The sequence below is a fragment of the Clarias gariepinus genome, chromosome 1 (genome assembly GCF_024256425.1).
Source record: "Clarias gariepinus isolate MV-2021 ecotype Netherlands chromosome 1, CGAR_prim_01v2, whole genome shotgun sequence".
Classification (NCBI taxonomy): domain Eukaryota; kingdom Metazoa; phylum Chordata; class Actinopteri; order Siluriformes; family Clariidae; genus Clarias; species Clarias gariepinus.
The window spans coordinates 33,401,738-33,473,826 of NC_071100.1; the positions used below are offsets into that span (position 1 = coordinate 33,401,738).

The 72,089-nt window shown below is 39.5% G+C and overlaps 1 protein-coding gene across 4 annotated transcripts; it reads right to left on the reverse strand.

Annotated features, from left to right (window-relative positions):
- Positions 1-6,678: 6,678 nt before the first annotated feature.
- On the reverse strand, positions 6,679-47,255 carry ppargc1a (peroxisome proliferator-activated receptor gamma, coactivator 1 alpha). Of its 4 annotated transcripts, none has more exons than XM_053501918.1 (13): positions 46,683-47,255; positions 43,789-43,968; positions 23,344-23,535; positions 22,459-22,581; positions 20,963-21,317; positions 19,192-19,237; positions 18,925-18,998; positions 14,884-15,916; positions 13,812-13,904; positions 13,272-13,392; positions 10,935-11,056; positions 10,247-10,398; positions 6,679-8,143 (listed from the first exon to the last, which is right to left on the reverse strand). In XM_053501918.1, exons 1-13 carry the CDS (start codon positions 46,728-46,730, stop codon positions 8,040-8,042), a joined length of 2,643 nt encoding a protein of 880 aa, XP_053357893.1. In that variant the 5' UTR covers positions 46,731-47,255; the 3' UTR covers positions 6,679-8,039. The 4 variants fall into 4 exon arrangements, with proteins under 4 accessions (XP_053357893.1, XP_053357884.1, XP_053357875.1 ...); XM_053501909.1 differs by having other exon boundaries at positions 23,344-23,538; XM_053501900.1 differs by having other exon boundaries at positions 20,123-21,317; positions 23,344-23,538.
- Positions 47,256-72,089: the final 24,834 nt, after the last annotated feature.

Consider the following 72,089-nt stretch of genomic DNA (forward strand, 5'->3'; position numbering starts at 1 on the left):
AAAATCCCTCCCCTTTTCCTCCTGCCTGAAACACTCTTGGGTCGCAATAAAAATAGCTCGGTGCTAACCTATGTGCTTGCTTTTGTTCTGCGCTGATGTGGGCACAGAGACACATTATTTCTTCTCTTATGTTAGATCATGATTGATTTTTACAGAGAAAGGAGCCAAGTGATTTGGGAGATTGATGTTTTACAGCATGCAATTTCGGAGAATTTAACAGAAACATGACTTGTGTCACCAATTCGAGCTGTTTTTCGTCGTTTATTATTTCGTCGGCATTTTAAAAGAATCCGAAATAATCCGCTAAAAATATTCCTTAAATGACGACAAATACGAAGAGCAAAAAATAAGCAGCTGCGGTGGCTACACCTTGCTGTTATTTTTCCCTTCTGCGAGTCCTCGATCTTGATTTTGCATAGCAACAGCAACATTCTCGAGCTCCGGCACCGACGAGACGTTTTAATAAAGCTTGGCGAGGGAGCGTGCGTGTGATAAAACCGGTGTGAGGGCTATTAATTTCAATGATAAAGTGTGGAAACTGCAAGGCCTAGCAGTGTGCCTGTGACAGTGGGGGAGTGTTGTGCTTGAACAGGAGACAGCTCTGTCCTTCACACTGTCTGATCTGCTTGGGAACGGCATTCACGTCCGCTAATTTGAACGGCACCAGCGAAACACTTGGCTTGCTTTCAGGTGGATGGATTCGGCCTGCCACGACGACCTTCTCTGCAAGAACATGCAAAACTTTCCCGAATATGTCACAAATTATTCTAATGGAGGAAGACAAGATGCTAAGATAATTTCAATATCATGCTCTCATGCGAAAGTACGTGACAGCGTGAGTCGATGCAAGTGGTACACCGCATCTATTTAATTGATTTAGATTTGATTTTTCTTTTACTTTTCGATTAAGCCGGTAGCTTGAAAGGACGTTAGGTATGCTGCAGGACGGAGTCCAAACGAAATGTGTCTTGAGGTGATAAACAAACCCTGCTGATATCTCCTAAATTAGTTTCAAGTCCAAGTTGCATTCTTTGCATTTAAATCTAAAGTAAATAAGCTCCCATAAGAAAGTTGAAACAAAAGTGTTAAACTGACGTAATTGAATTTCATCGTAGAAGATTACCACGCGCATGTAACGCCATTTTAATTATGTTATTAGCTGGTGGATTAAGGCATAACGTACTTTGAACAAGTAATTAAGGCCGTCTGTACACCGTAATAGAAATGTAAGGACATTGGTTTCATTCTGCGCGGGTATTATTGCAGGGATTCTCAGCTATGAACATAATAGAGCCATAGAATTCCATTTATGTTACATCTGAACGAAAACAATAGAAAAATTCCTGCCACTGTGCCAGATCGATGGACTTTGAGCTTTGAGACAAAGTTCACTTCTAACTAGAATATTTTATGGATTTGTCATGAACTTTATAGTTTTAATCACTTTGAAAAAGGCAAGACAGCCAGAGACAGCCTGGGTAACCATTCGCTAGCACCTAAAATAGCAAAGGATTCAAATCCAGCCAGCTGTAACCTAAAGTGAAGCAGAATGCCTGAAAACTCATTTATTACCAAAACCCCCCCCCCAAAAACATCAATACCTGTGGTCAAGTTTAAAGCAAGATCACACCAAACAATTCATCTTCGAAAATGTTTATCAAGCATTTTCTTTCCTTTTTTTTTACTATCTGTAAATAACCCAGGAGTTGTCACGGTTGGCATTTGAGGAGAACATGATGGCACATTAGGGTGGAAATATTCAGTGAACATCTACGTAAATTTATAAATGAAGTCATTCGCCTTGTCAGCGCTTGTCATTATAGACATTGCGAATGTCCGTTATGACTTACTGATGACAGTTGATGATTACCAAATTACTGATGATATGGATATGCTTTTGCTTCACTACATTTGCATATTTTATTTAATGTGAGTGCAACAAGCAATGTATGCTACATTGCTTCACTGATTAACCACTAAGCCCTGATGTCAGTTCAAGTTAATATTTAACCCCCAGCCTCCTCAACCCAATTACACCCCCCGCCCCCCCCCCCCACCACCACCACCACCACCACCACCAACACACACACACACACACACACACACACACACACTGCACACTTTCTTTCCCTCTCCTACCCTAAACATATTTCAGTTTCCATCAGTTCTCTCTCTCTCCTGCACAGGAAAGGCACTGACAAAAGAGCATCACATCCACCTCTTTCTGTCTTAAGCTTTTCTGTCAGCCGGACGTCCCAATGGTCACCTGACTTTCTGCTGACGTCCCTCAGGATGCGGGGAAACTTGCCCAGCGCAGCATTCTGAAAGGCCTGTGCCGGCCTGAGGACACAAAGTGCATCTCTTTCCTCTCAAAGCACTCCAAATCCTCTAACAGCACCACTTCCCATCCACACACCGTCCCACATCCACCCCTGCTCACAGCTGACCGCACTTTTTTTTTTATTCTCTCCAAAAGCTTTTTCTCTATCTAATTAATAAACTTATCTTTGGTGCACTTGAGGTAATTAGCGATGTGTTTTGCCGGAGGACCAGATGGTGAATTAGAATGGAAGTGAGTTGCTCAATCAGCTGCTATTTGTCTGGTGTCATTAATTATCAAGCGAAGTATACGTTCTGCTCCCAAAAGCTGATACTTTGGGAAAAGAATAATATTGTGCCTTCTGTTGCTCATTACTCCTTAAAGCCTAAAATGGCAGAGCAGAGTAGGGATGAAGGAAGCTCTATTGTTGTGGTTCAAGCACTAACAGCTGCCAGGAGCTGGGCTAGAAATGATATATGCTCCTGATTTGCTGATTTCAAGTATAATTGTTTCTCCTAACACCTTGGGAATTAGAAGGATAGTCAACGAGTTAATTCACTGTGGTATTTTAAATGGACGTTTAACAATTGAAAGATGGGGTTAAAATGTGCTGTTGTATTAATTGGCGTCTCTGACATGAAATGCAATTGATGTCTCAATAAGCAAGAAGAAAGCAGCTGAAGGTGGAATGCTCTTTGGATAAGTTGATGACAGCTGCTTCGCTGAGCTAATGTGAACACTGTTCTTGTTTTATAATCCAAGCTATTAGTCTAAACATCAATTTGGCCATATTTATGAGTGTGTAGCCATTTAGGAAAACCCTTCTGGTAAAGCTGTAATTGATATCGAGTGAAACTTGTCAGCGTCGAATTATAACCTGCAGTTCCTTATCAGGGCAAATTAATGATCAATACCGATAAAAAAATGACTATGTTGAATAAATGTTGTTTTTTTTGTATTAAAAAAATGTATGTATATAAAAAGAGGAGAAAATCTCTGCATCAAGTATATAAAAAAGGTATTTTGTAAAAATTGATGAATATTATCAAAGAATCTGCAGGATCACCACTTGCTATTCATCGCTATTGTAAAAGCCATGTCTAAGTTTTCCTTTCTTTTGATTTGACAGTTAAGTAATTTGACTTAAAAAGTATCAACAGAACATAAATTTACTTATGAAAAGTGACTTTTAAGATGCCAAGTGAACTTTCAAGCACCAATTCATTTTTATGAATCAATTTAGAATTTTTATGAACTTTTAATAAAGTTTTATAAGATACGATTAAATTGTTTGTCACCTTACAGCACAGTGAAAGTTTTTTTTTTTTTTTTTTTACATATTCCAGTTAAGAAGCTGGGGTCAGAGCACAGGGATCCAGTGTCCTCGGGCAGAGTTAAGGGCCTTGCTCAAGGATGCAGCAGGTACAAAGTGGTGATGATGGGGCTTAAACCCCTAACCTTCTGTTCAGTAACCCAGAAAGTTTACACAATTGGTGAATGACACTGGTTAGGTGCATGATTATGTTGCATGATCTTAGCCAGGATCATGATAGATCCAAAGCCTATTCCTGAAACACTGGCTAAGAAACAGGGAAAACACCCTCGATGGGACTTGAGTCCATTGCAATGAGGAGAACATGCACAGAGTAAAAGCTTCACGACTTCATCATTTTATTAAGAATAAATACCTGATTAAACCCATTTCTTGGCAAATAAAGACCAGTTGGTTTGATATAGGCAATACATTGACCAAAGGAATAAGGAAAGGTTTCTTCAGTTCGCTCAACAACAAGGTTTCCCTTTGAGAAAACATACCACTACCCAAACATGCTCCACTGATTATCTAAAGAACTTTTAAGGAACCTTTTTAAAGCCTTTTTGTAAACTAACGCGTCCACTTATACTTGGAATGATGTGGTGCAGCTCATGAGTATTTCTCAAACCCGGAGCAGCTTTTAATGGTGGCTTCATTTTTTTATGTTGTCATACTGTAGGTGTATCTACACCTGTTTGTGTGACATTCATTTTTACTCTATTCACATTTTTTCGCTTTGTGTTAAGGTATAAAAAGCTGATAAGACTGATATCCAGCCAGAGCAGCTGTCAAATGTTGGCTAACCTGGAGACATGAGGTGAACCCTCAGATACCGTAGGTCCCTTTATCATCCACTACGATTGCAAGAATGCGGGGTTCTTCCATTATGTGCAAAAGGGCATGCTGAGGGAGACCTCCTGCCTGTGCATGGCTACCCAGGCAAAATGAAAGAAACAGCTCTTTTCTCTGGGGCTCAACTGTAGCATTAATGAAAAAAATACAATTGGATTCCTGTGCTTTAAAATTTAATGCCTACTCCTGCCATATTTTGAAAGAGGAAAAGGTTATTCACTGTCACTCTGAGATTTGCTTACAGGTTGAATAATAGAACGCTGGATCCACTGCATTTCAACCTGACACGCTGCTTAAGTTGTGCAGTTTTGTTTAGTTTTTTTAAATAGAGAGGAGGTGGGGGGAGTATTTTGTTCTTAGTTTTAATTCATAAGCGAAGTCCTGACAGAACAATTTATGTATGTTGGGAAACAGACACAGCAGGGTTATCATCATTCATATCCCATGTTCTTGCAGAGTTGGCAAAAACATAAACATAAGCCAAAAATAACGACACTGCGAGTGAGTCATCCACAAGAGAGCGAAGCTAACATGGGAAATATAACCATGACGAAGTTCAATACGATATTAACTTACACACTGCTGCTTCTGCTTCATTCGATGAACTGTTTTAAGAAACAAAAGACTCTTGTTAAGAACTGAAAAAATAAAAAACCCAGACATTTTATGTAAAGAATAAAATCTAGTGAGATTACCCAAACATGGCGGTGAGTTTTTGTTTTTCCATCAAACACACACAGACAGAAGGATGAAGGTGGTGCGGGTAGGGGAGGGACGGACGAGTAGAACAAGTTAAATGGGTAACCAGTGTATTACTTTGAAACACATTTCCCTTTATTGGCATGGTGAGACTGATGAGAATTGCACATAAAAAATAAAGTTCACAAAAAATTGTACAATAGGTAAAACCACAAAGGCATTGGTAAGGACTCAGCAGAAGGCAACATGGATAAGGGACAAAAAAGAAAGGTAACAACAAACACCCTTCTCCTCTACCCCTGCCCCACCCTACCCCACCCACCTCGAGAATATAATCATCGATATAACCACACACACACATAGACTTGCATTCATATACACACAAACACATCTCGTCCTTCCAAAATCAACAGGATCATCATTAAACAGATTTGTACAGCAGTGGGAAATCCCTCAGTAGTTCACATTGGTAAAAAGCAGCCCCCCTCTACCCCCCAACCCCCCCCCCCCCAAAAAAAAAAAACAAAAAAAAAAACACTGGGGGTTATAATATATTGCTACTTCAGCAATTTACAAAGCTTTTTTTTTTTTTCAGATATCACAATGTTTAAAGCCACATATCAAATGAGACATGACACCATTACCCAAGCTCTGTACAGAAAGAACAGACTAGACAGGACAAGGAAGGTCTCTCGCTCTCTTTTTCTCTCTCTTAACATTTTATTTAATCTCTTGTGATAATGCCGCTTTTTTTGTACACTCATCTTTGCAGTCATATTTCACAAAAGGTGTAATGTGATCTGTTGATATTAATAGCACTATGTTGGGCTTGAAAAGAAACTAGATATTAATTGAACTAGAAAGGTAACCTTAAGTGTCACTGGGAAGGTAGTGTGATATGCAGACAGGCCCAGAGTTTTAATCATTTCTCTGAAGTTATTCGCCCGTTCTTAAGAAGACTGGTATAAAAAGCCTTTTCTCATTCAGTGAAACTTTGAAAGAGAAGCTGTAATCTCAAACACACATTCAGCCAGAAGCAGAAATGTAAGAGAGATGCCTGTCTGTCAGGTGTAATTTAATATTTATTTATTTAGCTATCATTTTATCTAGTCACATCTTTTAGTTTCCCCTGTACAATGCGTATGATTCTCAGGTGTATTGTGATAATGGAATGAGTTCCCGATTTTTGGGACAGAGTCTGGGTACCAGGTCAAGTCAAACTATACAACAGCTTTAGCTAAAAGACAACCGTGAAAAATAATTTATTGCTTTTTTTCTTTTTATATACATTTTGTCTATTATTACTATTCATCTCTTTATAATTATTACTGTGAATAATGTGAAGATTAATGTATATAGATTTTTTTTACATCAAAGTTTTTTTTTTTTTTTCTAAAAAAATTCTGGAAAGAAAACTGTAAACTTTATTTTGGCATTCACATAACCAAGTGTATGAGGAGCAATGAGACAGATTTATTGTGGTATGATGAAATACCTGCAAAATTAGTTTTATTGCTTTATGTGCTTTAGACAAAGAAAATGAATGAAAAAACAATGGTTGCAAACTGTGAAGAAGAAAAGCATGGACCGTTCGGTGATTATATCTTTGTTTAAAAGAATGAGATTTCTGTAGAACTTGTGCATCCTTAAAAATATATGAATGTTAAATAAGTCAAATAACAATATAAATAGCAAAATTTGCAAGGCGCATCATAGTTGATGTCAACCATAAATATTTTGATCAAAAATACTGAAATAAATACATTTCTCCCTCACGAACATAAGTACATGAATTTGTCTTTAAAGAAGAACAATCATATATTAGTTATAGTGAATTATTATTATTATTATTATTATTTGTTTGTTTTTTTAAAAAGCAATAATAAAAATTATTCTTGTGCACAAAGTAATTAAAAAGTTATTGTTTACTTCAGAGAGAAAAAAATCTTATGGTTGTACACAGTTATGGACATAAAAATATTCAAATGTATCATACATAGGTTGTGTAAGGAAAACACTGAGGAAGCTTAAAGATGAAACTATACATGATTCATGACATTTTAAAACAAAAGTCTTTAAAAATCTGTTCACATGCTCCCCTAAAGAGCACCCAATCTCCATAGACTTTTTTTTTATATAATTTATTATTATAATTTTTTTTTTTTTTACAATCATATCACTCCACATAACCGCAATGTTGGTTATGTGTCACTGTAATGACTACAGATTGACATTCTCGATTAGGAAAATCTCCATCTTATAAAGGCTGCGTTTTACAGTGCATAGCTGTAACAAATAAAGAACTTTGAATTGATATGTACACAAAATAAAAATATTCCATTTAATATCTGTAAATATCTGTTTATATCATTTCCCCCAAAAAATGTAGACAATATAACCTTGAAGAAGATACTAGTCCCATACTCACTTAACAACATTGTAACACCACATCCAAATACCAGGTTAAATAAAAAAGGCAGAAAAAGTAAAAATCAATCAAATAAAAACTGACTGAACAGGCTGCACATTTTCACCCCTCAAAGCGCTGAGATTGGAGCAGTGCATGAAGAAAACAATCCCATAGAGATCACTGTCTCATACAGCAGCACAGCACAGGCACATATCCGTGCACTCCTCTAAAGGTTTATTGGCTAATCCCCAAAGGTAAAGTCTTTGCAGCAGCTATGTTCATGTAAACTTTGCTTTTAGATATACATATATGTCCTATATATATATATATATTCCCTCTATATTCAGTGTAAAACTTGCAATAGTCTCATAGTCAGAGGAGCAAAACAGCAGTGAGGTATCACAAATCCCTCGCTTTGCAGCCAGCAGGTGTGGTGGAGCTCGTTACCTTCTCAGGCTACACTGGGCCTCGTGCAACAAGCTGTCGAAATCCATCGAGTCATATTTGCTTTTGGTTGAGGTCGGATCAAAGTCTTCAGAATGAGAGTCTGAAAGAAGCAGAAGATATTGACTGGATCAGACACTGAAGCTGAACAAGGAAACCAGCCGCACAACCTTGTGTCACATCTTCTAAACACGTTATTAAATCTTGTTAAGACTTGCCAGTTGTAGATTGAAATGCCACATGGTCAAAGCTCATGACTTTTACTTGGCTGTATTCCTCCCTGGTAATGCTGTAATCTCAAAAACCTTTCCTTATCTGCAGCTCACTTATTTAACCAGCATTTAAAAGTAAAAGCAAAAGTAAACTTATATAACAAAAAAATATAACATAAGGCTAAAATATCAAAGCCAGTTAGCGGGGGAAATGAATCGTGATTTGTAGCAGTGATGATAAATATAGCAGCCAGCTTCACAAATACACTCTCTAAACAGACAGCAGCATAGTTGAGGTGTATGAGAAATGGGAATGACCATGGCAGGCAGGGAACGCCAGGCGTGATCTAATGCTATGGCTAAACGGAGGATTGTGTCATGTCATGCACCTTGAAGGATGACAAATGCTCTAGTGCTCTATTTAGAATTAATGGACGGTTTCTTTAAAAAAAAAATAATAAAAAATGTGCTATTGCTTAAGTGTTATATTATCCATATAACCCCACCCATTTTCTTGTATATCTGAAGGTATGTGCTATTGTAAGTAAAAGCCTTGGTGACAAAATGGAGGTCTCATGTCTGTGTGCTCCAGCATAAATCGAGTCACCTAAACACAAAATAACAAATGCTGCCCAACTTGCTTCTGGAGGATGCATTACAACCACCATCTAAATACCTTTGGCCTTACTCTCAGCCCCTGAAATACACTTTAATGCTCCCATTATTCGGAGGTAAGTGCACTTGTTCTCTTCCATTGACCTGTGTGGCCATCATTGACATCGAGACAAATGCCTCCCAAATGCGTCCTCCGGCATTGAGCGTCTCTGAACTCGCATTTTGCACAAAATAAATGCGGAGTGGGAAATCGACTAACTGTTAAAGCTAACACTAGAGACGCCCAGCCCATCATGATTCTCCCCAACCCCCACCCCCCCAAAATTCTATCTACCTTTAACGGGAGCAAATGATCTTCCATTCGTCTTTAATGACCAGCATTCTGCATCGTCCTTAGGACTCCTCTTTTTATCAAATCCCTCTTTCCATCCCACAAAAAAACAACAACTTGGTATTTTGTCTCGGAGAGAAATATTACATTTCTAAGCATTATGATCAAATGAGAGCATTTCTGAAGAAGTCCCATTATGTGCTTTTTCTGAACAGATGGATGAGACGTCCAAGATGTTCAATTTCCAAAATAACTGAGTATGAGAGACATAGGGCCTTAACATTGTCTAGGTTTCTAAAAGCATTACACAGGAAAGAAAGAGGTAGGGATGCTTCGCAGAAAGTAGACAAGAAATGCTTTTACCACATAAAAGAGGGAAGAAAAGACCAGATAGAGGTAGAAAATTAGGAAAGAGAATGACCAAAATATTAAGAGATGGGAATAAAACTAATTAAGTCACACTCACTCACATTCTCTGTCTTTCTCCCCCTCCCCCACACTATATTTAACTTCGTGTAATTCAGATCTTGCCTCAGTTGATCATCTCTGAACAACAGAAGACAGACATCCACTTTGGAAGTGAGCTGATCAGAATTGTCCTTGCCTTCTTTAACTGTCCCCCTATTTTCCTTCTACCCCTTCTTTCTTCAACCACACAGGAAGTCAAATGATGAAATACGCCTGCTCGATGTACATCATCAAAATACCACAGGGAGCTTTAAACTCAGTGAATTGCCACTATGCTGATTTTCCCCTGTGCTGAGTACTTCATTGCTCTCTCTCTTGCTCCTATAGTATTAGTGACCATGTACCTTTTCAAGTCTACTACCCTAGAGAAAGGACACGTTCAGTCTTTGGTTTAAAACGAGAGTGCCTGCTGAACTCAATATATCCATTTCAGTGGATATGGTGAAAACATTCTCTGATCTTAAGACATCACTCAACCCTATTTGTGTACTGGTTTCTCTTTTGTACAGTGAAAGGCAGTCTTTTGTCAATTCTGTGTTCAGGTACTAATGGATGGCTGAAGCCAGGCAGGCATACTTACCCAAGTCTGTGTAATTGGATTTGCAGAACTGCTTTTGTCCACCGAAGCAGAGCTCGAACTGAGGCTCATTTGGCCTGCGCAAGGTGTGTCCATTCTCAAGGGCAGCGAAGGCATCACAAGTGTAGCGGTAGGTGATAAAGCCAAAATTGTCCCTGGATCGGTGACAGAAAATGAGCCATGAATTACACCAAAGACATCAGCAAGGAGCCACACGACACACTATATAAATGCAAAAATGTGATCAATACAATTGAGACATTGCTCATTTTTTTCTGCTTTCTTATGATGTCCAAGGAGTATTGTCCTATTTCTATTCGAGTCGGGCTATTTTTGTCTAATATAGTTCTGTTTTAAATTCAGCAATGGGATTTATGCTTGTCCTCTTATTCAACTGCCAGTGGGAGCAATATTTTTTAACACTAAAATAGACGTAATTGACTCCAGTGTGCACTAGAAATGTATGTCAAAAATACAACGTATTACAATACATTTATTTAAGGTACGCCGCCATGTTTCCTTATATTTTTTATTTTAATCATTAACATTTTATAGATTTTGTGTGGCTTATTAATTTGGAATTGTAATTAAAATGTGTTATAACAAGATATCACAGACCACCATGTCTATTCAACCTATTGCCTGGCCTTAATTTATTCACACACACACACACACTTGCTGAAACTCTTACCCATTATGTCTCAAGTTGATGACACACTCCTCGATCTCGCCGAAAACTTCAAAGCGCCGCTTGAGCTCGGAGTGTGTGCTGTCAGCCCGGAGACGTCCAACGTACAAAACCCGCCTCTCCTCCTGGTCATTAACGGAAAGACAGAGATGAGGATTAAAGAAGTATAGTGCCTCAGTCTTCTCTCTCATTCTGCCTCCATGACTGTGATTAGCATTAAACAACTGTGGGAAAGCTACGAACAATACAGAGAGAAAGACACCAGGTGATTCTACATTGCCTTTTCCTCAGTCTTTCATGTAATGTGTGTTGGAGTGTTGAACAGCCCACTCATGTACAATGTTTCAGCTCATGTCAACTAAGGATTGACCACAGATGCATCATTAGAAGGTTATAGCCTTTCAGTGTAAATATACAGTGCTGCTATGAATCTTTTGCAAAAATTATGATGGCTGGGTCACTATATTCAGATGCTGCTTTAGAACTTTAACAGGGAAAGAAATATCAAACTGGCTTCTTGTTAAAGCTAGTCTCCGTGCCAAAAAAACACAGGTGAATCTTCTGTGCCTTTATATGAGCCATAGTTCTGTTTTTGTCATGGCGTACAGTAACTAGGTTACAGTGAAATGGTACAAAATTAGCTGCAGGGCAATCCAGAATCATACTTTTCTTCTGTTTTATGGACCTTAAAAAGATTAATACCACAATGCAGATACACAAAAAAGTGGTGGCAAATGGTATTGAGGCAAAAGTGAAATTCACCATTTTAATGACATTATCAATTTCTTTAAAAAATAATATTCAAGATAATCAGAATAATTTGTTATTTTAGGCAGTGAAATTGCCAAACAAAAATTAATATCTTGTTTGAAGTCCTTTTTTCTTTAAAAACCTGCTAAATCCGACTGGGCATAGAGTCAAAAAGATGTCCGCAGTACTCTGGTGTCACTCGCTCATTCCGTGACGGCTCGATTGCTTCCTGAAGCTCATTTACAGAACTTTGATACAGACGTTCACAATTCACTTGGGAATTCTCTAGTTGTTGCCATTTTTGTGCAGAGGTGAACACCCCAGCATCAGAAAGTAAAAGTCCTGACTTTTATTTGTTCCATCCATAAATTAAACCAGCTGATTCTAATGTGCACATCTCTTTTGCCAGAATGGTGAGATCTACAATACTTATTGACATCACCAGGAAGAGTTATAATACATGGCATATGTTGTCTTAATACTTTTGGACACAACTGTACTGCATGTATAGACACAATTATGTTATAAAAACACAGAGGATCATTGGTGTAATACTGAATCTATATGTTCGCACTCAGTATAAGAACATATTCATTTTTATGTCATATTCACAGACCTGCGCATACAAATGAATTGCCTGACTATAAGGTAATAGTACTGCAAAGCCCTTCGATTAGACAAATTAACCAGATTTTTTTCCGGTTTCATTTCTATCCCCTCCTCCACACCAGCACATTAGTGTAGCAGACAAAAATGTTTGCTGAATTGCTGGTTTAGTTGCTGACAGCTGATAAATGCAGCAAGGTTTTAAAGATGACACCTTGAGGCTGATGATTCGTATAAATCTCTCACATCCCCTGGCCCCCCAAATCTTTCCTGACAGCTCGGTTCACGCTACCCATAATTGTCTTTCTGCCACTAAAGCAGGAGAAAAGGCAAATGGAGAGACCAAGCCACATGTGCAGCATTACTTGATGTGTGAATTTGTCAGTAAAGGGCAGAACTGAGCTGAGAACCCGTCTTATTTCACAAACTGGTCAGGCAGAGAAACCCGAAAGAATTGTGTTTAAGGGAAGACGGATAACATCCCAAAATTTAAATTTTGATAGTGTTGACTTCTTTTTTTAACACAATTATTCGCCCAAACCCACCCTCACCCCACTGCCTACTGTAGTCTATAACATTTAGCCTGTGGTGTGATTAATAGCATCTGACACGATTCAGAGGCAAAAGATTTATAACATAACAAAGATGTTATATGTAAGATAAAAAGGAAATGTTTTAGCCTGTATGATTCAGAACTCTAGCTTTGCATGAACTCCCTTACTGGGAGACAGCAGGGAGAAGAATGTGAGCTTGCAGCAGACTGTTGTCAATGCAGGGATGGAGAAACAACTAGAATTTCTTCAAGTATGCATAAATGCGAGAATATAGAAGTACAAAAACAAGCACCAAAAAAACACCAATGCTATTGTCACTATAACTAATACTACTCTAATAATAATAATACTAATGATACTAACTATTTATTGATATTTTAATATTAATATTAAAAAGTAATAATAATAATAATAAAGTTTGTGCATTTACTATTGCTCTCTTTCGTTGTTTCTCCCTCTGTTCAGCCCTCTCTACCTCACGTTTCTCATAGTCCCTCTGGTACTCCTCCCTCTTCAGCTGTTCATGCTGGTATTCTTCATAGCTGTCATACCTATATCAAAAAAGAAAAACACAAATTCTTTTTCACAAATGCAATTATGTGCGTATTTATTATAGCATTAGTTCCCGTGAGTGGTGTCAGGATATGGCCAGATAGAAAAGGACTGACTTCCATTTTTTTTTTTTTTTCCTGAGAGAAGACAAACAAATGCATTAATAAGATGTCTTCTCACATTGCAAAAGGTTACGGCTCTCATAGGAGAGACTCTTGAGGGAACATGTCAGGAATCGAGCAGCTGCTTCTGTCAGCACAACTTCACATGCCATTACTTTCTGCTTAGTTTGAGCTTTGTGTCAAAAAGTGGAACTTTTTGATCTGCAAATAGCTGACTTCTTAATGCAAAAAAGAGAATCAAAATCTTCGCAAGGTAGCAATGGCAAAAAATAAATAAATAAAATAAAGCTGTTTACCTGGGCCTCTGACCAAGGCCTGAGTGAGAGTCAGACCGAGGACTTCTAATAGTCCTGGATTTGAACGAGGTCTTATCAACAGTACGATGAGACCTGCAATCAAAGGAGCAAGAACCATCAGCCTTTTTTAAAATGTAAAAGTAATAGAAAAAAGTTCTCATGGATATTTTAAAGAAAATTACTTTTAAAATATATTGTGATGTACTGACGCTTGCATCCTGTCGCAGATTTTAACAGTTAAATTAACTGCTTTATCCCTTAATTAGATTTGCCGTTAGCCTAGATAAATATGTTTGAATGCAAAAGGTTGCATTTAATAGTAACATATCGCAGATCACAATCGTGATATGTGTCAAAATAATTGCAATATAATATTTTATTTTTATTTTATCAAATCAAGCAGGACCAGGTAAATAAAAACTCTTGATGAAGATGATCCAATCGGATTGCAAATATTGCTAATGTACAAATTAAAAAATGTAAAATGATTTTACATGATGTAAAAAAATAGTAAAAATGAATGTGACTGTTCACTCGGTAGTCCAAATTGTACCATCTTGGGAATGCTTGGAAGAATCGCCGTTTTGGAAATTTTTCTTGTTCTTGTCAAAAATAAGTCAAAACAAGATAGCCATAAAATTGCAACTCACATATTTGCATATGTCTCTCATAGAAGCGTTTTCTTTAAACAAAAAAACCCACCCATTTTTCAATTTAATGCACTGCAATATATTGTTAATTTCAAGAAAACAATTATTTGGAAGATATATATAATTTTTAAAGATATACAAGCAGTAATGAAAGGATTCATTAAGGATATTTAATAGAAGTTCTGAGTCACATAATAAATTGAAAAAATAAACCTAATTACATTTGTCTATTTTGTAATGAATCACATTAGCTTCCCTATGTACATGATCATGTCCCCAAAAAGGTCACTTCACTGAATAAAGTTGATTATAATGAGAGGCTTAAACTCTTCTCTTGAAATCCTAAGAAAGGTTCTTCCTAAGTTACTCATCTATGTACAACTACAATCAGAACACTAGTGACAGTCCTAGCTGGTACTTACCAAGAAGGGGAGCAGTTATCTGGGGACTGGGAACAGGAGTAAGGAGACCTGGAGAGGGATCTGTATCTGTGACGGGAGGAAGACCTGGAGCGGGATCTAGAGCGTGATCCTGACTTGTAGGAGAAGTGCCCTGGAGAGAGCAGAGTTGAAGGTGGCGAGACCGAACTCTGGGAAGGCAAGCTGCTGGATGGAGAACAGGATGGAGAGCCTTCAAAGAACATCCCCAGTGGAGTGCCTTCCCAAGAGCAAAGAAGGCGCTCACGGCCCACTTCTAGGTCCTCAAAGTCAGGCAGGCCTGTGTCCATGTAGGCCTCAAAAGGGTAATAGTTCTCATCCCCAGAGTCACTTTCATCTAGTGGCTGGAAACCACTCTGCTCAGTCTCACTAAAAAAGGCTTGTTGGGGGTTACCAAAGTGCTTATTAAGCTCTTCCCGTATCTCCTGGTCTCGCAGCAGTTTCCTGCCTGTAGAGATGCACTCTTTAGAAGTTTTGGCATCCAGTGCAGGACTGTGGTTCTGCCCCTGAGCTTCGCTGTCTGGACAAGCCTCCTGAACCATGGGGGAAAGACCCTGCAGCTGCCTTGCCAGAGAGGAAGATAAGGGACTGGTGGAAGACAAAGAGGATGTGAGATTAGAGAAAGCTGGCATGTTTGAGTCTTTAGGTTCTACATGCCGGCCCTCTACAGGCCCAGTGATCATGGCAGCCAATGTGCCGTTGTCTCGTTTTGTGCTTGAAGCCTGGCAATAATCATGATCACCAAACACGCGAGGCGTTGGCTGCTTGCCCCGGCACTCTTCTAAATTTCCCAGAGGCAGGGCTGAAGAGGCCTTGCTCAGTTGGGCATACAGCTCAGACTTCTCATGCCTCTTTCTGCTGGAGCTACTGAATGAAGGAGAGCTAGGGCTTCCATTGCTCAACTTGGCCTTCTTGCTCGTCAGGGCTGAAGAAGCTGAAGACAGCTTGGTTTTGAGTGATACTTTGAAAAGGTTCTCTTGACTGGCTTTGTGAGGAGGTGTGGTAGGTGGTGTCAGACCTGTGCAAAAGCAAAAGGATGGAGTATTTAAATTTACAACACAGGCAGTTGTTGCAATACAGTTCTACCGAAACAATTTTCACTGAAATATTTATCAATTAATTAAACTAAAAGAACAAGACAGACATATCACTTACTATAAACTGGTCATAATATACAATGGATTGCGTATATAAAATGTTTGTTTATGCAAAACAGATCAAACTGAAACTGTGTAAGTTTAACAGTCTGTCCAGCACAGAGAATCATCTTAAAAGTATCTACATTTTCAAGAAACATGTATGTTAATTGCTCTCTCTGGTATATATATATATATATATATTTATATATATATATATATATATATATATATATATATATATATATATATATATAAACCTTATGGAGATGGGGCTCTTTTGGCTGCTCAGGAATGTATTATTATTCTCCTTTGCTCTGCCACTTCATTCCCCCATGGCAGTCCCAACAGATTTATGTGGCACCAGATGGCCGTTATATTAGAAATCCTGAGATGTACCATTTTATGACATTGTTAATGCACTTGCACAAACAACTGAACCTTCTCTATGTCTTTCCTTCCCTGAAATGATCTAGATGTGTGTTTAGTAGTTGACATTACCTGTGATTTTTTTTCATGAGAATGAATTTGTAATTATCTATAGATATCTGGATTTGTAATTATCTAGGTATGATCATTATGTAGTCAATGCAATGATTTGAGCTTGCGTTCAATTTGAAAAGAACTTTTTATGTTCGAGTGAAACACATCAAAGCAAAAGAATGTATGAAAAACTGAAAAAATTATGAACAAATACAAAATGTTGTGACCAACGTTAATCTGTAAATATAGATATTAGAACACGTGTGGCATCAGGTTTTTTTTTTAAAGTTTGAATTACCATCATGAGATCGATTCTTGCTAGCCACTGGTCCTATAAAAACTTGCTATGAAACCAATTGCACATATATAGCTTTGTGAAACAAGTGCCACAAAATAATTCATCCAAGTAAAAAAAAACAAACTACATAACTACAGTTTAACAATTCATTAAATCAAGAAGCAGTCAAAGGAAAAAAAGGAAAAAAGGAAAAAACTGCTTAACATCTGAGACCCATTCTGTGAAACTGGAAGTTATGCAGTTTCGATGCTGTGTGAAAACCATATTATAGTATAGCAGTGTAGATACTCAGCAAAACTATAAGGGATACTGCAGTGTAGCAGTGAAGCCTATATTGTAACCTGTTGTTTCACTTCCAAATTGATATTTCTTCTTTCCCTGATTTTGCACTGTTTGGGAGCCATGATGGACTTCACAGTAATACTTTAACAGCCACAACATTCTACAAGAGACACACTAGTGACATGAAATATACGTTTTGTGCACAGGAATCTGTTGGGTTCACCTTAACCTAGTCTGTAGTCAGGATTTCTGAACTCTGTTAAGACACCACGGATGTTGGTATGATCACAGATTGTGCAATTAGACAGTTAATGACATAAATGCTATAGGTTGTTATTCTCTTGTTGTGAGATTTAATTATCAAAATTGTTTTGAGGTCATGTTTCTATGGATCATTTTAACGAAGTCTTGCTGAACTTTGAAAACAACCTTGTTCTGGGTAGGTGACATCGCAACAATATGACGATGTCATACAACAGTAGTGTTCCTGCTGGGTGATGAATGTAACATAAAAAATTATACAACTATTTTTCCCTTCATATTTTTCTACGGAGGTATAGCATCTTTGGATGAATTATTACCTATAGCTCACATAGCTGATCCTTATGGTAATCTAAAAAAGCCATGCAAGGAGGAACATGCTGACTGTTCTGGGTGCCATAGATACTATAATTAAGGCACCAGCAGCCCACAGTAAATCTATTAGAGAGGAGGGGATTAGGGATCAGTATTAAAACACCTACACTCTATATACTCTGCAGGTGTTTGGCTAAAACCCTGGCAGACGCTGTCACTTCTACAGAACTTCAAAAAGTCAACTTGCTGGTTTTCTTCTGGCTGATGAAAATTTTGTTTGACTAAAATCTCTCTGCAAGACATGCTTATAACTTATTAAATATTATCCAGCTGATGTAGCAATAATTCTCCATGTTTCTCTGCATTATCTCAGCATAGAGAGCTCAAGGTAGGCCTCAGGAATGTGCAACAGGACAGAACTAATCTTTAAGTGTAAAGAAAAGGATTGAAGGTCTTGCCTTGATGACTGCTTTAATCTGATATCGACTCAAAAATCTGGGTTGTGCAAGACGAAAATGAGTATGAGAATGTATGCGGTATATCCCTATTTAGTACTAAATGGAGCCAGAGTTTGCCCCTGGCTATCAGAAACACCCACGTGCAGTAAACTATGACAACTTAACAGCTCCCGATGACTTCTAAACCTAATTCAACAGACCAAAGTGTAACCTTTAAATTTAGCGGTATTATGTTAAGATGAGACTCAGATTTCTAAACAAGGTCACATGGAAAGAAGCTGAGACAACTACAAAAAAACCTTCTGAAAATTCTTGAGGTTATCTCTGTCTGTCACCTACCAAATATAAAAGTGTTACCTTGAATCTCATTGGGTAGGTCAAAACTGTGCAGAGCTACCATTATTCAGTGGTACATGGTAAATGAATATCAAATGGCCCATTCATTCTGACACACTGGGAGAAGAAAAGGGCAGCCATTTTGTTTTTATTGACCAGCAATGATTAATCTCGGCATGGGGGCTACTGGAATAATTACCCTGGAATGATTTACACTGAGATGAAAAAAAAAGAGAGAAGAGGAGAAGAAGTCTTGTGTTTTAGCCCTAACTGACATTCACTTCATTTGGATTTAATTACCTTTTGCCTATAATGGATATAAATTCATTTACCAGACTGCAACAATATACATAATGTCAGAAAATCAAATTTGCAAAGACAAAGGTAATGCCTTATTATAAGTAAGAGGGACTGTCTTAATTGCTGTATATTGCTGTCAGATATTATGAGAACCTACCTGGGGTTCCAGAGATCTCCACACTCAATGTGCGTTCAGTGGTCTTGTTCTCAAATGGAGATCCCTTGTGGTCACTGTAAAACATAAAAGGGATTGGATATAATGCCCGTGAAAGATGGACTTTTAAATGATTGTGTGGTCTTATAAATGGAAATGAAATCTAAAAAAAATGCCTCATTGACGTTTTAGATCGCTTTTTTGTTTGTTTGTTGTTTTAGTTCAGATTTTTGTCTGCTCTATAAAAATGGTGGAAAAACTCTCACTTACTTTGGAGACTCTGGGGTCAAAGGAAGTGGCAAGGTGGTTGGTTTGGCTGTAGAACACAAAGGAGCATGGGTAATTAATTAACTAGATCACACTGCGCCTTAAAGATATCAGGTCCAAACCTACAAATAAATTTTAGATTTTGATCATTAACAGTGATGATGTGGCTTTCCCAACCCAATACAAAGCGGCTAAAGTTTTTATCCAGCCGTCGATGTAAAAGGAAGTTAATGTTTTATAGCTTGACCCCGTCGTTTGTTCGTTTTTGGTAATCTTTTACTTTTTTTTTGCTTTGACTGTTCATTTTTTTTTGAGGCAAGATGAAATAATGGCATGTGTCCAGACATCCAACCCATGTGTAAGTTCCCCCACAACACAGAAAGACAGAAAGCAAAATAAATAAATAAATTTTAAAAAGTTGAGTTAAAAAGAAATAAATAAACAGCACACATACATTACAAATGGCGATGGTGGAAACCCAACTGAGGAGTAAAATATTTGGCATGCATTTTAAACAAAAGCAGGAGAAGAAAGAAGAGTCGAGGAAGCATGTGCAGTTGCCTGAGGCTGCGACTGTCTTCGACTGCAGCTAGGGGAATGTCTCTCAATTAGATACAGTAACTATGACAAGGCAGCCAAGTTTGCCCAAGACTGCATAGAAATTTGCGCGTACTGTTCTTGTTCAAATGCTAAATCACGGTCAATTTGAATTTTGTTTGTGAGAAAAAAAAAAAGTTTCTAGCTCACTTACTTTCTCTGTAACCCATTTACAGTGATGCCCTTTGGAATGAATTATGCAACTGGCTGCATATTTTGTATTTCAGGGTAAAACTAGGTTGTTAGCATCAGGGTTAGTCTCTAGTCAAACTGGGAAGCAGTTAGAGGAGGAGAGGCAGAAGAGAGACAAGAGGGCAGGGATGCAGCAATGGATTACCTAACGGTGGTGGAACCTGGTCATCGGGATGCCTGCGGTCTGCCTGTCTGTGTGGGTTCTGCTCTTGTATGAAGGAAGGGGTGTGCTCTGGAACTAAAGAGTCTTGGAAAAGTGGACTTGGCAAGCCCCGTGGGAATGACAAGGGGCTGCCTAAGACATCATCATGAACATTCACCCCATTTTGCCCCATTTTAATTTTAGACCCTTCTATTTCATGCTCAAATTTTGTTAACAAACTTTCTAGGTCCAAGGCAACCAGGGTTGAAAGATCAAGATCTGATAAGTTAGATAGACTAGGTTCCTGGAGATCCGGAAATGGGCTTATGATCTGATGTTCCTGACTATCTTTAACTACATGCCCATCCAACCCTTTGTCTCTAGGAGGTGTTTTGGGTGGATCTTGTTTGTCTCTCTTGGACACACTGGGCATTTGCAGGTGGGCCCGATAACGGGCTGGCCTGGGTCTGGAGGTCAGCAGCTGGCTGAGCATGAAATGCTCATGCTCTTGCCTCCTCTTTCTAATAGTTATTGGGATGTGCCTGTCCGCACGGCTGGCCCCAGCCCAGCCGCCCGCCTCAAGACAACGGCCACAGCTGCCTGCACGACCCGTCTCTCTAGGCGGGAGAGAGTAAGAGTGCATGTACCTAATGAAGCGGGCGGCAGCCTGGCTGCCTGTGTCAGCACCAAGAGGTGGCCTCCCCTCTTCACTGGAGCAGGCGTGGCTACAGCCACTTCCACAGGACGGCACAACAGGGGTGGACTGCTCCCCATGTGTACACCGCTGCCACTGCCCTGCCCCCTCACCAGCCACACTATACGCCCCAGCTGCCTGGCTCTCACCTCTCTGGACCTGCACTGCCAGCTGCTGCTGCTGCTGCTGTTGCTGCTGCTGCGTTGACAGGGAGGCAGAGGAGGGCTTCTTCTTTGAGGCGGTAGAGGAGGAACAGGAGGACAAGGAGGAGAAGGAGGAAGTGGATGAAGAAGATGGAGAGGAAGACGACGAAAAGGAGGAGGTACCAGGCCCACCCCTGTCCTTGTCACAGCCTGACCAGGTGCTCTTGGCTTCACTGGCTCTTGTCTGGAAGGCATCATCGCTGGCAGTGAGGTACTTGAGCAGTTCAGTGCATGGGCGTCTCACCAGCCGGTTTGGCTGGGGGCAGACCCCTCTTTGCTTGCTGTTCCAGGGGTTGTCCGTCTAAAGTATATGAGATAGGTAGAGGTACACACAGTATGAGGGTGGAAAAAGGGGGAGAAAAAAGGAGAGGAAAAAAAAGGAAGTCAGTGCAGTTATAATGTTGTCCCTGCACGCGGCAATGCGAGCATATATTGGCCATCATCTTAATTACAAGGTCTTGGAATAGCTCCTGTGAGCACTGCATGCTGGTGGTAGGAGGAAAACTCAGGAAAAATCTCAGTGTCCTCTGAGAGTCTGCCATGTGCAGGACTCCAGAAACAGTGGAGCCATTAAAAAGAAATTAACTCCCACAAACAGAGCTGTGTGAATGTATGTGGGAGGGTAGTGTGTAATGTATGCACACGACTGAGATAAAACAACTGTATAGCATACTGTATGTACACCAATCAGCCTTAACATTACAACACAAAATAGTAAAACCAATATTGTGTGGGTTCCCTTTGTGCCACTGGGGTGATCTGGCCCCTCGATGGATGATCTCACAAGTCCTCCGGGGGAGCGCTGTGATGTCTAGCACAGGGATGTTGGCAGCAGATCCTTTGGGTGCTGTGTTTTTTTTTTTTTTGGGTGGGGGTGGGACGGGGGGCTTCCATGGTTCACATTGTTTTTTTTTTTCCATTGGATTTGGATCTGGGGGGTTTGGAGTCTGCTGGGCCCTTATATCATCAACTTTTTTTGACAATTTGTGCTGCATTGGCTTCTGTGTGGGAAAGGACCAGATGGGCCCGTCTTTAGTCAGTGTGGGCATAGGTGACCCTTGGGTGCCCCGATCCTGTCACCAGGTTACTGGTATGTAATTGATAATCAATGTCAATGTGTTAATGTTTTGTGGCGTTAATCTTAGGGCTGATCAGCATATATTTACATAGTAATATAATGCACATACATATAGATGATAAATAAAAAATTCTGAATAATCTTGATAAAATAGCACTGATTTTGAAAGAATGTTTCCCTATATTAAAAATATTTTTTGGAAAAGAAAATTAAGCTTAAAACTCCCAGAGTTTCTTCAAAATGTATTACCCAAATCAGTCTATTTAAATGTAAAGGAAATATGGACCTATTATAAAGAGATGGCAAGAGAAATATGGAAATGGTAACACTTGTATGATTGTAGAAAAGTGTGGCACGTGGATACCTTGGTAACAGCAGGTGTTGGTCGTATCCTGTGGTTGCTGGCTGCATGGCTCTGTGCCTTACTGCCTGGATATTGATTATAGCTGAGCTGAGAGTTGGGTGGAGCCAAAAGGAGTTTTTTCAGCTGCAAAAAAAGCAAAAAAACTGTTAAAAGGCACAGTTAAATAGGCATTAACAAAAAAAAAAACCTCAATAATAGAAATTATCCAAATAACTTTAAATAAAATTATGTGATGGAAATCACTTATGACACAAAACAAACTGTATTTACATTTGTTGATCTAATATATTTGGAGACCATTAGATATAATTATTTTCTTATTGGTTATATGACATCATAATACACTGATCCCAGGAATACTTTTAATATTAAAAATAAGTGCATTTCTAAGGATGTTTTACAAGCATTGGACTATCGACCCCATGTTACTAGAAGACTCCCTGTAACGCAAAATCTCTACACTGCATCAACTATTTCGTGATGTTTAATACGTAAAAATATATATATTTTTGCCCCTTTACATAATGTTTATTATGGTCTGTTGGCACATAATGCCCGGCTTTCTGGAATAATGTACAATGAGATTAACAACAGAAACACAGATCCACTTTAATTTGGTCTTTCATTTGTGCTGCATGGCTTAGCTCTGAACACAGCCATGGTGTTTGCCTGCCAGAGGGGCTGCCTGCAGAGCTTGTACCCGTTTTTGGTCACAGGCCTGCAGCATCTCCTTATCTGGTGTATGTGAGGGCCAGGCAGGAGAGAGCGAGAGAAACATGTACTATGCCAAACGAAAGGAAGAAAGAATGAGAAGGATGGACACGGCTTGTGGTGGGAGGGGATTATGAAGCAGGCAGAATCCGAAAGAAAGAGGAGAAGGCTTACCAAGGAGGGCTCCTCTGGCTCTGGGGTGCGTGGCGAGCCATCAGGGGTGGAGGGACAGCTCTGATCGCTGGCGTTGGTCACGTCCCCATCTGCCAGGGCTTCAAACGAAGGCAATCCGTCCTCGTCCACAGGGATACTGTCCAGGGTTTCTGTGAGCACTGCCAGCAAGTTGGCCTCATTTTCTTCATCTATCTTCTTAGAAAGTGGCAAAGGAAAGGGGCGAGAAAAGGAACAGAGGGGGAAAAAATAGAACTGTTTAGTTTGGAAAAGTCGATTTCTGCCTCGCTTTGTGCTCTCTTTGTGAGGGGCGCTATTCTGCTGTTGATAGGAGAATATGTACGATTTTTTTTCCTTTTCTTTTTTTTCTGTAGTGTTATATGGAAAAGTGTGCACCGAAATTTCTTTCAACTACAAATTGCCTTATCCACATGAGTCTGTGCTGTCAGTCATACATTAAGCATGCAGCTTACTGGACCAAAATAATATCTCCCAAAAGAAACCTATTAACTGGGCTGACACACAGCAGCTACCGAGGGAAAGAGAAGGGAGTGGGAGGAGGGGAGGGGGACAATGGAAGGAAACTTGAAGTTGCTTTAGTCTTTAACTCTGTCTCCACCGAAGGGAGCTGAACAATCCATAGAATTTGAGATAATCCACTAATGCTAAATGAATGTGATATTTTTAAGCAACGCTAGCGAAGTGACAATATAGACGACATTCCCCCCCAAAAAAACTTGGAAGTGAAAATGCACCAAATATGGCAAATCCGTGCTGCTGAGGCAATTTCCTCGGGTGGTGGTCATGGTAACATAGGAGGGGTAGTAACTGAGTGATAGCACCAGGGGAGAAGGAGGAGGAGTTGTGACAGGCACTGAAAGTTCCACTGCCAAAACCCATGAGACTTAACAACCATGGAAGATAAACACCCCAACTGCCACAGGTCATGCTGCATGCATCCCAAACAAGAACAAATCTTTTTATGTACACCGCAGGATTAACATCACTTGCTGATAGTGCATATCCCATGTGCACCCATCACCCTATTTGATTCCTATTTTTTTATTCATAGCTGTATAGCTCACGACACCAGCATGACACCATTCTCATGGGAACAGCTTCTAAGAAAACAAAACAGAGGCCGTTTTACTTATCTCTCCGTATTTAGAAGACCCCAGGAGGTGATAGCAGTAGAATTTGATAAACCAATGACAGGCATGTCCTCAATACAAAGTGCAGCTTAACTCAGAAGATAGCATAGTCCTGGCCTTATTCAATATAGAAAATGATGACAGAGATAACCAGACACACAATGGACACGCTAAGGTCTTGAGCTAAATGTGCTTTGAGCAGGATTGTTTCTTGTGGATTAGAACAGTGCGTGATGGCTTTTCTATTAACACTTCAGCTTTCTTAATAGCATCTCTCATCTATTCAATATAAAATCCATAACTGAAATGAGTTCCTAGCATGTCAATTTCAAGTTTAGGTTTGGTTCAAAGTTTTTTTAAACTGTTATCTAGTCAAGCTAAAAAAGAAATGAGGTTCTTATGTTAGGACAAGGAACTTGATCTGGGTCATACTTTGACCAATTCTCCTTAAGATATCACAAATCCAGGCACCTCAAGGGGCAGGAATAACATTTAGTGTGTTAAGTGTCTGGTTTAACAGACAGAAAGAAAGAAAAGAGTAGTCGTAATTTAAAGAAATAGTTCAGGTTTTTTTGTCATATACAAAAAATTAAGGAGCATTATGAGTACACATCATAATAGGTCTTGGTCGTTATAAGGTTTTCTGCTTTGCACACCGCCCGTGAAGTCCGTCACCTGGAGCACGAGTACCACGGCCAAATTCCACAATGTTCATTCTGTGCAAAAGTGCAGCTGAGACTCGTAAGAGCTTGTGCACTCCCACTGAGCTAAATTGAGTTAGTATTTCACGTCATGTGTATTTATTACACAAGTAACTCCTGTCCTTCACCAGAACTTGGTTAAATCGAAACCGGAAAATATGCATCATAAATATAATGAAAAATGTAGTAGATTTAAAGGTGTAGAGCCACTGGTGGGAATAAAGTCGGAGCAGCTGTGTAATTAACAAACCAAAAACGCAAAATAGTTTATCACTATTATATGACGACAGAAAAACTGTCCTTTTTTCATTCACTGCTCATCACTGGCACTGGTCGCAGCGTTCATTCAGAACGAGTTGTAAATTACAGGCAAAATGAAACAGAGGTTTAATGTCAGGGGAAGATTCTTGAATAAAGAAGTGCTCACAGTAACTGTATATACTTCAATCGATCACCCAATGAGGATACTGTTAGGGCAGATAGGAGGAAAAAAAACGAAAAACAACATTGCTTTTCTATCTGGTTTAATAACCTTCGCTGAATTAAAAAGATCTTAGCAATTCTGGGCTAACTCTAGGATCACAATATATTAACCTGCTTCTATAGTAAAGGGTGCGACTCATGGCAGTTTTACTCCAAATGCTTCAATTAGCCATAAAAGATGCTGGCAAGCGGCAGGCACTTTCACTCTATCTCCACTTCCTCCTTGCGCCTTTGCCTCAGAGGCGAGGCAGCGCTTATGAGACGTTCATTATCAGGTGAGCCCTTTTGTTATCAGACAGGCTGTCTTTGAAATCGTCCTTGCTTTAACTCTTTTATTGAGTTCCACCCAAGCCATTGTGTGTGCCAAGATACAATTCATGCCACTGATAATAGGCAATGTTTCTTTTTTTTTTTTTCTTTCACTCTCCTAAATAAGCTCCTGCACCCTGAGACAAACAAGAGAAAATTTAAGCGTGCTGTTAGGGCAAGCCGTGCTTTCAACTGCGGTATGCCACATACGTGGTACAGTCAAAAGGGAATAGAATTAAGGTGAATTACTCAAGAGTTTTACGACTAAACCTTTGCTGTGGCTTTATAAAAGAGTAGTGGTTTTCACAAGAGATATGTCTTATCTGAAACATTCTTTATTGCCCTTTTTGTCTCTTGCACACACACACAAATATCGAAAGCAAGGATGAGGTTAACTACATTAACATGTCAGCTAATCACAAGCAGATATACTTGTGTGTATGTGTGTGAAGGGGGCGGAGTGGACAGTGTTTCAGTTTTTCAGACCCCCTGAACCTACATAGTACATAATATCTGGTAAACAAATAATTTCATTCGGCTTTATTAGCCTGGCCCCTGATTTCAAAGCAGATAAATCAAAGTCACTGAGAGCAATATGTGAATTTCTCACAAAACAATGCTTGGTCACTTAAGCACCCGAGCAGTTTGCGTGGGAGACTAAGACAGATTAGAAAAGAAGAAAATCTGATAGAAAAAGCATCTTAGGCTAGATAAGTCCCAAAAAAAAAATGTAATTCGTAGGCACTGTACAAAACAGAGACTAACTGAAAGTGGAACGCTATCGAGATCTAGAATGAAGAGTAAATCCTGGACATTTTATATCGTGTCACATTCTAATATGTCTGGCAGATAATGTCAAAGCACATACAACAAAACGACACAACGTTCATCTGTCAACTGCAAAAATAGGATTCGGCCAGTGGAATCACTAGCACTATTTCAGACCTCATTTCCCCTGCAAATGATCCTGCAAGCCGGCAACTGATGCATGCAAGCTCCAGAGGCAATGATCACGACAGGCTATCTCATGGATTAACTTTTCATAACGCTCACAGCATTAAAAGCCCAACCCCTTTACCTCTTTCACTGGACACGAACTCTAATGTGATTCTCTTTTAGCCTGTGGGGGGGGGGGGTAAAAAAAAACCACTAACGAAATCAGCACGGTGCAGATTTCTCATTGTAATAAACTTAAAAGCGAAGAAAGGCCCAGCAGTGAGCTGTGGAGTAATTCTCACCAGTCAAATATATTGACAAGCAGCCCGATTGCTTATTGGACCACTCCATTAGTGTCAATAGCGCTTTTAAGAAGCATGTTTAAAAGACGCGCACAGCCGGAGGTGTCGATTTACCTGCTCCTCCTGCTCAGTGTCAATATGACTGGCACGTCTGAACAATATGATACTATTAACACTGATAGAGAGTGAAAAACTTTAATCATTTTACACATGCAGCCTGTGTGTGTCTGGGTTATTGTGTGTATGTATGTATGTGTGTGTGTGTGTGTGTGTGTGTGTGTGTGGAAGACAGGCAGCCCTCAAGCCCTGAGGGCAGCCACAGTCTTCTTCCACCCACGTTCTCTGACGACAACTAGTGATCTCCTGTGACAAGAAGAGTCGAGAGATTTAGTCACACACACACACATACTTACTCACTAGCCTACTGTCCTCAGTAACAAACACAGAAAAAAATAGAGAGGGACAGGATAGAAATGAAGAAATGGGAAAAAAATTAAATAAAACCTATGTAGCATCTTATTCCTCTGTGCACCTTTAATGTTCTAATAAAGTGCAACGTTTGAAAGTTCAGATATATTGCTTTTGTGATTTTTGTTGTCCGACACAGAATCCCTGAGACTTTAGTTGGAATAACACAAATTAATTGATGCGGTGAAAATCCCACCAGTTTTGGCACGTGCAGTCAGGGCGGTGCTACTACACATCTGCAACTGAAAGCCCACAATGTTGAAACAAAATGTTGATTGTGTTGCGGTCTGTCTATATGGATTTGGTCTGAGATATTCATGTTATTTCTTCTTAAAAGTCAAAAATTTTACATTTGCAAATAGGCAAAAAAGAAATATCCCATCAGAAAACATTTTGCTTGTTGTAGTGATGTTAATCAGGCGATGTTTAAACCTTGGTACCTGATTAGTTTTAAAAGTGTTGAAATGATGACCACTGTTAGCTACATGACATCGGGCTGACGTTAAACGAATGATGCTGATATAATATTGCCAATATGAGTTTAATAACATTAATGAAATGCTCCTACTGCAGGTGGTAAGTTTTAAGGTCTAGATTCAGGAACTAATAACCAGGCAGGCATTGTGAGAGCGCAGCGTGTTAGTCACTGAGCCACCAGGAACCAGCCACCAGCTACAAGAGTGCCATAAAATAATTTCTCTTTAAAAAGTCAGTATAATAATAATAATAATAATAATAATATATTATTATTATTGTTGTTGTTGTTAATAATAATAATAATAATAACAATAATGATAACAACAACAACAACAATAATAATAATAATAATAATAATAATAATAATAATAATAATAACAGGAAGAAGAAGATGAATAAACTACTGCAATTTACAAAAACAGCCTGAAGGAAAAGAGAAGGAAAAAAACAAAACAAAACAAAAGCCTAACGTCCATGATCTGTTCTGTTGGGTTTCCTGCTGAGATTATAAAGTAGCATGTTTAGCCCATATGTCATTTAAGAAAGCACCATATTAAATAACAAACCACTTTCTTGAGCTAACATACAGAGTTTACACAAAAAGATGCACCAATAAACTTAATGAATGAACTAATGCAACCGTAAGGGAATAGAAATGCGTGCAACCAACATGGAAATCATTATATTTGAAGATATCTTTATTTTACTTCTTCATGTGCATTTTGCACCACACATACCGGTAAAAGGTATCTAGCATTAAACGGAAATTGCTTTAATTCAAACTTGAGGTGCATATACAACAGTAAGTACATTTCTTTCAAACAAACATCCATTTGTGGCTAGTTCAGGTGAAAGAGAGTTACATTTGTACTGAACACAATCATTTTGACATATACCAACTTAGTTTAGCTGAGTGGGACTCTCTCTCTCTCTCTCTCTCTCTCTCTCTATTCGAATCTCAGTTGAACTTTTTCGTGTTGTGGAATTCAGTCCTAATTACCTACATTGTACTTTCACATTCCAGGAGACAAACTTCACACTCTGTGTGTAGAGCAGAAAAATGCAGAAAATGACAAAGACCTGCTGTAATGTACTTTGTATGTACATTAAACAACAGGGTAAGTATACATGTTTGGCATATTGGAATTTTTTAACTGTATATTTGTTTGTTTGTCAACAATACTTGAATAAATAACAAATATCCCTTTATTTATTTATTTATTTTAAGAAACATCTACCATCTTTACATGCTCAGTGAACTACGCTACTATGTTGTTGGAATTCCACGTCAGCTACTGAAATGCTGCTCGGGTGTCACATACAGTACATGACGTCGGTCCGTGAAATTTGTTTCATGGTTAAAATTGTCCCTGGCCTCAAAAACCTACTTAATCAACCAGTTATGCATTAAACCAATCCGATTGTCTGATATGTTTAAAAACTGACTTAAACCAACTAATCCATAAGACTCAAAGCAGTGTTTTAAATCTTCTTGGTGATGTGATTTATTTATAAGAAAATAAATAGGAAGTACACAGGACATGCATGTAGCTTTGACTACACCAACGGTTTCTATACAACATGTTTGTGCATGTGTCCTTGTTATGATCGCTTCGTTACCCTCCGGCTCTTCCTCTGACCTTTCGGCTGCTGGCAGGCTCATCGGCATCACTGAAGCGTAACAGCCTGTCATTTATCACTGATTTCAGCAGGAGAGGACACACTACCAGAACCAGCACGCTAAGCAGGGCAAAGGAGCGAATGTCTCCAAGGTACGCCTTCCTCCACTTCCGCCTTCTGCTCGAGTCCATGAGTGTATTGTATTGTTGTATGTGTAAGTATGGGGAGAGGGTGTTATGTTCCTTACAGTATATCATGAGCCTATGGTAATTGAAATCGCAGAATCTTTGTGGAAATGCAGTCGATTTGATTCAGCCGCAGAAGGTCAAGCTATTCAATTTACACTCGGTGCTGAGTACAGTAGCCAGCAAAACACCTGAAAGCAAATGATTTTATCAGATTTGGCTGCTAGTCCACCTCACCCACTGCACAAAAGTGAAAAAAAAAATTACAAAATAAATGTGTTATCTTGATCTCTCTCTCTCTCGCTCATATTGAGCCCCAGGTGTTGTTGAAAGTAGTTTTGTCAGATTTTGCCATTGGGTTAATCTTGTGTTTTATTCTTTATGTGTGTGTGTGTGTGTGTGTGTGTGTGTGTGTTAACCCCTTAAAGTTTGTTTTTCATCCTATTGAGTACATATTACATAATATCTACATATAAGTTATCCAGTAAGTTCGGTGAAATGAATGGGAAAGATTCGAGTCTGTGTGTCTACGAAACTAAAGGTTTAACTGTGAGGAAACCAGAGCTTCCAGCCTCAGAGGGCGGGATTAGTAAAATCGGATTCAGACTAGTTGTGGAAATGGGAATGCAGAATCACCTCCTAAACTTTAGTATTCGCAGTGACAAGGATAAACCACTCTAACAGATGTGCACACCTCATTAGCCAATCTATCAACAGTGACTCCATTAGGACTAGATGATGGCTTACTACATATGGACAATTAATCTTATATTAAGATAGTTTGGGGGCTATACGCTTTCACAGCCAGACCCTGCATACATTAAAGAAGGAAATTTCAAAGCGCTCGTGCAGATTTAAGCCCTGAAGAGTCTCCTAAGCCTCCGTGAAAATACTTGGTGTATGTGACACTTGCAATCCAGCAAACTAAAATGGCAGCGTGTTTTTGTGTCCCATCCCATTCTGCTCAAAACGACTATGATTTAAAATGTCATTCCTGGAATCCGGAGGTCCAAACTCTCCCTCAGTGAAGGCTGAACTATTAAATAATCCAGGACGCGTTTGGGTTGCATCTCTCCTCCTCTCCCTCGCTCTCTGTCAGGCAAGCCAGACGCCCCAAAGCTTATTGGCTTAGCATTTCCGGCCATGTTTGAGAGAGACAGGGCCCGAAGGGCTCTTAGAAGAGATTACCCACGCTGTCTAAAAATAGCCCAGCTGGATTGCCCGTACTACTTTCAGTGCAGCTAAAGCGCTAACACCCAGGAATCAGAAAGTCATTGCGAATGTTAGTGTATGAAGGCGAAGCAGGAACTCAGGAGCACATAATGACGAAGGGAAAAAAGCAGTAATAGTTATTTGCGGCCATGTTTATTCTAATCTAATCTAATCTGGCTCCAGGTTTTAAGGTTGTTTTATGCACTTACAGCTGATATGGAGACTCTGTAGTTTTCTGATTTCACTCAGTATAATCCACTTCGCATCTCTGTATATCATTGCACTACTGTGTATTCCGTCCAATAGGTATTCTGTATATACTTGTATTATACAGACATTCATATATGTACACATGTATATGGTGCTGATGTATTATCCTTTGCACAATGTTTACACAGTTATACTGTTTTGTTTTTTTACTACACTGTATATATATCCTATTTTATTATCTACTGCACTTTCTGTACATATGAACCCACACCCCTCATTTACCACAGTGTTATTTATTGTAAATAATGCACTTCTGGTTAGATGTTAACAGCATTTCACTGGCTTTGTACTCGTACTTTGCACTTTCAGCTTTTAAATCGAATCGAATCGAATCAAATCTAATAATTAGGACTGGAGGTAAAGAAAAATGTAATCTGTGTCATATGGAATCAGATGGGCAGCTGTAGTTACCACTGAAATGAGAGAATAGGCTGCAGTCCATGTTATGTGACACTCTGTACTCGGATGGACCCGCCAGGGACACGGGGTCATGTATGTGGACTCCACTTCAGTCCTGACCTCAAATAGTATCCTGGTCAGCTGATCCTTACACCATTCGGTGAGCACGGTACAGTTTGTTCCTGGGTAACAGCAGCAGCCAAAGCTTTTTATAAGCAGAAATGTCAAAGTGGTAAAGCATGTGCTGCATCACAGGCATGACAGTGAATGATTTCATAGAGGCACTGTAACACCATGACCTGCCAGAACATTTCCTACATTCTCATTACCAAATATCCCCTTGTGGTTACCGAAATTTCCATGTCTTGCCTTCTTCCTTGCATGCACACACACACATTATCTCTCCTGCTCTCTCCATCCTCTCCAGCGGTGTTAAACAAGCTCTACTAAAGCATCGGCTGCCTGGGTGCAGGGCTCAGCTGGGGTTCCTGAGCCTAAAGTGAAACCCGAATCAGGCTACGGTTTCGCTCCCAATCACCGGCTCTGCACTTTGCACACTTCATGACTTAGAGGCGCAAAATGGGAGGGAGCCAGCGCAGGCTTGGACAAGATTGAGGAATACAGTGGAAGATGGGGAAAAAAATCTAGGAAGGAAAGAGAGAGAGAGAGAAAAATAAATGTGGAAATAGAAATGCTGAAAGACAGAAAAAGGTGGGGGAGGGGGATAGAGAGCCGAGCAACTACCACAAGATGTTAACTTGCTCTTATCCAAACATGCCCTACAGGGACAATTTTCCAATTGCAAGTGATGCGCGTCTCTCTCTCTTTCTCTCTCTCTCTGACTCTCCTTCCTCTCCTCTTCTCTCCTCCACATGCTTTTCATCCCTCTCTTTCACGCTGAAGTGGCCATGGGTAAGCATATTTGCGTGTGCCTGCTGGAGCTCCAGTATCTATCCCAGCTGTTTAGATAGCCTCGGAGGCTTCAGCAGAGACAACGAGACACAGAGACACACTAAAAAAAATGTGAACTGACTCACTAAAAACCAGCCTAATATGTTGGTTGGACATTTTTAATACATTAGCTTTAATGTCTATTAGCATAACAGGAGCCGGTCTACTGCTTAGCATCATATTCCTCCAATCGTTTTTAATTAGCTTAAACAAATGTAGATGATAAGTCTGGGAACAATGCTGGAGAAGGTCGGGGATTGAGAGAGAAGATAATGAGCCCTACTGTACGGGGGTAGGGAGGAGGCTGTTCTTCTTTGCCCTGTCACTCAGAGTGAGGCAATTTGATTCGGTTCTGTTTGTTCAGGTATACAGACGAGGGCAATTAACACTCTCCTCCGTGCGCATTCAGCTGTCATTTCACGAGCAGCAGTTTAGAAGAATGCTTCTCTGTGACTTCAGGCTCTGTAGCCAGTACCTGTTGTTTTAGGAGCAACTGGTGTAAATGTGTTACACCGGGCCTGTCTTCTCTTAGTGATCAGAAAAAGACACAAAATTTTTTTAAAAAAGGTACCTTTGTGCATCCGTTAATCAGGTTATTTGCTGTTAAGATTTTTCTTAATAGTAGTTTTGGACTTTTGTGGTGTTGTGGTACAACAGCACCACCGGTGGTCATGAAAATATACCTTGGTGTTATGGAAAAATTGAGGCTGGAGCTAATTTGTTTCGAGCCCAGACTGTATTTTCATGCAATCGGAGTGTTAGTGGTGTCTGGGAATTACACAGTGTGAATCCTACCTTAGATTTGTGCTGATTTCAGTAACGTGTCATCGTGGCAGGTGACAGGCAAAAACAATCATGTAATTATATACATGTAACGCAAACAAGAAGAACTATTTCAAGAAGGACTATTTCAAGATGGACTATTTCAAGACGGACTATTTCAAGATGGACTGTTCTCTCTTTTGCGGTCTGGAAAGCGATTCCGCTCCCTGAAGGCCAACACAGAGAGACTGAGGAGGAGCTTCTTCCCGCGAGCGATAAGGTCTCTCAACCACAACATCACACAGGACTAATATCATTTTTTAAACACCCACAATCATGACATTGTCTCTTCGCACTCATTCTGGACATTCATGAACACTTATGGACACATTCATGCACACTTATATGCTTATATTCATTTCATTTATATTCATACTTTCATGCATATATGCACACCCCTCAGTCATTTTTCTTTATTTACACAAAATATCTATATTTTCTATATTTTCTAAATTATATTTTTATTTTTATTTGATCCTAGCTAAATTTTATTTTATATTGTATTCTTATTAATAAGCTTTTATTGTTAAGGTCACTGGCGGTCGTATAAGCATTTCACTGCAAATCGTACTGTGTATGTAACAAATGAAATTAGATTTTTTTTTATTATTATTATTATTTATACTTTCACCTTACTTGCAGGATAATCTTACTTGTAATAGAATGGTGATTTCCAAAGTGTGGGTTGTAAAGTCGCTGCAGGTTAGGCAGCAAGAAATCATTTACAACAAGTTTTAAATGAAATTTTCTTTTGTGTAAACAAGTCTGGAATTATTATAAAATATATTTATTATTAAATATTTACATGATATTACAATATTTATGGAAACTAATCAGAACTAATAAAACAAGCTGTGGGATTTAAATGTGATGATAATTTTTCATTAATCTGATATCTTTATTAATCTGACAACCATGGCGTATCCTGTATGTCCGAGGTTCCCTACCCTTGTCCGGGAGGACACGTTACCTGCTCATTTTAGACCCCAGAGTCTGGTTCATTTTGATCAGTGAGATCAGGGGATAGAGAGGGCGAGCAATCATTCCTGGGCACGATATACAAGACGATCATACCTAAAAGCATTTTTAGTGTTCTGCCTGCTTGACCACTCCCATTACTATTAGGGAAAAAAAAAAAAAATTAGCTGATTAGTGATATCAGGTGTGCTGGGAGCAGAGGGAACATTAAAGTGCACAGAGCAGGGGTTCCTCCAGGACCAGAGATGGGAACCAATGCTGTACGTCATCATTAGGCAGAAATCATAATTAAAGCTTTCGGCTTAACAATTTAGCGTTTGCACATTTTTGCTTTACACATTTGTATGTGGATGGATTATTCCCCACACTGCACTGCTTTCCGCTCAACAACATGAAATTGTTCTGTTTATAAAGTCTAAGTCTGTAGTTAGAGAAATACTTAGAGAAATACTTATAGAGAAATACTTTCTGAAAATCCTGTGTGTTGATCAGATCTGTGATTAAAGGTTTGAGTGGACCGCAGGAAAGTTTTAAATTTCGCTTTGCCTTATTAAGAACTATTTGGGAAAGGTTGTAATAGATGAGTGAACTAAAACTAATCACACACACACAGAGCCGCAAGTTCAGTGTTTTTTTTTCTTTGTTTGTTTGTTTCAGAAAAAATTATTAGAAATTTCCTGTTGCCTTGGCTTTTTAATCAGAGGAAACATGTAAACATGACATGAGTTATAGACTTTAAACACTTTTAAAATTAGAAACCACAAGGACAGCTGCCTGTTTACTGCTTTTAAGCGTGAGAGTTTTTTTTCCCCCTATTATGCCTCTGATGAGATGCACTACATTACTTAGTAGTAATAGAATTGCAGTAAAGTCCTTAATAGATATTAGATTTCCGCTTCCACAACGAGTCAACATCGCGAGAGCTAGCTAAAGGGTGGAAAATGACTAAACTGAGAAAATTAGGTAAAAAAAAAAAAGGGAAAAAAATAATAATCTCAGCAAATGTGCCACTGCATCTGGCAGAAGAAGAAAAAAAAAACAATTATGTCACAAATAGTGAGCTTAAATTGCACATTCATTACAAATTCATTACAGCACAAATGATCAAAGTAGACCTCCTGGCAACACGGGCTCAGTTGTGGGATGTCACAGATAAAACAAACCCCCCCCCCCCCCCCCCCAAAAAAAAACAAAAAAAACATCCATGATGGTTATTACAGTCACTGCTAAAGAGCAACAACATAGCCAGACATTTTACTATTGTTAGAAATGTGTTTGAGTCGGCTGACACTGAGCCACTTATAAATGCATTTGCTTGAAGATGGAGAGCGAGGACGCTAGCTTGTGTGTGTGTGTGTGTGTCATAAGTGTTCACTTGAGGAAATCATATTATACAGCACAATATGATAATGTGCTCTGCCCGGCTGAACTGCTACAGCTCAAGTTGTGTTGTGCCTTCAAATGTCAGCATAAATTTGCAAATTAAACATGCAAAGCCATCAGCAGTCACTGTTAAAGTGTGCATGTGTGTGTGTCTGCTCATGTGTGTGTGTGTGTGTGTGTGCATACAGCAGAACTATGCTGTAATCAATCATCCTCTCTTCCATTATTTGATGTATGATTGAGCAGAAGAGTCGATACGATGGATCAACAAAAGCCAGCACGAGCAGGAAGTAAATTTGCCACCGTCTGGGTGATTTGGTTTCTTTGTGTGTGATCTGATATTCTGCTGGCTCCACCACGCTAATGACTAATCTGGAGCAGTGCCTAGGCACACAAACATGAGCACACGCTCTCCTTGACAGCGACGTCCTATGAACAGCTGAGTAACAAGTCGAAAATGCGGCGCCTTTACATTGTGAACGAGTCACGATGCCGCGCATTCGCTGGCGGCACATTCGCGTCTGTTTATACACCACCTGTGAAAAGGTCGGGGGCACCTAGTTTTTCTACTTTATTTATTTATTTAAATTTTTTTTTTAAATCATAAATCAGGTTGGTCATTTTCAGTTTGAAAACTTTACTTTTGATTATGATATCGGTTTTACTGTTGCATATTCAGTGACACTACACACTTTTCTACATTCAGTCATAAACTCAGCAAAAAAAGAAACGTCCCTTTTTTAGGACTGTGTATTTCAACAATAATGTAAAAATTCAAATAACTTTACAGATCTTAATTGTAAAGGGTTTAAACAATGTTTTCCATGAATGTTCAATTAACCATAATCAATGAATTAACATGCACCTGTGGAATGGTCGTTAAAACCTTAACAGCTTACAGAAAGTTGGCATTTAAGGTCACAGTTCTAAAAACGCAGGACACTAAAGAGACTTGTCTACCGATTGTGAAAAACACCCAAAGAAAGATGCCCAGGGTCCCTGCTCATCTGCGTGAACGTGCATTAGGCATGCAGCAGGGAGGCATGAGGACTGCTGATGTGGCTAGGACAATAAATTGCCATGTCTGCACTGTGAGACGTCTAAGACAGCGCTACAGGGAGACAGGAAGGACAGCTGATCATCCTCGCAGTGGAAGACCACGTGTAACAACACCTGCACAGGATCGGTACATCCGAATATCACACCTGCGTGACAGGTACAGGATGGCCACAACAACTGCCCGAGTCACACCAGGAACACACAATCCCTCCATCAGTGCTCAGACTGTCCGCAATAGGCAGTCCATGAGGAGGAGATGCACTGCAGTACTTCAAGCAGCTGGTGGCCACACCAGATACTGACTGGTACTTTTGATTTTGAGCCTCCCTTCATTCAGGGACACATTGTGAAACATTTTTAGTTTATGTCTTATGGTGTTGACTCTTTTCGTGTTCATACAAATATATACACATTAAGTTTACTGAAAGTAAAAACAGTTGAAAGTCAGAGGACGTTTCTTTTTTTTGCTGAGTATATAACCTGTCTGCTCTACAGTGGAGGCCAAAAGTACTGAGACAAACGTGAAATTCAGTGTTTTAACAATGTTTAGATAACATTCTCACGTTGTTTTTAAAACACTGACAATCGAGATAAGAATAATTAGTCCTTTTATGCAATGAAATCAATATCTGGTATGTTGTTAGTCTTTCAGTTTTCAAGTAACTAATTACATTACAAAATTACTGTCTTTAAAAAGTAATCAGTTACAGTACAGCGTTACTTTTAGATAAGAGTAACTAGTTTGAGTACTTTTCTACTGCAGAAAATAAAAACTCCTTTGTGAATTCTCATGCATGTTGTTTTTGTCAAGACCTTTATAATTATTCTACCATCATCACTCAGCGAAGTTTGGCCCATACTGTAATCTGTTAACTACTCATATCCCTATTTTACCTACGCGGTTTTGCGCGGTGGCCGTAAGTTCGGGTTCACCCTGATTCATAGATGAGATAGGGGTATAACAGCAGGAATAACAGAGTGGGGCGGGTTATCGGGTGCGGGGCTTGTAGGACGACTTTCACACACACAAACACACTAACAGATTGGGAATGACTGCTGTCTGGCTCACGGATTACATAAATTGTCTAAATAAGGGACTACATCTTTAAAAATATAATTAAATAACTGAGTACTCAAATGGCGGACCTAACGTGTTAGATTACTTGTTCTGTCAAAAAAGTAATCCGAGAACTCTACTGCATTACACCAAACACTGGTCGCCACAGTGGACCATCAGATCCGTACACAACCTGCCACAGGTTTTACGCCGGATGCCGGTCCTGATGCAACAATTCCGTTTCATCAGGGCACAGCATCTAGTGGCTGGGGTTTTGGCATTGTGTGGGAATTGAACCCGGTCCCTCCACATGGCAGGCGGAAAAAACTACCACTGAGCCACCAACGCCCTAATCGATATTTAGTATAAAGCCCTTTATCCTACACAACCTGCTGCATCCGGCTTGGCATAAAGTGGGAAAAAACATCACTCAATCCATGCCTGCTCGATTGCTTCCTAGAGATCATGTACAGTACAGACGATGGTACTGCCTCCTCCACCAATGTCCAATAGATTTCCACTGGGTTTTATGTCTGGAGTTGCAGAAGCTTAATATCATTGTCACATAGTCAGTTTTTCAGTTAATTAGCAAAACTCTTCAGCGAGAGAGGTTAAAACTAATTAGTGACCTCACCAGCTTTGTGCACAACGAGAACTATAATACATGGCATTTCCAATTTTAATACCTGTCTTGAAAGTATCAGGGATAGGTTGGAGACCTACAGCGTGTTTTATTTAAAGTAAAACACACAGGAAACAAAGATAGGGCTGCAAGCGTAAACAACATTACACAACGCTACACGAACCTGTGTGACTTGTGCTGGTATTAAACCGTAACATGAATCATGTGACGTGAGTGAGAGAGATGGACTTGATAGGAATCGTAGTCCTGACAGGCAGCTCTTCTGAACCTTTCCCTTGATTAAGTGAGAGACTGAACTTTTCCATTATACACATCAGTGTATCATTTTAAATAAATGAAGGTGTTGACAAACAGTGCACTGTAAATCTAAGCAGCATGTTCTGATTGGATGACCTAATACCGTGGGGTAGTTGCCGGGCAGTTATTTTGATAAGGTGTCAGGAGCCCTCAACATATATATATATTGGCTGCTGCAATATCGTGAAGCCCGGCAGTGTTTCATTCTCTGTGCACAATGAACAGACTTTGCTTGGCTACAGTAGCAGGGGCCACACAGGAGCCAACACATCAGTCACAGAGTACACGGGCGCATGTACTGAGGGTAATAACTCAGCTCCTCTATAACAACATACAGAGAGAGAGAGAGAGAGAGAGAGAGAGAGACTTCTCAGCCTGGACTTAAATGTCACCACTGCTTTTGGGTCAGGTAGAAAGCTTTTCTAATCCGTGTGTAAGTCGAAGCTGCACATAAACTTGGGTATTGTCCAAATAACTACAAATCCAATATGATTCCCATTTGTCCATAATAAAACAGCGTTTTTAAATATCTTTTGTTTTTTAAAGTTTGGCGTCCTTAGTGGAATCCATGGATGTTCACGAGCGCTGTCCGGATTATAACATGTTCCCAAAACACAGAATAAAATCCACTGTTGCTGGTGTTTTTATTTTGATCACCCTCATCCAAGTTATTTACTATTTCTAGCCAGCATGCCTGCATGCAAGACATAGTATGTTTTTTTTTTTTGTTTTTTTTTTCTAGTCTCTTCCGTCAACAGATCTTTGCAAGCTCAGTGCTATTTTGGATTATACAAAGAGTCTTTGCTTTTGTCACTCAGCTTAGCTTAGCTATCTTTTCTGGTGCACACATCATTAATCCACTTGATAGAAATGTTGGGAGTTTTAGTGTGGACAGGAAACATGAAAAATAATGAAAACAAGTGGGTAAACAAATAAAAAAAGGAAGACTGAAAGAAGAAAGCAATAGCGCTAAGTTTATGACATGGTTTATGCAGTACGCCGTCGTTCAGCATCGGTCAGATTGAGGTTGGTTCCGTCCTTTGTGCCAGTGACTGATAGCAACACTGACGTTCTACACACGCAGGCACGCACACGCACGCACGTCAACGCGCCTCGTCAAACAGCTCGAACGTAAACAACTTCACCACCCCATGGTTAATTATCAAACTGCCACTAGGCTCAACTACGCATGATTTCCTTTCAATGAAAACCTAAGGATTCTTTTATATAATGGCCTATCTTTTTGTCTTATCTAATAATACGTTTGAACAAATGTACAAAAAGGTGGATCATGGGAACAGATTAAAGTCTTATGTGTGTGAACCGGATTCCAAGGCCGCTAAATTATTTCTAAATGCGATTTTCTCAGAACAGTCGCAATAAACTATACAGTAAAACATGAACCTGCTCACCTTGTCCATATTCTAGAAAAACAAACAAAAAAACATAAAATAGCATACAGGGTAAACTAAAAGTTTGGACCTATAGGCATTCTGTCTTATATGAAATTTAATGTCAGACTTATCAAAACTATAATAGAAAATCAAATAATTCCAGACTAAACACAACCGGCTTATTTAATCGGGGGTCATCTCACGTCAGTAGATGACCCCCGATTGTAATCGTCCAAGAACAGTTTCTCCTTGTACCATCAGTTAATTAAAGAATATATATATATAATTGCAAAAAATAAAAAAATAAATAAACATATGTATCTTGGCCATATATATACAGGTTGTAATAATTTTACCGATGTAAACCCCATCCAGTGCTCTTTCCCAGGAGCTGTGAGAGAACACCCTCACTGGCACGTGTTTGCTCCGCTTAAAATTTTAATGCTTCTGAACCCAGACCTAGAAACATTTTAGCTGCAGAGATGTGGACCTGATATAAAAAAAAAGGAGTTCTGAAGGCTATTTATTGGTGGACACATCGCACTCACACCGGCTTCCTATCTCTCTTGCTCATCTCGCCTGCACACAGCGCTGTAATAACGAGGCACGATGTAAAAATGTCAGAAAAGATCAAGACATGAAATAAATTATTTCGCTGAATCCGCTTCATGCATACGGCCCACAGAGGAATATGCAAGTGAATGGTGAGGAAACTGAGGAGAGTGTGATGTGTTTCTAAAAGAGAAAGAGAGAGAGAGAGAGAGAGAGAGAGAGATTGTGTGAGATCAGAAGACCAGGCAGGCCACCCATTAACTACACTGCAGTCACGCAGGTTAAGAAAACATTGCCCGGGGTTTGAATGGGAGCAGGGGGAAGGATGAAAAAGTTCTGGCAAGTCGCTTTACACAAGAGCTGGCCATTTATTAACCTGTCTTGATGTTGCTATTGAGTGCTGTAGTGACCCACACAGGCCGATATCAGCAGTGCACATGCATCAGCGCTGGCAGTAAGGCCTTAAAACACTGCTGCAGGACCTGTTTTCTCAATATCACGCCTGAGTTGGGCAACCGTGGGGTATTAAAAGTGTGAAAGTCCCAAAGGACATCGGGAACAAGCAGCAGGCTGCAAATATTCACGACTTCAATGACATTTAATCTTGTTGCACTGATACCATTATTCTTTGTGAACTGTGATAAAGTGTATACACACACACACGCACACACACACGCCATCAGCAGCACTCACACGCATTTCTAAATGCCTCCATGACCCCTAAGCTGATACTGCGTATCTGGACACAGTACACAACACACACAGATTAAACACACACCCCCATTCTGATTTTTCTGTATTTAGAGTTTAGAATCCCCAAAACACACACACACACACTCTCGCTTCTCAGACGTCCGAACCCCACAGATCAATAAGCACAATGTTTTTATCATTTTTTTCTCCTGTCTATCTTCAGAGATAAGAGTTTAATGAGCTAGCCTGAGAGCGCGCACCTCGGCTGCTTTGCTTTTAGCCGCCACGTTCCTTCGCCTCTGGACTTTGCCTCTGTGCTTTCTGTGTGAGTGATGGAAGCGCTAGAGAATAACAAGCGTAAAGCTTTAACCACCTTCTCCTCTGAAATGACATGACAGCACTGAAATGGGCCAGCCTGGTTTAGACGCTGTCACGTGTGATTTACCAGCTGGGGCTGCTGGAAACGTGATTTTCGAACAGAGGCCGAGGCGAAGATAACCGGTAAAAAGTCTGCAAGGCTTCACGGTGACAGTTAACATGTGGGTCACTTGAGGTGTAGATTTGCCATCAGTTTCTCCATGCACAATCAGTAACAAAATATATAACGCCCTGAATGGTTTCCTTTTTTACTATATATTCGTCCAGAGATGCTTTTAATGATAAGATTTATGGCTCTCCTCTGCAGAAAGTTTTATTTTTTATATATTATTGCAGTCAGAGAGGTTTGTATTCCAGGAATGTTCACTGACAGAATGGATATGTTTATAAATCGATATGTTTTTTGAGTTATTGTGATTTGAATTAAACCAACTGTGTTCATCTTTTATACCAATTATTCTGTACGGGGTTGCGGGGTCCTGGAGCCTATGCCAGGAGACTATGGACACAATGCGGGGTACACCATGGACAGGGTGCCAATTCATCCCAGGGCACAAACAAACACACACTCATACACACAACGGCCCATTTTTTTGGGAAGGCCAATTAGTCTAATCTTTTTGGAAGGTAACTGGAGTACCTGAAGGAAACATGCCCAGGGATTACACAAACTTCACGCTAGTGATGGGAGGTTTGAATCATTTTAGTGACTCGGTTCTTTGAATCTCGTTCATTCAAATGAACAAATCCTTTTTGTTGAGCCATTTGGTTCATGTCGTTTTTTTGATCAGAAATAAAATAGAATGTTACATTTTCAATAAACAGACCCCCAACATGTCTACTTATACAAATTTTGGCTCTAGTGCCAGTAATGAAAATATTACAACGCAGCTGAGGACATATTATGATAAACAGAATGAGCAGCTCACCTCTCGTATCTTCTGGTATTATTCGTTAGTTTTTTGTCACATGACCCCCATAGACGCTATGTAATGCAATGCAAATATGCAAAAGAACGAATGACTCGGACTAGAAGACTTATGAGATGATCCGCTCATTTCTGTTTCCTGTACATAAACGACGGAGGTTTTGCAATGCTTTGCGTATGCACAGCCAGTACAAAATAAACGAATCACTACTCATTCTTCTGATTCGCGTTAAAGACTCGTTTAAAAAAAATTAATCGTTCATAAACCGCCCGTCACTACTTCACTTACACAGAACCGAGGTGGGAATAGGACCCTTGATCTTGAAGGTGCAAGGCCACAGTCCCACATTTATATATATATATATATATATATATATATATATATATATATATATATATATATATTTATACACATACAGTATCTCTGTTAGTTACCATAAACAAAGAGGGAGAGATAAAGCACCTGGCTGATCCCCTGGGGATTCCTGGAACGCAGTTTGAGAACCACTTCTATAGCTGCGTGTTTCATACTTCACTATGGGAAAACCAAGACAACTATTTGTAAACCCAAGACAAATTTCAGAGGCTTATCGCATTATGCAGCATTCACTGTAAGTTAGCAGTCTAGCATCATACACTCCTGTGTCTTGGAAGATCAAGTTTCCCCCGTCTCAATCCAGACCCTAAGTCTGGTGCACTAATGGGACAGACACATCCAATATCCGCTTGGAAATATCTACTGGCATCCCTGCCTTCAAAAATGTAAAGTGCATCGACTAGAAAAACATGGCCTTCCTTACCTCGAACAGATTGGACGACTCGTTGCCATATTGGCTGGAAATGATTTCTGATTGGTCGCTGTACCACTTGAGTCCACCCAGAAAGCTATCTGCATCCAGATCACTGACGTCCAGCTCAGAGAGGTCCAGTTCAGGTAAGTCAGGGCAGAGGGGCTGGTCTTCCCCAACCAAGGCAGCACACTGCAAAAAGACAGTAAATAGTTAGCATCATTCCTGCAAAATGTCGTTGTGTCTCGTTTCGCAGCAGGTTAAATGTGCTTAAAAAGAGGGATGAATGCTGCATCATCTCTTATCTTTACATAGCGACAACTCAACTTTTTATGTTCTTAAAGTCCTTGCTGCAGTTTGTCATGCGCTATCGGTGTCAGAACGAGCTCGGTTTCACAATCAATCTACTCTTTAAGACATTTCTATACAAGATTAACTTGTAGCAAAAGTGTCTACTTGTTTCCTGTCGTTTGTATTAATATTTCGACTGTTCACCGCCTGCTTCACAACAGCAGCATCACGACAGCTGCTCAGAGGCTCCTCACGCACAAATTATAGGCTTCACCGAACTGCTAACACTGAGATCAACAGACTTTAAATCTGTCAACCTTCAATTTCAGTCGAAGCTTTATTATAACACTACGGGCCTCAAAACGCTCAGTGTAAGCTAATTGCTGCAATGATTTTAGCAAACGCCATGCCACACACTTTGTTGTTTGTCTTCATTATTACAGCATATGCATTTCTATTAGGAGAGACACAGAATGTCACAGCGTCACACAGTGAGGAAAACACTGAAAAAAACTGGCTGATAACATAAAAGGTGTGTGTATGTAAAAAGAATTTGCTTTTTGCTTTATAATTAAAACAGCACCTCTTCAGATCTTTGGTGTTTGAAAAAAAAAGTTTTGTAAAAATGTGTGTTTGTGTGCATGAGTGAGAGAGAGTGAAAGTCTGAGAGAGAGAGAGAGAGAGAGAGAGAGAGAGAAGTACAGAGAGAGCTGGAACAGAGGAACTGGCAGTCCCTCTGTAAGAGCACCTTGTTCCCTGAGATTTTTTTTCTCCTCAGGAGAGCTCGAGTGTGGGAGCATGATGCATGAGGAGTTTGATTCAGGACATTACCAAGATCCATATCCACCAGGAAAGAGCTTTAACTCCCTAAGCTCATGTCACACTTGATCATCTCTACAACTTAGTGCATAACATGACAGTTTTTTTATTTATCATGCAAATCCTTTCACTCTGTCTGCAGCAGGCAGAAGTGTGCAGATTCATCACACACACTCACGGCACATTTACTATGAGGCACTGCCTAATATTAGGAAGGAATTTGATTTAAATAATGATAAGGATGAAGAGCTAAACACAAGCCCCTCAAGCTAAACTGTCCTTTAGTGTTTGTGTAGCCTATACACACACGCAAACAGACAGCGAGAAAAAGACACAGAGAGAGAAAGAAGAGACACAAAGCGTGCACTACTGCTGCAGGCTGGTTTTCTGAGCACTGAACTAAAAAGCTTGAGCGAAGCGGGCTTTTTTTTTCTCTTTTTTTTTATTTACAGGATGTAGTCTTTATTCTTTGTTTTAGATTGGATTCCTGGTCTCGTGGCCAGGCTGTTAAGTTAACCAAGACCCTTCTGCAATATTTAATACAACAACAGCTAAAACCTAATTAAAATAAATGAATAAATAACAATCCAGTGTGCCTGGAAACGGAAATGCACGATGAACAGGACATGCATAGGGGGAAAAGTCGATATCCATCCTCAGACTTCAGGCATCTCGAACATGAATTATTGAGGTGTTACAGACTTGTTTCCGTGGTGTACGTCTTACCACAGCAGCAAGGAAATGAAGGCAATACAGCTTAGGTAGCCAGAGATAGATAGATAGATAGATAGATAGATAGATAGATAGATAGATAGATAGATAGATTAGAGCATTGCTGGTCTGTGCAGTGAGTGTTGTGGATTATCTGTGGAGTGTTAGGTGACGCTCAGACCACTAACCCCACCCCCTAACCCTAAGCTCAACCACTCGGAACTTTTCATATGAGTCGTGAGAGCATCATGTTGAGTCTACAGCAATGTATCAGTGATCACCATACTGTATGAAACAGAGGAAGCGACCCAATCCCAGAGCACAGCCTAATATCTCTCTCTCTCTCTCACACACACATACACACACACACACACACACACACAGATGTAAACATTTTATGGTCAATCTAAACAGCTCTGCTGATTCATTTTTATTCTCCAGTCCTCATAGATGAACAAACCCTCGTTCCTAACCGGCTTTACACCCAGTGGGATGTCTCAAAGCCTCTCTCTCTCTCCCTCTTTCTGCAATCACACTCACGAGCTGTCCGTGCATATGAAGTGACAGCACATCAGGGAAAAAATAAAAAATAAATGCACGCACCATCATCCTGAATCCGTCTGCAAATCTAAATATCCGAACGACAGAGAAAGAAAGAAAAAGTTTCCATGCACAATACCTGGCGCGGATACATAGCAGCAGCCCGGCACCCTGGAGGCGGCTCTGAGCTCGCGCTCGCTCGCTCGGACAGACAGGCAGTCTGCCTCCTCTCTCCTCAGAGCCGCGCGCACACAAACACACACACACACACTCTCTCCCAGCCTGCCACAGAAACACGCTCTCAAAAAGACACCAAAAACGATTCAACAAACAAAGAAACCAGAATTAAGAAGAAGAAGAAAAACGTTTCAGTCTCGTGATCATCACCAGCCACGCTCGCGCGCATTCATTCCGGGGCTCCGTGTCTGTCCGTTACGCACAGCGCGCGGCCCGTGCCGCACGCAATTTCAGCTTCCGACGCCGGTGTAGTTAAAAACAAAACAAAACAAAAAAAAAAATGTTTCAAGTTTCGCGTTTATTCTCACCTCTAGTTCCGTCCACACCAACTCCTGGTTGCACCTGTCCCACGCCATCCAGCCACTGAATGACGGTACGGAGAAAAAAAATATCTAATAACAGTAAAAAAAATAAAATAATAAATTATAAAATAAAATAAATAAGCATAATATAATAAGAATGGTAATATTAATAGGAAATATGAAAATCCAAGCGTTCCCGATTGTGCTGTCGTGTAGGGAAGTGCCCCCTCACTGAGAATGAACCGAGGGGCACCTGCCTTACAACTGCTCTCCGTCACATGACGCAGCTATTAAAAGTAGGCAGGGAGGAGTGCGTGGCGCGCGCGACCGCCGCTCCGCCGATGACGCGCCGCTCCAGCAGGCGGGCTCCTACTTCCGCTTATAGGCACAAGCTCGGCTCGGGTTCAGTGCAGCTCCCAGCCACCGCCGGTGCAGGGGGGGTTTAAACTTAGATTATCGCGTGGAATTGCAGTGGAAGTGGAAAAAAAAAAAAATCAGGTCACTAGGCTATTACAGGAAAATTAGGTAGGGCTACTTCAGCGCGAGACCTATATCTCTATCCGTATCTCTCTCTCTCTCTCTCTCTCTCTGTATCGGCGGTGTAGTCGAGTCTTTCTTTCTCCGGCGCAGATATATTCTCCGTGTTGTCGATCTTAATTGCTATTTTTGGTGCTGCTTAAGGAGGAAGAAGACGAAGAAGAGAGAAAAAAAAATCCGCTTAATCCTTAATTAGTTTCGCGCAGCAAAGTAAACAGATACTGAACGCTCTATTAAGCGAATCTTTATCACAAATCTCCAGACACGGTCGGTTTGCGAAAAGTAAACAGGGTTTTTTTGTGGGATATTTTATGTTTATGCAGCAAGTTTGTTTCCCCCCTCTTTTTTTAGCGTTCGGATCGGTCCGTTTTGTTCCACATCTGGCCAGGTGTGGATGCAGCGCTCAGGTTCTCCATAACGCTTGCGAGCTGAGCTGCAGCTTCTCAGAGTGAGACAGAGACAGAGAGAGACAGCGAGGTTCCTTCAGCCTCGCTCAGTCCTCCACGCTCAGCCTGGGCGCAGTGGAAAATCATCACATGCTTGTGCTCATGACTGAGTTTTTTCCTCTCCCCAAGGTCCAGCAGCAGCAGGTGACACGGTGTACAGTGTCAACATTTCGTGTATATCAAACACTGCTGCGGAAAACAAAAACAAAAGGTCTGTGGACAGTCCAAACAAAGCGAAAGACAAAAGTGCTGCCTTTGAAGCTCGCTGCTCTGTCCCCAAAAAAGCAGTTCTGTAAGTCTAAAGGCAAATCTAATACTGCCTTTAAGGGTGCATATGTCGCCATAAAGCTGTCCATCTTTAAATGCCGGATATACAACCTACAGATGTGGATAAAATCTGACCATCACACACATACTGCATGTCCTTGTTAAACATCCAATTCTAGGGTTTTTTCCCCCCTTTGGTCCTATAAAAGCCTACACTCTTCTTAATAATAGATTTTGGAGTGTGGCACAGTGTCGTAGCGTTTAGCACCTCCATAGTAGGGGTTCATTTCCCACCCGGGTCTGTGTGTGTGTGTTTAGTTTGCATGATCTCAATGTGCTTGGTGGGTTTCCTCGGGGTGCTCCGATTTCCTCCCAGAGTCCAAAGACATGCATATTAGGTTACTTGGTGTTTTCAAATTGTGGGTGTGTGTGCCCTGTGATGATTTAGCACCCTGTCCAGGGTGTACCCTGCCTCGTGTCCTGTTTCCTGGCATAGGTTTCATACTCCACACCACCAACAACACACCCCCAAAACCCTGTACACAGGATACAAGGTACAGAAGAGGAATGAACGTCATAAAGACTTATTTTGCAGTCCACATTCCAGATTATTGCAAAGGTGCTCAGCGGGGTTAAGGTCAGGGCTTTGTTTAAGCCACTCAAGTTCTTCCACTCCATCCTTGGTCATTATATAAACCATATGGTCACTATATAAACCATGTCACTATGGACCTTGCTTTGTGCAAAGTGGCACTGTCATGCTGGAACAGGTTTATGCTGCTGTCAAATCTTAAAGCTATAGTATACAAAGAAATCCAAGACTACTTTGTGGTAACAGTTTAAGAAATATATGGGTGTCACGGTGAGGTGTCATGAAACCTTTTGGTCCATACACCAGTAGGTGACTTTGCGTGCCAGCTAACACGGACATGTTTGCCAGCTTGTGGTCTATTCATAGTTAGGATTTCATAATCATGTAATACATTACTGAACAGTGCACAGAAGCTTTGATAAAATAGTTGAGAGAAAAAAACACAATGTACTGTACATAGTCTACACATCTTACTTATCTTAATTGTACCCAAACTATTAGCCAAGCCATGACTCATTTCCAAATCTGTCTTTGTCCACTGAAGTTTAAGTGTAACATTTCCAAACTATTAATTGTTTTTAGAGCATCGTACTTTATTGCTTTTCAGAAATAAATTCTAATCATCTCTATTGGGCAATGTCAACATAAACAATGTGGCACCTACAGTATTACTACACATGCAATATATCTGCCATTCATTTATGTTATGTTATGTTGAACCTTAAAAAAATAAAATATTATAATATAATATAATATAATATAATATAATATAATATAATATAATATAATATAATATAATATAATATAATATAATATAATATTGAGGGCAGTATGATGTGTCACAATGTTAACTATGTACTACTATGTAGCCAGTCATGAAGTACAAACTTTAGACTGTGTTTTCAAATCCAAATATTCACTGGATTCTGCTGTATTCTATAAAACATGAAAAGTTGTGTAAACTCATGACATGGTACAAATACTAACTCTACCCATTTGTTCATTTAAAACAAGTACTGTAAACTGTTAATGAGTTTGCAAACATGTCTATAAGTAATACACATTTTCCGCACTGTTATACTGTTATAAAATTGTATTTAATATTTGAATATATACCCAAAATAAGTCCTAAATTAAAATGCCACATCAGCTATGCAAGTGATTACGATTTTTTTCTATTCATATCAGTATAACATACAGTGTCAGAAATGAGATATCTAGGTGTACTACAAATCACTTGGAAGGTGTGTGATTAACCCGACATGCAATTCGCATGATGATGATTGGTGGCCATATGCTTTGTATCTTCATAGCTAGCGCACAAAATGATACGAGCAAGGAAATACGCCAGACATGTCTCGGGTGATCGACTCCTTTTGCAAGTGGAAAAATATTCACTAAATCATTCCTTTAACTCTGCACTTCTAATGGTCTGTTCATTAACCATACACATACACATTAAGCCAATTTTATAGCAAAGTGAATAACAGCTACAGCCAAATTATGGGTCTTTGACCACAAACACAAGCACCACTGACATCTACACTTACCACTTATAGATATTATATAGAATATCAATGTAAAAGAAATTAATCTGCAACCCAACAATGCAGTGATTCCAGGAAGGAGCATACGGAATAGCAATGGATGACTGCATATTGCATAGTAGAGACATCTCTCTCTATCCCTCTCTCTCTCTCTCACACACACACACACACACAAAACCTTATCTGATTGTACTCTCCATGCCAATTAAGAAAATGTGGGCTAAAAATAGACTTGTCTCTGTTGTAATTTTCTTTCAAATGCCTTTTAATTTGGTTCACTGTGTTGCACTGGCATGATTAAGTCTTTAAGGAAAGCAGATAGTATGTTCTAAAGAAAACTGGTTTACCAGCATGTAATGCACAGTGATACTCCATATGTAGAAAAAACAAAACAAAACAAAAAAACACTGTACATCAACTGACAATGGGATTTTGATTTAAACAACAAACGGACATTTTGAAACCACCAACCCAAATCAACTTACTGCAAACAATATACCCAGTACACGCTTGTGCAGTCACAGTGGTGCACAGGAAATCAGGTAAGATGTAAGCAACTGTCAGAACATATCACTATATATGAACAGTATGCACTTATCAAAGATACAAGATAAGGAATAAAACACAACGGAGTGTGCTTTTTAATTTAATTACTAATTAAAAATGACATTTAGTGCTTGTTATCGATTTATAGTGACATTAAATGTAATGGAACATGCACAAAACAAGTTAGCTACTGTTGTCCATTATGTTATAGCTTTAAAAAAAAAATGCAGCTTATCTTCTTAGCAAGAAACTGCGAAAACCCTTTATGTGGAAGATTTTCTCATATTAAAACATTTAAAGATACAGCTAAACCTGTCAGATTTGCTGTTAGAAAAAATGTACATGCTTTCTATTTCCATTTATATTCAACAGCTCGTACCTGAGAGTCTTTAGTGGGCTGCCTGACTATCTAGCACAAAGCAGAAAGCCAGCACTCCAGCCCAAGTTCTCTAAGTTCCCTTCACTTTTTCTTTTAAATACACAATCACTCTTCATGTCATGTAGCTGAGGGCAGAGTCTGCTTCACAAACATGCATTTAATTTTTATTGGTCTGTAAATTCACCGTATATTTAAGGCTACATTCAAATAGAAATGCTCTGATAAGCCATGACTACTGTCGACTTGGACATGCAGCTCCACTAAAACATTTATTAATGTGGGCTTGGAAGCAGATTTAGGGCAAAGCCCAAGGAGCTTACCTTGCAGTTTGAAAGCATCTGTGCTCATGTTTGCTTAAGCTGACTCTTTTCTTTTCTGGGCTGTATTTCATCATTTGTGGTGGGGAAAAAAACATAGCATTAAGAAACACAACATGGCTTTATGCAAAATGATCAATGTTCATTCTGACAAAAGATAACAAGTGGATGTGTTTTGTACATTTGATAAGTGATACTGTACATATTACAGAGTGACAAAAACAAGATGAAATCAGCTTCTATCATGTTGTGAGGATCATGCTGGATCTGGCAATCCATTGAAACATATAGCTTGAAACATATTGTACAGGACATATGTCTTTCAGTATGGGTCTCCTGTCAGTCTGCTCCTGATAAAACTGACAGAAGATGATAGCTAAACATGCATGTTTATGTAAATTTCACTAATATCATTCACTTTTCAATTAAAATTTACATCATTATTAAGCAGGCACGGAATGCCCTATGTAATATGTTCAAATTGACATCCAACATCAAGAAGCTCTGAATGTTTGGAAACATCTATGATCATTAAATATGCCTTAAAAACCAAAAACCAAAGGAAAAAATAGATGAAAGGTACTTTTAAAATATAATTAGAGGGATCCCGAATATACTTCACATAAAATGCATTTCCACCTCAGTACACAGGATACAATCTTAAGTCTACAAATAATGCTAAGGATAATTACAGCAAATGAAAGCCCACACTTCTGAAAGGAAGTCATCTCCAGAGAAGAATGAAAGGAAGGCATTCAGCCCCACTCTAGCAGAACAATAGGCTTTCTATTGACAAAGTCAGCCATTTCACAAGGGGGTTAGGAGTGTGGCTGATTGCCGCCTTGGAGAGTCCAGTGTGTATTACTGCAGTGAATGCCGTAGCTGGGGCATGCTAGCCACGGCTCAACTATGAAATTGGAAATAACAATGGTGCGAAACAGCCACATCTCAACAACCAGAGACCATTCAAAAAAAAGAAGTATGGGCTTGGTGGGGAAGCCCAAGGCCTTGCAGTGCTGAAGTGCTGCTTCCTCCAGATGAAAATATCATGGTCATGTAAGAGTCCCATTCACAATGCAGCAGGGTATACAAAAAGCTCTCCTATCTCCATGCAGCCATTTAACAAGCTCAGAGTACAGTGTATCTGGCACACACACACACACAAAATCAACGTTTACGAGCCTGGAATGGTAAAGTCGCATAAAAGTTTGGCAATTTTTTCCTGACAACCGTCTACTAAAGCGAACTAAATGATTCTTGAAATGAAAGGAATTAAACAGACTGGATGATAAGATCAAAGCAACTGAACGTGTTAGCTGGGCTAAACTTAGAAAAGTAAAAAAACAACAAAATTTTTTAGAAACTGCTTTTCTAAAAAAAAAAAAACTAGTACGATTAGAAGCCAGTTTGTGAGTGAAGTTGAGCTTGCCTTTTTACCCCTTTAGCAGTGTGTGCATTACAGAGGAGAATTAGGTCACTATCTGAATGGTGAGCTAGCTGCAATTCTATGTTAAAATCACATCATGAGGTAGTGAGGGAAGAGGAGGAGGAGGGGCACAGTAGGTGGAACATTCAAGAAACATTATCGAAAAGGTGTGCACTGCCCATGACCAGCCTAATTATTTTCAGAAAATGTGAGGAGCTGGGGGAAAAATACGTGGGAGATGCATTTCTGACTAGCCTGCATACAGGCTAGAATTGTGAGGCTAAAAATCCTTACGGCATCATAAAAATCAGTGTATCATCATCTTTTTTTTTTCCCCTTACAGAAGGACTTTCTCCTCCTCCCACCGCATCAAACCGAATTCTGTAGGACTGTACTGTAAAGCCTAGGGACAAGGAAAGCTAGCCCCCCTTTTCCATTCCTATCAAAGCCTTTAATGGACACATGCACATGCACACACACAAACATTCAAAGTGCGGATCATTTACAATACAGTACATTGCATTGCATCAAAGGGAATGTCATATGGTTTTCATTTATCTGTGTGAATTAAAGCCCGGATAAAAATGGGTGCATCAGAAAGGGCATCGGGCAAGAAAAGCTGGGCCAAGTTGTGTGCAGATCAGATCGTCTCCTGTGATGACCCCTTAATGGGAGGAGTTTCCACAACGACCCAAAAGCCCAAAAGACTAGCACAAAAAGCAAAAAGACATCTTATAAAGGTATTAGGTATGTATAATCATTAATGGTCTATGAGGAAGTTAAAGTATAACAACAGAAATTTAATGCCATTTTATGAAACTGCTCAGAATATTCATTCTCTGTCATGGTTTATATATAAGACATATAACATTAATTATGAATTATATTCCAGAAGACTGGTGACAGAATCATGAGCACCATGATCGGCCCATCTACCATCCACCCAAGGCCAGCCCGCCTGGCCCAAACCCACAGAAAAGCCAATGCAGCACAAACCACCGGAAAAATCAAATGAATGAATGAATTATAAAATTTTTAATAAAGATAAAGCAATTTGACCATAAAAGCAAAATGCGTATACAGTATTTCATAAACCATTGTTACTATCAGCCTCTCTTCTCCACATTTAGCTCTATTACTCTGTCACAGTCTCAGGATGCTAGCGATTCCCCACCAGGAGACTTGCCAGTGCGGTGAACAGGATTTATCAGTCTGCAGTCAGCCCCTCTTATCCAAATGACACATGTAATTAAGGAGTAATTGCCACATTATCTAGACATAAGGGTAGATGATCCACATAAGACAGAGATGTGCAGACAGTGCTTGCTCAAAGCAAAAAATCGAAACGTGAGTTGAACCACAAACTGAGTTACTTCTTCGCCTGTTGCTAAAATATTTCTCAACACTTTTAATTAATAAAGCCTGCTAGGTATTTTATCAAAATATGAAGATGAGATGATGGATCAGAAATTCAGCTTTCATTTTTTGATATTTACATCGAGATGTCTTGAACAATTTGCCTATATACTAAAGTAAATAACTAAAGTTAATATTTGGTTGCGTATCTACTGCTTGAAATAACAATAACATCAACTGATGCATACTTGATTTCTGATGCCTTTCCAGGTTCGTACCACAGTTTCTTTAAGACGTTGTTTATTTTAGGAGTGTTTTTATCAGTGTCCTCTTCAGGAGGTGAAATGCGTGCTTAATTGTCTGATGATTGACTTGGCCAGTCTAAACCCTTTCACTTTTTTCCCCCCTAATGAAGTCTTTTGTTGTGTTGGCAGTGTGTTATAGGTCATTGTTGTGCTGCATGATGAAGTTCCTCCCAATTAGATTGGATACGGTTCTCAGTAAATTAGTGGACACAATGTTTTTGTAGACTTCTGAATTCATTCTGCAGCTACATCATCAATTAAGATTAGTGAACCCATTCAAGAGTGGACATTCAGTGCTATTAACTGTTTAAACAATCAATCTAACAGGGCTCCACTGGACAACAAGAAACCACTGTCAGACACACACAATATTTTTCCAATATTTCCAATAAGGTTCAATATTTTTGATCACTTGAAGAAGAGGTAAGATTAAACAAAAGGTCTAAGACGTTAAACACATATAAATGTAAAGATTAGGAGATGAAAGCTAAAATTCTGATGCATCCTTCATATTCGTCTCAAACCAAAAGATCCAATTTATGTTCAACAGCCAATCATTTTGCCTTCATTCTCAAAAATGATACCCAGTTGATTTAAGTCATGTATTTATTCATTTATTTACATACTAAGTCATTTATTGACTCTCCCTATCACTCTCCTATGCAACAATTTACATACAAACTCAGTCAAGTAACATTCTTATTCATTTACCTCTTCATCTATTTTCATTCTAATTCACTTACGCTCTTGGTCACTTACTTATGCACTCATTTACATACTAAATGACACTGTAGCTCATAGTGACTCATTAGACATTCTTACTTCCTGGCTTACTTATTTTCCCACATATCTAGTTACGTCAAACTACAGTATTACATTAGCTAGGCTCTCAGATGGTTTAGGTTTAGGAGCAGAGGGTACAATTGTAAATATGCAGATGACAATAAGTCTATTAGGTTTGCAGACTCTGTAAACAGGCCGCTGTTGGGGATTGATGACGTTTATGATGTTCAAGCAGGGAGATTAGTGGGGTTTTATTTCATGTTTAATACTTGAGTATAGTGTTTTGTCCTAATAGACCTCTTTCAGTATGTTGTAACAAAACTAATGTAATAGAGAAAAGATCATTTCTGTTATGTTAGAACAATATAACGTCTTTCTGAAAAGAGGGAAGAGGAAGGTACAAAAGTCCTGATGTTTTTAACTTTGTGGTCATGTTCAAGACATTGAGGACATCATCGCATTAAATGCCAAGGTGCTGCAGTAGCAGATGCCGTGAACTCAACAAACTAAACATGTCTATCTTTGCCAACTCAGTAAAAAGCTAGACATTCAGCTTTAAAACAGCCAGTTTCTTGATTTCAGGCAACCTATGTAAATTTGCTAAAGCATTATAAATCAGACATGTTAGCTATATCTTGCAAATTAAAACATGATTCTTATGACCAAAAACAAAACAGGATAATTTAGAGAGTAAATTAGATTAAATTTACACTTGCCCTTAAAAGGGACACAATTGAATTTTTATTCAGTTTTAGACATTTAACTGTGTTGCCAACTTGCGTGTATAAACAAAAAATATTACCTGTTTTTGTCCTTTTTCAATCTTTGTATCGCCCACTGCTTAAACAAGTCTTGTGACCTCATATAAGAAGAGCCCCTCCTCCAGCCTGCTGCTCGGCTCTGCGTGGAGCTCAGCAGTAGTTCATTTACATAAACACTGAAACAGTACATTTGGAGAAGGAGTGATATAATAAAAGGAGGAATAAAAGAAGGGTGTGGTATGAAAAAAAAATGCATTTTTGCCTGGAGTATTTTAGCTGGATCATTAACACACACACACACACACATTCTGGGGGACCTAAAGATCACTATAGTCTTTTGCTGTGTTTTAACAACACAGAGTAAAATATCTCATTCCAGGCTCTATTAAGTCAAGAAATTGAAGTATAATGATGAGTGGCTGCATATTGTGTGTTACCTAACCAGATTCAATATGTACCATATTTCTCACAGATGATTTGTCATCTTGGTACAAACCTCAAAGATGTTCAAGGAAGAAAATGCACCTTTCTTCTTTCCTGATCTTCCTCTACCTACATAATACTATAAGGTCAATTCATCCCCAAAAAAAAACGAGGAAGGTAACAGAAACGCTGAGCCTTGTGAGCGGACGGAGAGGAGATATTTCAGAGAGGGGGTCAGCCGTGGGCTGATAACCTGTGATAGTAGCTGAGTAATTTGCCACACACCGCCCTATCGCAGCAGTGGCAGGAGGACATGCTCTGATACAGGGCGGGGAATTGTAATAGAGCAACCAATGGCTTATAGAGATAGCCTAGTTGTTTTTCATCACATCGATTTCACGCTACTGTCACTGGTCCTCCGCCCACAAGCCATGACAAACAGAGGAGGAGAAACAGACAATGGGGCAGCTGAGTAGCTGCTGTGTATAATTATAATTAACAACTGACTGAAATAGATAAAAAAATAAAATAAAATAGAGGTTTTCCACTCAAGACTGGGACTGTTAAAGTTTTTTAATTTTTTGATCATATATATATATATATATATATATATATATATATATATATATATATATATATATATATATATATATTATTATTATTATTATTTTTTTTTTTACAAGAGCACATATAAACTATATAAGTTTTATAACTAGGTTTATATAATATAAGTTTCTTATGAGCACGTAAATTAGGTATCAACATGAAACTAGAGTGTTAAATATATTCCAGTCCTTTAATGAATACAATCAAGTCACCTGAATTCAAAGAGAGGACACAAATTCTCAGGGAAGTTGTTATAATCTTTCTTTGTGTATACAGAAAAAGGTGCCATCGTTCCTTAGCAGCATGGAAAAACAAATACCATCCATGAGGGTCTTTTTCCCCTGAATCCTGGTTATCTATAAATGGCCCGACGTTATTATCTTGCATAGTATCTGAAATGCCAGGCTGCCCTACAGTGGAATTTGAGTCTCATGTGACTGTAAGATTCTCAGAGCCGTTTCTTTTCTTTCCCCTTTACCTTCCATTCCTGACATGAGATCATCATTTGGTCTATTTAAGCCTACTGCCACTTTGAAAATCCGAGGAACCCAATTTGAGCATGGCTGAGCGGCTGTTAATGTGTAACCTCATCTGAGTTTTATGGATTCGACTCTTGGTTAACATGCATAGGCATTTTAAACAGGCAATAAAAGCAGGCTTTTCTATAAACACAGATTTTTACAAATGAACAATTTGATTGGCTTGTGGAGATACGCTGTTGATTTATGTGTGTCTCTGGCCCAAGAGAAGAGTTACAGCCTGCGCTTATAGACCATAGAACAAAAGTACAAAAGCCAACTACAGTTTCACTGCCTTGGGAGTTACAGCCAACGGTCATAAAATTCATACCTCCAAGATTCTTTGTTTACCTAAATGATAAACTGTGTGTATTTAAGCAGGCTCAAAGAGTACACACCAAATCAGTCATTCACAACGAGGAGATATCTGACATTTCTTCAAATATTTATCTTAGATGCATTGATTAAAATCGTCATGTCAAATTTTTGTCTATAAGAACCAAACGACTTCTTTATCCAGTTTACATAATTAATAATGGCACTTTTTAAATTGGTCCTGTGTGATGCAGGAAGGACTGTTTTGTTTATTAAATCTTGACGATTCCTATATTAGCCCAGTTACAGGTTAATGACAGGTATTTTACTTAATAGCCTTTTTATTACTCTGTGTACCTATGTGGCAATTACCAGTATCATAATTAGTTTATATATAAATGATCATCTACATAGACGCAGCTTATCATCACAGAACCACCAACAGTTTTTTGCAAAAAAAATTCCGAAACGCAACGGCCTGATAAAGAAAGAACGACAGATTAAGTTCTTATTTAATGAAATTATTAAGCTTCTGTAGGGTTACCATATCTATATTCAAGTCAAGCCAAAATTAAAAACGATTGCGACGGCAAATGGGAACATCACTAAAACAGCATCACACACTAAGCTGATCTTCTATATGAAGTCATTTTGATAACAAAAAAAAAAAAAGAGTGGATCAGCAGAATCGCTATAGAGGACATTTCTAAAGCAGTGGATGGTGATGAGACAGAAAAAAGGTGAAAATCGTCTTTAATCCTCGCTGAGCTGTCGCACTGTTCGCACGTGTTAATGTTGACTAATTCACACAGGAATAAGCGGTTGACGCTTAGCCAGTGTTGCATTGTAGCCTTTCTCTGTTCTACAGGCATAATGCCATGCCACTTTGTGTATCTGTATCTGCTTAATGCTCCAGGTGTTTTCATCTGTGTCCTTATTCACATTCAAAACTGAAGTGGGCATGGCGTAAACTGACAGGGTTTTTGTTTTTTTTAATCATTAATTATGAACCCTACTACTATGCCTCTGGAAACACCAAAAAAAAAAAAAAAACATACTGTAGGGAGCAATGCCAGTTCTGTCAGCGTCACATAAATATATGCTGTTAATGCATCGCACAACATGGCCTTTATTTGTCTTGCAAGCTTCACATCTTGTTCACACCCACGTGAAAGTAAAAACCTCCTACCCATGCCACTTTTTTATTGCTTTCCATCTATAGCCATCTACATACTCCTTAACACAATCTATATATACTACCCATATCATTTTTTTTAACCCTTCTGGCAAGCTTTCTCAATAAATAACCAAAAAAGAAATAGTGTCACAGCATGTCTTGATCTGTTTAGTTTTGAAAATATATTTGCATTTAGTTTCATCAATGCTGAGGACCCCTACATACAAATATTCATACATGTGACTGTGTACATATGTATACAAGCTTGAGGAGCAAAAAGCAAATCCTCAGCTAGTACAGCAGTTACTTGGCTTCGCATGGCAGCCACCTGGCATGTCAGTCTGTGCCCATCCTATATAAATGCAGCCTGCCAGCTTCGAATCCCATTAAAATATGTTATAGCACAGAGAGTCTGTATTGGTGACCTTGGCCTAGCATACAGTCTATAAACGGATGCAATTATATCAGGCCTTTGGGCTCTCATCGTAGATAAAATGTTATATATAAGGTATGGCTTGCCCAAAGTGTTGGAAAAGTGAATGAGAAATGGTTAATATAATAATAATTGTTGCCTATATATAACACTTTAATAGTCAGTTCAACTGCCTTCAGCTTTGATTATGACACAATATGGTGTCCAATCCATATGTGAAACTGCTTATGCTCCCAGAACTACTATTTCACAATTTGAGCCCTGACATGTGCTGGAGCCATCAGGTAAGAAAAACTCAATCGATGTGATAACCTGGTCATTCAGTACATTCAGGTCATCAGCTGACTTTTATTACCACGTAACGTTGCTGAGCAACCCCAGATCATAACACTGCCTCCGCTGGCTTGTACGTGATGAGTGCATCACTTCATTCGATTCCATTCTTACCCTGACACGGTCACCGCTCTGAATTAGGGCCAATCTGGACTCATCAGACCACATGACTATTTTACATTCCTCCAAAGTCCACTCTTAATTATCCTTAGCAAATTGAAGCCTTTGTTCTTATTAGTCTCACTAATAAGTGGTTTCCTTATGGCCACACAGCTGTTTAGTCCCAATCCTGTCAGCTCCCATTGCATTGTGTGGGGAAATGCTCTTACTTTCACTATTAAACATAGCTACGATTTGTTAAGACGTAACATCGCCAAGCATTTAATGATCTCTGATAATGGTCACTTTAACGACTTTAATTCATCCATAGTTCTTCTGTGAAGGTGACAGTTCAGTACTGTCCTTCCAGGTTTAAACAATATGTTGGAGTGGTTTTGAGGCCAGTCAATGTGTAACATGCATGGAATTACTGTACAGTATGTGCTTTGCTTTTGCAATTTAGCCAGTTTAATTGTGTTTGGAGAAAGTGAACAGTAGTAGTATATGGCTTCCCAAATTAGCCAACTGTAACACGTAATGTCACACGTTACTGAAATGATAGTAGTGCATTAGGAAAATATTAGCATGTGACTTTTTTTTTTTTTTTTTTTTACTTATGAACATAGTATCCAAAAACATTTACTTAATAGGCACATGGCCCAAGGTGATGTATTTTGAAGAGAGTAGTCACTCTTCAATGTGGGACATTAACTTTCTCCAAATGTCCGTGTGTACATTGACCTATATGAAACTTAGTGTGTTATGAGTTATATCTTTATTTCAGCATTTTCAAATCCAGACTTTGTTACATATCCCTTTCACGCTTTTTCACTGAAGCCACCTGTTGGACTCATAACCTGGAGTTGGATAAGGTTGGCTCCAAACATCTATCAGGCTCCTGGCACACTTTGCCATACATCATGAATCAAAAGTCTCCCGGTGTCAGATGCACATGGTCTAGTTGTACGGGTGCCAGTAATGAGAACAGGACAGGGCTAGGTCGGAGAAGCATTTCTTTACTAGGTTCATGATATATTGTAAGCAAGACCATCTAGCAGTTGGTGTTTTGCACTCATATCAATTAGGATAGATAACCATATGAAAAAAAAGTGACTGCCATGAGGTTTTAACAGATTGAGAGGCTGGAGGAAAAGGACATTAGGGTTGTTTTGGGGTAAAATGTCAAGAAGTACCAATAGTCAACTTCGAGAGGTATTCGGGTGAAACTGGGTCTTTTGATTGTGTAGAATAACAGAACACATTTATGAGAGTAAAAATTATGTCTTTATGTAATCAATTGATACACTCATACACTTATCCCAGTGTTTTACTAGTGCTTGGATACCATCAAGTTACAAAGTTTTCTCAGTCAGAACCATGATCGGACTGCCTGTTTCTAGTCAGGAACACAGAACCATATTAAATGGTGCAAACATGTAGAAGGGGCTTGGAGCGACATCAGGACTATAGAGGGAATGTGGCAATAACTCCCAGTCGAGACGCTGTAAAGTGCACGTGGCGTATGTGTGTACAGTTGCCACAGACTGATGCATTTCTTCTGCAAGTTGGTGATTTGTCGATTTTCAAGGATCAGGCCGTTCCACTTGCTAAATGTTTGCATTCACGTATTTTACTACAGCTAAGTGTCTCATCACTGTACTGCGCTTGCGGTTTCTTTGTAAATGTCAACCGGTTTTACACCTTCGTTCATGCAACATTTCATCACAAGTCCCAGTTTGAATTGAATGGCCCTTGTAAATGGTTGTTTGTTTACATGTGTGTCTTTCGCCATAATTGTGCGTATGCGCAGTGTGTACACTTGTGTCCGTCAGGGCGAATGTGTGTGCTTAGCAGCATGTGGAACCTGCCATTCACCCTGCACCTTCACACTTGCCCTTAGATTGCCCTCAATTTAGACTGGCAAGTAAACAAGTCAGAGATGTAAGAAGCACTGGGCTAAAGCAGAGAGTGTGGTGGCACATCAGGAGGTAGTGACACATGTTAGCCTTTATAAATAACTTTCTGTTATAATAAGCGCTGGATGAGCGTGCCAGCTGGGCCGAAGGCTAGCCGCTCTCAGTTCTTCCATCCTGACATTTTGCCTGGATTACTTAACATCAACCTCAGTAACCCCCACTACCACCCCCCGCACCTCCTCTCATCTCGACTCACACATCAGGCTCTTCATCTGCGTGTCCACATGCACTACATCTGAACTTGTCAATTCCAACTCATCAAAGAGGATGAAAAGAACCACACTGAAATATTACAATGCAGTGCTTCAAAAAGTGGAACGTCTTAATGGAAGGAGTGCATAAAATAAAGCACTTTCTTCTTTAGTTTCTAATTTAGGAGGAATCGTCTTGGCAGGGTGTTGTTATTAGCTTGACAGTGTGCCTTAATGAGTCATTAACCTGCCATATAGCTAATATGCTATAGCTGTAAGTACAGACATTTAAAACGCATCTCAAAAATAAGTAAAGAAAAAACAGTGCTCGTCCTATCATCCTAAGAGCGCGAGTTCAACTCCCGGGTGATGCTGTAGCCTCTTGCAGCCGGGGTTCTGGAGAGATCTGATTGGCTGAGCTCTCTCTTAGAGGGGTGGGATGAGAGGCACTTAACGGTTTCACATCAATCATGGCTCTACATCCAATCAAGGACCAAGCAGTTGGTGACGTCACGTGCCTTGGAGAAGGCATGTACATTTACATTTACATTTACATTTAGGCATTTGGCAGACGCTCTTATCCAGAGCGACTTACAAAAAGTCGTGTGGTGGTGGGACGTTTGAATCATTTTATTGACTCAGTTCTTTAAATCTCGTTCATCAAAATGAACGAATCTTTTTTTGAGTCATTTCGTTCTTTTAATTAAAAATGTTGCATTTTCAATAAAAAGACCCCCCACACATCTACATACACAAATTCTGGCTCTAGTTCCAGTAATGAAAATATTACAACGCAGTTAAGGACATATTATAATAAACAAAATGAGTAGCTCACCTCTTATATCTTCCAGTCTGAGTAGTTTGTTCTTTTGAATCTGTTGCACCGCATAGCGTCTATGGGAGTCACGTGACAAAGGAACAGACGACTCAGGACTTGAAGACTCATTAAGGAGAACAGTTCAATTCTGTTTCCTGTGTATTGCACTGCATAGCGTTTATGGGAGTCACGTGACACAAGAATGAACGACTTGGAGTAGAAGAGTCATTGAGAAAGAATCGCTCAATTCCGTTTCCTATACATAACCTACGGGGGTTTTGTGATGCTTTACGCATGCGCGCCCAGTAGAAAATGAACGAATCACTCTCCGGGACTACTCGTTCTTCTGAGTCACGTTAAAGATTCATCCAAAAAGAACAAATCGTTCATGAACGACCCATCACTAGATGAGAGTTGGTAGTGTAGCCTTGATGTGGGAGTGCCTTGATGACGGGCTAGGAATTGACTAATAAAAAAAATCAAAGAATAGAAAAAAAATCAAAGAAAAAATGAAAATGTTTAAAGTAAAAAAACTGGATATATCCCACTGAAAAAAAACTAAAACAAATTAGCTTAGGACAGTCAGGCTACATAATGAGGTCTGAGATTCAGGATTTTCTTTTATCCTGCTTTCTTTTTTTTCGTCTCTGTTGTTACACATTTGAAAAACTAGTTCAACTGCTTGCAGTCGATTATCAGCCAAGGTGTTTGACAGCCGTCATTGTAAGCGATCCTGTTAGCTAAGAGAAAGTTTCTGATGAGCCAGTGCTAAATTAACTCTGAATAAAAGCCCAATTCAGCAAAAGTTAAAAAAGGCTGTGGTTTTAAATAGAAGTGGCAGAAAGAGAGAGAGAAAGAGAGAGAATCAGGGAAAGAAAAGGCTCTTTCGCTCACAGATAAAGTTGAATCCAGTCTTCCCACCCCCCCCACCCCCCCTCCTGATCCATCCTCATCTCAGCCTATCATACACAGTATCCTTGTGTCTTTTAGCACGGTCTAGCTGGAACTGCCGTGCTTCCAGTACCTTTTTGTAGCGAGGTTAATTACTGGCGAGGCTTGAGAAAATTACATTCTCAAAATAAAGTATTATGATTGGCTCTCCACTTGCTATTTTAAGTTGTGCATGCTTTTTCATGTGAGATTGCTAGGAAACCAGATTTGCAGACTTGTCCAATATCCTGTAACCTCATTTACGGTCCTTATTAAGTGCACTGTTCTGACATGCAAATTACCTCGCCATCCTCTCCCCAAACACTGCTACTAACAACAAACCCATTCCTTCCTCGGGTAAATTAAGTACAATGTTCTAACAAGCTCGTTTGTATCAAAAGACTGTTTTCTGTCTTTCCTTGTTCATGTCCCTCCTTGCAGAAGGTAATGTGAGTTGCTGACATTTTCATGCTCCAGAAGGGCACCACTCCTCAGTGATCAGAGCTAAGCTTCAACATTATGGAGCGCTTTCAATGCATGATTTCCCCGAATTCCTTACAGGAATTATAGCCAGTGGGCAGGTTTTGGGTGAATAGTCAACCGAACATATCACCGCCTGTACCACCACCACCACCACTGACCCCCTACCCTCCACCTCTTCACCTTGGGAGCATCCAATTGGCTTTTTTGAGCCATGTATAAATATAATAAAAAGCAGGCGGTGCCAACATGTGCTCTTTCACTCGCAGCTTCCACATGATCAACCTGTGTCAAGCATGGTTTATGTCGCTTGTGCTTCCACTTCACTTACTGGGTATCTCTCTCTCTCTCTCCACACAGCAAATATGTTTGCTACTATTTATATCATTCAGTACATGAGCTCATATAGGAAATGAGAAAAAGTTCATATACACAGTAAACCTCACCTTAACACGGCTCACAGCCTTGAGTGCACTTTTACACAACCTTCACTGAAAACAGAGCTAACACACACATACTGTACACACACTGTAAAGTTGCATGTGTCCAAAACGATACATCCATATTAACACTAGAATATCCACAATATTCATGGACATCAGTAACCCAAAAACATTTCACCATAATAAAAAATCTGTACTGTTACAAAAACCCGAAATTTATATTAATTTATAACTCGCTTGAGTAGTTAAATTAAGAACACAGGTAAGGTCAAATTAGATCAGAAGAATTTTACAGTATCATGGATAACTCATATTTTTTTAAAGGCATCATGCACATGTCCTGTTTAGACAATGCTAGCAGAGAGAGGACCATCGTAATGCTTTAACTTGGTAGAACGCAAGCAGACGTCACCAGATGGTTTGGGGTTTGGAGTTGCCAGGAATACCATTTCCAGTCTATAAAAGTCTACAAACAACTGGCTTCACTGCTGATCACCTCAGATTTGGAAAGTCAAGAGCGATAACACTCTTATTCAATGGCGCCATTTGTAAAATCATCAGACTATTCAACGATTTTTGTTGCAGCTGGACATGCAACTGGATGTGCACAAAGGCCAACGTTGGCCAACAATGTCAGCATCATCTGAATTTTGAAATCGTTATACAAAGGTTTTCGAATTAAATTGAACTTTCTCATAATAAATTTCTATGTAAAATATTTCTTTTTGTCCATGAATATATAAAATCTTGGAGAATATAAAACTCTGCCAATCCATTGTGCGTATTCAATTATTGCATATTTGAATCTGACACTGTTAGAAGATCAATCATACAAGGCAGAAGCATGTTCTGAGCATTTGTACGTTGTATATTATATTGATCTTCTGTTGTACTAGTGAAAGAAACAACACCTTTGAAAATGATGATAATTTAAAATATTCGATTATTTGTCACATATACCTTAAAGCGCAATTACATGATTTTTTTCCTCATATCCCAGAGTCAGTCAGGATATGGCACACCTGGAGCAGATTGGGTTAAGGGTCTCGTTCAAGGGCTTAGCAGTGTCGGACCCTGCATCTTCTGATCAGTAACCCAGGTTACACTCCACACACTGACCTGACTACAGCTCCTATTACAGCGGAGGAGCATCCGACACTGAGTTATCCTCCCCAGTGTAATCGGAGGTCTTGGTATAGTTGCTTCTTTTCAACGTTGCTTTTTCTTTCCTTCTTCCATCATTTTTTTTTCTCAGAGGACCCTGTGCATGTCTTGTTCAGAATGTGTGTGTGTTCATCCCTGCCAGGTCAAGCATTTTGTAGAATGTTGCAACTGGCCACCTGCATGTTCCTACTTGCACTGTATAGACATACACCTTCTGGTATGGTTATCCTGTCCCATCATTTATATCTTATAAATATCTTATATTTATATAGTATATATCTCAGAAGACATCTCAGGAAAAGAAAAAATAAAAACTGATAAATGGATTATAAACAAGAAAAAACAGTAGTTTGCTGTTTTGAGTGAGTAATGCTACCGCATGTACTGGAAGGCCGTATGATGCATTATTTAAACATGGAAACATTCATGTTCTCATAATTTCATTTAGTGTCACAGTAAGTAATAAAGTAATAGTTCTTTTTCCTTTTTTTTTGTCTCATAAATACATAAATACAAGTCCATTACAAGCAGTTTGGATTGTAATTTAATCTAATTTCCTGTAATGGCTGGTTCTAACCGAGTATGCTTTACATGGATATAAAGCCTTCGCTATGTAACTGAATCATACTATTAAGTTTTACTGTTGTATTTATGGTTTTAGATGTTTGTCTTATAGGAAAATGCAGTTGTATGTATATGACGTCCAACCACTGCATGCTTAAAAGTTTTATAAAGCCAACCCTATTTTAAAAAGTTAACATTATTTTATATTTAAATTATTATTATTATTATTATTTTTTATTTAAAAATAGTACATTGGTACATTATGTAAATGTTAACCAAAAGTATGTGATCGTATTCGTTCTGTGTACGAACATGATCTGTTCTTTTCAGGTACTGTGCTTTGTAATGCGTCCAAACTGTTCAGTTTTCCACATAGAACAAAGACCTGCGAATATACAGAACGTCTGCTGTCCTATCGTATATCACCCTACCTACTGTCATGCTTTCGAGTTAAATCCTGCTGGAGTCTGGATTCCGTTGACGAGGCCTTTCATTTTATTTTTGAGACAGAGCATATATACGTGCCACATAACATGAGACGTTACCATGCAACTATTTTAAGCTTCTTCAGATAGAAGCACTACAAAGAAGCGTAAAGCTATTGCTCACTACGGGCCTGACATATGTGACATTTCTCATTCAGCTGTCCCGTGAGGATGTCACACTTGAGACTGAGATGGGGAGATGAGGGGGGATGAGGGGGAAAGTTGGAGTAAAAAAGGAGGACATGAGGTTGAAAGCCCCATCTGCCACAGACCACCCCTTACAAAGATGGTTTCAGCTGCTGTATGTAATACGGAGCTGACACCTCGGGTGTGACATCCTTCTAATGTGGACTACCCCCAGAAGCAGCTCACACACACACACACACACACACACATGCATGCATGTAACCCTGTGTGATGTGTTAATTCCAGCACGTACAGACGGATCAGAAGCTTCGGTCCACTCGTTATAATTCATTCAGTAAAGTTAAACATTATTCACCTGGCCTTAAGTGCTATTAGTGAAAGTTAACGGCTTGAGGTCCTCCTAAAGACCTGCTGATTTCAAGTTGAAAGCAACCCTGCAGGTCTAAATCATTCCATAACCCCTAAAGCTATTTATAACTTCATTACATTGTTATAGTAGTGATACGATCCCCAATTAACCGTATCATGCTTTGGAAACTCGGCTGAGTGAATCTCGGGCTCAAACTGCACCTCAAGTCCTTGACTCAGGTCCTTTCGACTCTTCGACTGTGATTAGCATGAGTTACCTCTTAGCACAAGTCAAATATTACCTTCTTAATTACAAATTTATTAGTCCAGCTCATTGACCCCTCTATCTAACTACTGAAAAGTTTAACCCAGCTCATTATAAAAGCAGGCAGCTCTCTAGTTTCTGCGAAAAGCATTTTTTTCCCTAATGATTCATGTCGTGCATGTTAGTCTCGTGGATTCTACTGAATAAAACGGATGAGTGCTTTTTCTATGTACTGTAGCATGTGTCGTGTGACTGACCTCTAAATATTTATCGTCTTTAATGTGAGTCTTGAAAGGAGAAAGACAGACAAGCATCATAGCAGCTGAAGAGTACTTCTGACCGGCTATCACCACTCAACACAAGGGCAGTTAATTAGCCAAATCTGCCACAAGGCAACCCTCAAGAACCATTTGTGTGTGTGTGTGTGTGTGTGTGTGTGTGTGTGTGTGTGTGAGAGAGAGAGAGAAAGCAGTAGGGGGGGATGTGTGTGGTGTGCGCGTGGGTGTATGTGTATGTGTGTGGTGTGTGTCTGTGTATACGAGGTGGGTGGAAGGTCAGTGCTCGGCTTAGTAATCAAATGTGGCTTGTTGTGATTGGCATGTGAATGGAGCGACTCTCATTGATAAACTAGCAATAAGGAAACACAATGTACAACGAGAGAAAAGAGAAGCCAGTGTCAATACATACAAAGGGTGAAACTCAGAAAAGGGCAATCAAGGTGGACCAGAGGCACTTTAAAGCGCCATGTGATTGAAGTTACAAATTATACTCTATCTGGTCTGGTATGGATGTGATACTTAAACTAAGGCATGACGGAACACAATTGATTCTTGTTTGTGTATTTCATTCATTCATTAATCTTCAGTAACGGCTTCATCCTGATCAGGGCTGAGACGTGAGGCAAAAGTACTGGAGAAGGACAGCCCACCTCAAAGGCACACACAGTCTCCACACTTATCACACAGCCAGACACCTACCTGCAGTAGGAGGAAGACGGAGAACCCAAAACTAACCCCTGACAGACACAGGAAGTACATGTGAAACTTCACACAGACCAGAGCTAAGGATTGAACGAGGGAGCTTTGAGGCGATGATGACAGCCACCACCACCATCCTCTTGAAGCAATGCAATTTACACCTTCTGTCATTTATCTGTCATGTTTAATGATAGTAATAATACTGGCTGAACGGGGGGGGGTTGGTGTACGGACGGGGCGGACGGACGGGGTTTCCGCACCTCCAGGGTCAAGAGTTTGATTCTCAGCTTGGATCTGTGTGTGGAGTTTGCATGTTGGTGGGTTTCCTCCAGGTACTCCGGTTTCCTCCCGCTAACTGGCGTTCCCAAATTGCCTATTGTGTGTGAATGAGTGTAAGAGTGTGTGTACTCCAGAGTGTACCCCACCTTGTGCACCTGGGATAGACTCCAGGCCTCCCATGACCCAGTACAGGATAAGCAACATATAAGATTTGAATAATAATAATAATAATAATAATAATAATAAATTATTATTTATTTAAAATAATTATTAATTCAAATTATAATAAAAAATTATTATTATTAATTACAAAGGCTGTTCTGAAAAGAATGCAAAAGTGGTCATAAATCTTTATTTATTTGTTTATTATTTTTATTATATCTCTATCAAATTGTTGATAGAGTAACTCTTCCTCTATACAAAGGTACTACTCAGCATTATCCGCATCACAAGCCATGCACTTGTGCCATCGCGCCTATTTGCAAACCCCCTTTGTCACAGTTGATGGTCTCCCACTGCGCTGCAGAATGCTCACGGAGATGACACAGTTGACAGGAGCAATGTGCACTTTGTGTAAATGTGAAGGAGGGGAAAACAGCAGAGAAGAAAAAAAAACATACAGGGGTAGCCTATAAACTGTGACCAAGCGGATTTTTAAAGAGAATCAGAGTATTAGGTGCAATAATGGCACAAACGCACAGCTTGGGATGGAGACTATGTTGAATAGTGCCTTTGTACACAGAGAGAGTTACTCTAAAAACATTGAATGATCTGTGTCATTACTTTGGTACAGCCCTTGTATTATTATTATTATTATTATTATTATTATTATTATTATCTTCTATTTATATAACCTGGGTCTCATTCTTCTTCTTATTATTATTAAGTCATGTAATAAATGTTTCAGAAATTGCTATTGGTAGTGATACATATTCATAAAGACAAAAAAGCCAAAACACACTGAAACAAATTTGGACAGAATTCCATCATGAGTGCATATTTGTAAGACTGACGATTAATGTAAGCCGGGTAAAATCTTAAGTTTATGCATAAAGTTACTCGAATAATTTGCCAGAAGCTTTACCAAAGCTTAATTTCACAGCTTACAAATGCAAGCAAATATTGGCCAAATGTTGGGAGGGATTTTCTCCATAATGCCGGCCCTCCTCCTTTAATCACAGCACATTGTCCAAATCTTCCTCTAATTCTCAATGTCTATCACTAAAAGCCTTTCTGCTTCGATTTAAGCCGCCTTTTTCAGCTTAGTGTGCAGTGGGGAGATGGAGAGAAATAAAGACAAATCTGGGACATTCATTCTCTCGAACTGTATCGCGGAATGAGAAAGGTTCATTAGAATTCTACAACACTAATGCTTTTGGCCACTTATTATTGCGTGCTAATGAGCATTGTTGTTTAACATCATGCTAATTTGTAGGGCAATTATGTAACGATGGTGTACATTGTGTCCATTTAACCTATCGCTTTCTTACACTCGGCTGAATGCAGCGAGCATACAGAAGAGCTCTCTCTGAGTTTTCAGTTGTTTCTGGAGTTTATTATTGCAGGAATTAACAGCTGTATGATCGCCATCTGCCCGGCTTTCCTGCAAGCAGAAGGAAATCATATTCCAGTGCTATGCTGACCGTTGGAAGTTTACATTCCTATAGCTCTGTAAGCTTTTACAACACAGTAGGCCAAACACATGACAAACAAGGGTCAAGTAATGTGACCAGGAGGTCTGCAGGGTCTTCAGGGATGGGTGGAAATAACATTTTGAATACCCTGACCTTGCTGACAGTTGTGCCAGTCGTCACCGAACTGAGGAAGAACCCATCTGCCTGAAGGCACATACACATACCCACACACACACACACACACACACACACACACCTACCTAATTATCTATCTATCTTGCAGTGTGCACAAATCTATTATATAATTATAATTATTATTAACATGTATAATATCCAAACTCTGACCAAAAGACATTTATTTGATTTATTTGTACATGGATGTATACACAATTATATTATATTATATTATATTATATTATATTATATTATATTATATTATATTATATTATATTATATTATATTATATTATATTATATTATATTATATTATATTACATTGTGTTTGTGTGTTGAAAGTGGGTCACTAATCAAAAATAGCAAAAACGCACTTACACATACACACACACACACACACACACACACCCTTGCATGACTGTGAGAACGTGCGATTTGTTTAAAACCATAATTCTCAACCATTTCCATAATTTTCTTTGGATTCTGTTAAGCTGCTTGGCGACAATGACCAATGTTATAAGCGCCATACTGTCCAACTCAAAATGAATTGAATTGAATATTAGCCTAATCTGCATGTCTTGTACTGTGGGAGGAAACCAGAGTATCCGGAGGAAACCCACCATTGGAGAACATTTAAATTCCAAGCCAACAGACCCGAGGCGGGAATCGAACGCTTGACCCTGTGGCCCTGTAACCACTATTCCATACACTTCCTTAAGTCCTGTCTAGTGCATGTATGTGTAGGGGTTGGGGGTTACTAACCAGAGATGACACATGGCCATGCATACGCACACACACACATACATACACACAAAGTTTAAAATAAAAGACCATTCAGCATCTGTTGCCCTCTTCTCCAGCCATCGTGTGTTTAGCCGTCTCATCATAAAAAAAAATACAGTTTTGTGTAAACCAATATGATTTGTTTTTCTGCAGCAGCTCGACAAAACACAGGGAGGATACATTTCCATCACTACATCAGATCCTCAACCCCCAGTGAAGCCTGAAATAGAAATTATTAATTACTATACTTAAGAATTGATTATCACAGGTATATTTACGGCAGATGTGGCTACGGTGAAAGCTCTAAAAAGCTTCGGGTCGATTATAACATCGTTTCAGATTTAAAGCATGTCATTTTGTGCCCATCGATAGAAAGAGCCCATCCCTACTGGATATTATTAGCATGTGGTTTTGCCAGAGCTCCACTCACAAAGGGCTGGATTTGAATCGGACAGGATGAGGCTTTTATGAGGAAACGGGGAGAGCAGGAGAAAGGGAAAATAAAAAGAGGGTGCCGTGACAAGAACTCAGAGCCAGGAGCCAAACAGGTGCCTTTAAAGAGCCTGGATGAAGCACGTGTGCCACGGTGAC

What these genes read in the sequence shown, in the direction of transcription:
- ppargc1a (XM_053501900.1), bottom strand. Translation starts at nt 46,730, where the DNA reads ATGGCGTGGGACAGGTGCAACCAGGAGTTGGTGTGGACGGAACTAGAG. An exon ending in AGTCGTCCAATCTGTTCGAG is followed by an intron (nt 23,539 to 43,788) that starts GTAAGGAAGGCC and finishes CCACTTTCTAAG; the next exon opens with AAGATAGATGAAGAAAATGA. An exon ending in GGCCTTGGTCAGAGGCCCAG is followed by an intron (nt 13,393 to 13,811) that starts GTAAACAGCTTT and finishes TTTTTGATATAG; the next exon opens with GTATGACAGCTATGAAGAAT.